The sequence below is a fragment of the Vanellus vanellus genome (genome assembly GCF_965231255.1).
Source record: "Vanellus vanellus genome assembly, chromosome: 22".
Lineage (NCBI taxonomy): Eukaryota > Metazoa > Chordata > Aves > Charadriiformes > Charadriidae > Vanellus > Vanellus vanellus.
The window spans coordinates 4,332,213-4,403,227 of NC_138927.1; the positions used below are offsets into that span (position 1 = coordinate 4,332,213).

The 71,015-nt window shown below is 49.7% G+C and overlaps 1 protein-coding gene across 1 annotated transcript; it reads right to left on the reverse strand.

The window, feature by feature from the left end:
• Window positions 1-18,700: 18,700 nt before the first annotated feature.
• RPS6KA1 (ribosomal protein S6 kinase A1) lies at window positions 18,701-36,868 on the reverse strand. Its single transcript, XM_082494253.1, has 22 exons — window positions 36,811-36,868; window positions 34,516-34,569; window positions 29,701-29,817; window positions 28,527-28,608; window positions 28,167-28,247; window positions 27,283-27,362; window positions 26,582-26,688; window positions 25,942-25,979; window positions 25,670-25,812; window positions 25,082-25,152; window positions 24,743-24,831; window positions 24,441-24,505; window positions 23,359-23,461; window positions 22,922-23,049; window positions 22,331-22,456; window positions 21,776-21,865; window positions 21,369-21,527; window positions 20,995-21,156; window positions 20,333-20,409; window positions 20,038-20,155; window positions 19,482-19,619; window positions 18,701-19,138 (listed from the first exon to the last, which is right to left on the reverse strand). Exons 1-22 carry the CDS (start codon window positions 36,811-36,813, stop codon window positions 19,016-19,018), a joined length of 2,154 nt encoding a protein of 717 aa, XP_082350379.1. The 5' UTR covers window positions 36,814-36,868; the 3' UTR covers window positions 18,701-19,015.
• Between the last annotated feature and the right edge of the window lie 34,147 nt (window positions 36,869-71,015).

The window sequence follows — 71,015 nt, forward strand, 5'->3', positions numbered from 1 at the left end:
AAAACAACAGCAAAAACATCAGGCTGCAAAAGAGGCAAAATAATAGGAGGGAAAATTACAGTGAAGACCTCCCTGAATAACAGGAGGTCACAAACACTGCAGAAATAGATGCTGAAGTAGTACTATCCACAGACAGTGGACACAAAGTGATTGCATTTACAGAAGCCTCACAGAAGACAGGTGGGCAGGATGTGAATCTCAGCAAACGGCTACTGTTCTGGGAATACCCAGCAGTTCTCAAAATTTCCCCTCACAGATATCGCTGCATTCTTTGTGCAAAAAACACCAGAGACACCAAAATCCAAGAACCTCCTGTTACAAAAAAAAAAAAAAAACAAACTTGAAAGCTTACTAGGAAAGTATTCAAACGGAATGAAACAGCTACAGAAAGGGGGAGAGGCTGTATTTTATATGCTAAAGAGAAAAATATATGGAAAACATGTATACAACAAATGAGTAGTATAGACTACTGAACATTCATGCAGCTCATGATTAAAAAAAAACAAAACCAACAACAAAATGTACTTGCAGATACATTTATTTTGGTTTATTTTATCATCTTAAACAGTCAACAGAAACTAAGATTATAATCTGTGCCTTTTTAAAATTCCATTCAACAGATGTTCATAAACAGACTTGAGCCAAATTTCAGTTCCCCAAAAGGCTATTCAGCCAGAGAACTTTTACAAATGGATGATAAAGTCCCACTTTTTCCCTTGTAATGATCGCTTTTCTGAGACATCAAATCCTCTCTTAGCCTCATTACAAGTTCCCACCAGCATAAAACGTATTTTTCATTTCCATTTCCTATAGTATTGTTTTCCGAAAATGGCATTGACGTTCCCAGCACAAGACAACTCTCCTTCACTCCTTTTTTGTGTCATCTCCTCAATACGGTATGAAGTGATTGTCTCAGTGACAAGGCTCTGTTCTTTTAAAAAGATGAAAAAAACCCAACTGGTACTAATAAATATTTACTTAATGTAAGGGAAAAGGAATTCAACAATTAAGTATGAATATTACAGAAAAAAAAAAAAAGCGTTTGGAAAAGCAAAGCTGTAAGAAGTTCAGTCCTTTTTATGAGAATGACTGCTCAATAGCTCCTTTTGGGACACAGTGAGATGACTTCTTTAAAAGTATGGTCTAGAAATACCCCCAAATCACAGAAATTATAAGTCACTTGAGGATTTAAGATGTAATACAAAATTAAGAAATATCAGGACTCATAATGAAAATGGTGGAATGGAAACAGTGTTGCACTTACTTCTCTATGTTAAAAGGGGAAGGGGGGGCTGAAGTGAAAGGTTTTATTTTTACTTAATTACTCACAATGTTCACTGGGGAGTCCTTCCAAAGTGTATTTTATATTTGGACCTAAATGCAAGCAAGATTCAGCCTTGATCTTATTCCTTACGACAATACATTTCTTAAATTAGAAGTCCCACAACTAGAATGTTGACACCACCGAGAACGTTCCTCCAGCACCAGAGTCTCTTATGTGTTATCAATCTATTAATCCAGGAAGCAGTTAGCACAGGGGAAAAAAAAGATTGGTTAAAATAAAAAGAAAAAATCCAGAAAATAATACTTTGTAGGCTTGTAGCATCTTTCATCCAAGGATTTCAACGTACTTTGAAATATGAAGCTCAAAACACTTAAAAAATACCCCAAACCCACCCAACTTTAAGGTATTTTGAAAATAATAATACATTAATTGAATGAGCATCCACCTGTGATGCAATTACAAGAGTCTCCTACTGCAGCATTTCACACATATTCAATCCACCTTCTGGTTACAGCTTACAAGTTTGTGGTATGTAGAAGGAACAGCAGAGCTGGTTAAAGATTTTCTCTTGCTTCACATACTCTGCAAGCTTCTCATTAACTCATACATGACTTTAATCAGTGCTGAAGCACACACTTCTTTCAGCATGCATCAGGACTGGTCTGGTAAAAAAAAAAAACTCACTCAATAAAATATTATAACCATGAATTAGTAAAGAAAAAGTCAACCTTTTTCTAATGTGACTGCTGATTTTTATATGTAAAGGGTTAAACCGACCTTCACTGATCCAAAAGAGGTAATAAAATAGAACTTTAAGGACAAAAATGGAGCACTTCAAGAGATTATTATGAAGTGATACGTTCAAGATGATAGAAGACAAAACCTTAAAGCACAGACGCTTCTAAAACAAGAGATCACACGTTTTAAAAAGCACACTACCAACCCCTTATAATGAATAAGCAAAACGAGGGGAATCAGTTTTGGTTGGGTTTTTTTTTTTTTTTCCTTGCAGGGCTGCGGAGCTCAGAGGAAAGGGGGCATTCAGTCGATGTGCTAGCAGAGCCAGATGCATGCTTTGCACTTATGCAGGGCTGTGGAGCTGGTATTGGTTGGTAGCTGGGGGGGGGGGGGGGGGGGGGGGGGGGGGAGAAAAAAAACACAGTAAGCCTGAGAAAAACCCATCAGAGCTCCTGTCCTCCCCTTTCAGCGTTAATGGGAGGGATACAAGTCTATGGGAGCTGCAGTGGGGGATGGGGCTGGCAGAGGGGGTGGGGAGAAGCCGAGCAAGGCCTTACAATCAGCAGCAGCTCTTGTTCTCCTCTCCTTTCAGCGTTAACAGGAGGATGTGAAGCTCGTGTAGCTGGGAACGGGATGGGGGAAGCAGAGCAGGATCATAGTTTAGCTTTTGTCCTCTCTCCACAGGGTTAATAGGAGGACATGAAGCCTGTGTAACTGGGATAGGGGGAGGGGAGCTGGGGGGGGTGGGGGGTTAAGGCCTTAGAGCACCGTTTCTCGCCCCGCTCTCCCTGTAGGGTTAACGGGAGGATGCGAAGCTCTCGTCTAGAGGCGGCTTTAGCGTTTGTGGGGTCCTGCGTAAAGTCAAACACCCAACGAAGGGGGGGGAAACACGGGGGGGGGAGGGGGGGGGAACCTGGGGCAAACTTCCCTAAACGTGGCGGTGCGTTTCGGCGACCCGGAGGTCTACTTAGCCAGAAACACGGGCCAATAAGTTGCCGGTGGCGGTGGCCATCGGCGGGGCGGGGTGAGCCCAGCTCCTTATCTGCGGGGCGCAGGAAGAGCGGCCTCCCCGGCCGACGGCGCGGCCCAGGTGTGCTGACAGAAACGCGGGCCCACAAGGCTGGGGGGGGGGGGGGGGGGGGGGGGGGTGGTGGTGAGGAAGGAAAACCGACCACGGGTGGGTATGTGTGTGAGAAAAGGGGCAGCCCCGGGGCCCGTGTGGAAACTGCTGCGAGGGCGCTCACCTGCCAGGAGGACACCGCGTCGTGTGAAGCGGCACATCTGAGGCACGACCCCCCCCCAGCCCCTCACCCTTTAAACTGAAGGAGGAAAAGTTTCCCCCCACAACTTTGCTCGCTCGCCTGGCCAAGGGGGGGGGGGCGGGGGGGTGACCCGGCCCGGCCGCCCCCTCAGCGCCACCCCCGCGCACCGGGGGCGGGAGCGCTGTTCCCGGCTCCGCGCCGCGTTTTCCCGCTCACCCCCCGCCCTCGCGCACAGCTCCCCGGGCCGCCTCACTCCTCCGCGCCTCCGGACCCCTCCGCCGCAGCCGGCGCTCGGTTTTTTTCACCTCCCCTCCCCCCCTCTTTCCCCCCCCCCCCCCCCCCCCCGCTTCCTCCTGATTTATCCCGGCCAAGGCCGCGGGTTGAGAGGAAGGGAAATTTTTCTCCTCCCGTTTCGGTAACGGTATCCCGCTAAGGGAGGAGCGGGACGGAGCCTTTTGCCGTGTTGAGGGAGGAGAGGCGGTTGGGACTACTTGGCGTTCCTGCCACGGGTCTCGGCGGAAGGAGCTCGCTGTGCGACAGGCTGCGCGGTGCTGCGGCTCTTCTCAGCGCTTCCTGGAAACTCCCGCTTAGGAGCGAAGGGGGGGGAGGCGGGAGGGAAAGAGTCCCAGGTCGGGGGAGGGGGGGGGGAACACGGCAGCACAGCCCTCTCCCCGCCGCCGCACCGGGGACGGGCACAGGCAGCCTGGCCACCCCCCCTCCCCCCCCTCCCTTCCTGTGCAGATAGAGGACGGAGAAGTGAGGGATAACTCCCCCCCCCCCCCGGCTGCTGTGCGGGCTGGGGATGGGGGACACACACCACCCCTTTTACCCCCTTTTTCCTCTTCATAACGGGGGGAGCGCCCCCGAAAGAGAGGGGTGGGGAGCGGGAGGAGGTGACAGGGTGGCCGGGGGACGAGGAGCCCTTCATCCCGGCCTTGGCAGGGAGGGGGCGCGGGGAGAAGCAACCCGGGTTTGAGGGGGGAAAGGAGAGCAGTGACCCTCCAAAACTCGCTTTTCCCCCCCCAGTGTTTCCCCCACTCCCCAACGGGTGTCTGTGGGCCCCCCCGTGGGCCGGGCGGGCGGTGGGAGCGGGGCTGCGGCGGCCGGGAGTTAATGGGAGCGCCGGGCGGGGGAGGGGAGGCCGAGTTTGTAAATGGAAACACTGGTACATAAGCATTTAGCACAATCGGGCTGGAAAGCTCCAACTGCAAAGGGCTGAGAACAAAAAAAAAAAAAAAAAAAAAAAAAAGTGAAAAGCCTCCCTTTGCTGCCCTCTGCCTGCCGCTGCGCTCGGCGAGGCAGCCTGGTCCTCCTGCGCAGGGCTCCCGGCTTAGAGAGAGCAGAAAGAACTCGCATGGCTCTTCTTGGGTGAAGAAATTGAGGAAAAGGGGCCGGCTCTCACACCCGTCTTGCTTTTCTTGCCCTGATTACAATAGGCTATCCTTCAGCCTGGATGTCCGCGCACCCCTCTTCCCCTCGCTTCCCAACAACAACAACAGGCTTTCGTAAGGTTAAAACTCATTCCTCTTGGACTCAGCTAACGGATACCCGCAAGTTGAGAGGGCTTTGGGGTCTACGCATTAGTACTTGCATTATTTAATGCGGCAGGAGTAAAAATGCATAGTGTGTGCAAGCCACACAAAAAAAAAAAAAAAAAAAGAAGTGGAAAAAAACAGGAGGGGAAAGCGAGTCCGCTGATAAATGCCTGTGATACACAAACAAGGACACCCAGCATCAGTAAATGCCGTGTGGTTCATTAGATATGGGCTTTAGTGATTCTGCCTAACAGTCAAGGGTCTGACTCCCTCTGCCTTCTCCAGCTTGTTGCCTTTTCCAAGCTGATCTCTCCAGCTCTGCCACCTCCCAGAGTTTGCCACCCTGTAAACATGAAGTTGTTGATCATCTCTAGTGCTTCAATGCGACTTTTTGACACAAAACCCCCCACCTTTTCTCAGCTGAACCCATGAGTTTCGGGGATGCTGGGACTACTCCGGAAACGCAGGCAACGTGTAATGAAATTATGTGGAAGAGAAAGATCCATTATAGTAAGTAGACGCCCATAAATCCTGTTAGCGACCAAGCATTTCCATAGAAATTTCCTGATTCTGGGATGCCCAGCACCTTTCATATGCTTCCGTTTCCTTAACACCATTCCCTAAAGCTATACGCGGCTTCATTTACAAACCTAAAACCTCAAATGTAAATTGGGGGTGAAGGTTGTCCTCGACCTCCTGATCTCTGCCAAGTCGCTGTCTTGTTCATTGGTTTTAGCTCTAAATTACATAGTTCAGGGTCTACTGGAAAGAGCAGCCTCCAGCTCTTGAGGACAAAGAGAGAAACATCTACCGGCTTTACGGTCCTCCAGCACCAGTCAATTAAAGATGATCCGTGCTGGTTTTTAGGCCTCAGCTCCCTTTTAATATCTTTTAGTTAGTTGCTCTCTTTGTTGCACTTTTATTATTTTGGTCTTTGTACTCCAATCAGTACAGAACGTTTTGTAAATATATGTATTTATTCTGTCAGTCTTGCGCTGCTTCCCTTCTACCATCAAAATATTAAAACACAAAAGCTTGCTGATTACTCATCAGCAGATCCGCGAATTTACACACAGACAGCTTTCTTTGGAGCAAGTCTGCAAATTAAAAACAACGCCTTCAAAAAACTTTGGCTGAGAATCGATTGTTTCCAGATCCTTTTTTTTTTTTTTTTCCCCTTAATAAAATAGGCAGGTCCTGGGGAAAGCCAATAAACGGCCGCTATTGAGAAGCCGATGGTGCACCACATTCTGGTGCTAGTTGTTTTGGAGTAATTGCAATCTTGTGTTTAGATAGCAGGAGACAGGAAAATGTCACTTTGTCTACAAGTCCCATAAGAGTAAATCATCCTGGATACTTCAAGGGGATAAAGTGTCTACCAACAAAGAGCCGATTCAATAGTCTGGACTGAAAAGCTTTTCGTTGCCTGGTAGATAGCTTAAATTATCATGGAAGGATTATCAAAAGCTTGAAAAAAAAAACCCCAACACATTAAAATTAAAAACTCAAATTCTTCTAGTCCAACTGCAGGAAATTCAAGTGTTGGAGAGAAAAAAAAAAAAAGCCCACAGCTCCCTGATTTCATGAACTCTTAATTGAGGAAAAGTGGTTGATTCCTAAATGTGCTTTTAGTGTGCTCTAGTCTGAGTAAGTTATTGTTTGTCCTCTTGTTTTTATGGCAACCACTCCAGTATTGACCACTTTAATATTAACCACTTGAGCATTTTCAGTGACTCCTGAGAGCCGTGTGAGCGATAACGTGCCTCCTGCACCCGCAACCCAGCCCAGGGATCCTCAGCACGACTGGGGAAGATGCAAAGATGCACCTTGAAAAGTTTCAGGTTCTGTAATTAAGTATAAATCAATTATTCTGGCTGAATTTTGTTCAATTAATGATGTTAATTGCCTGACCGGCAGACAAAATAGAATTTGAAACCGTTTCATAACTGATACGTAAAGATTTTGCAGTTGGAAGTGATTTAACAGTATTGTTGATAATAGATCCAATACAAATCCCTTTCCTGCTGTTACATTAGCTCCCCAGCACCGGGCAGAAGGGCAGTCCTGCTTGGTTAGGGGGAAAAAAAAAGATAATCTGGTTGAGAACTGTGCTTTCTTTTAAATAATTACAGGATCCGGTGTAGTAGTTACACCTATATTTTTCGTGTTCCAGCTGACAACGGTTTTTACTTTTAAAGTTACTCAAGTGAGCAGAGATCACCCTGAATCCGGACTAGCAGAACAGAGTAAAAAAGGTGTTAGTTTTATATAGCTGCTGTTCTACCGCTAAGCGCATATTAAACAGGGAAAGCTGTGGTTATCAGACCAGAGTACTTGATACTCGGTACTCCCACATGCTATGTCTGAAGTGATGTTACTGAAATATCCTGCAAGAGATGCCGCTCTTCATCTCTTGAGCCTCCTGCCAGGCCTCTGGCGGAGGATGAGGGAATTTTACAGGAGCTTCCCAAATGGGGGGGAAAAAAAGACTCAGTTAAATAATGTATTTGTGAATCAGCAACTGAAGAAACATTGTCATATGAAGGGATTCCCACTATTAATGAAATAAATGTTTCGGTGCCTGCATGCTTAAGTGAAAGCCTGCGTGGCACTGCAGTCCCATCACTGCTCCTAAACCGTGCGAACTCACACCATTTCTGTGTCCCTAGTGCAGGCAGCGCAAACGCAGGGGAGCAGAGAGCGGAGGCACCGCTTGTTGGAATGAGCGACTGTCAGGGGTGCCTGTGTGCGCCTTCCCCACCTTCTCACCGGAGCCAGCGCTGCGGGTCACAGGAGCTACAGTCGGGAGGATGAAGAGAGGTGGAGAGCACCAAGCCAAAGCAAACACGTCAGAGAAGTCAGGCAAGTCCTTTTGGAGGAGGAAATTTCAAGCACGCTTTTCAACCCCTCGCACGACCTGTTTGGGATCTGGCAAGGCTGCGTTAGTCCTAAGGCCGAAGAAATAAATCGCAGGTAGAAGGTAGAGGTGTCTCCTGTCTGTGGGCTGCCAAGGAGAGGTAGTGAGAAGACAGCACAAGACAGAACAACCAATTGCCAAGACAGCATGCTCATTTTTCAGAAAACACCCATTAATGGCATTGTTTTCTTTGCTCAAATTAGACAAATCAGTTCAAGCCCACACACATCCTGCAGGATACGTTACACCTGAGTGTCCGGCCTCTCTTTTTTCCCAAACAACTCTGTCACCCTACTAGTGGTAATCTATCGAAGGCACCTCAAGTTGTACCCCCTCAAGACAAAAGAATTCAAAATATCTATACCCTTTTTTTAATGAATGACTGTATAAGCTGAAAACACAGTAAACATCAACAGAAGTGGCCAAACTTGTTTTACATTTTCTGGTGACGCCGAGTTGCCCTCTTACAAATCTTTTTGCTGTTCTTCTGGCCTCGACAGATCTAGAATGGTATTTCAAAGACCACCGATTATGCCATTCAGGAGCTGGAAAGAGAAAGAATCCGTGGATGGAGTTAAGAAGAGAGATAAAAGCAGTCTGTTCCCCAACCCCCAAATTTTCACAATGCACTTGGGTTGGTTGTGATGCAGAGAGCTACAGGGATGTTAGGCTGCAATCCTACAACTCTAGTTCTTTCATATTTAAGGCTGTATCTGATTAGGCATTTCTGTGTTTTCTGAGAACGTAATTACCTAGCACAGTACGTGCGGATTATGGAGTAAACACGGTTGGGAGTGGTGCACTGAGAAGGGGAGAAAAGGTCTGCATGTGGGTGGGTGGGTTTGTCTGTGTTGGTGATTGCAACAATCGGCAAGCACAGCGTGGAGAAAAGTCTTGTCTGGGAAGAAACTGAGATAAAAATCACGGCTTTGTGCTGCGAGCAGTTATTGCCTCCCTGTAGACTACAGAGCACCTGCTCAGGCATAGTCCCAACCAGGTTACAGTCAAGGAAATAAAAGTTTCAGGCTTCTCAGAGTTGAGGAGTTAAAGAAATCTAAGTGTCCTTGCTGTAAATGCAAGGTAAATTATTCATTCTCTCTCCCCCCACCCCTTCCCTTCCTCCAGTTCAGTTTTTCTTTTCATGCTTTAATCGTTTTGACACCAAGCTGTACAAAAGTAATTTAAAATTAACATGACTGACACTTGGTAGATAGCAGGACCTAGCGCCGGGCTCCACCTTCTACCCAGGACTGCGGAGAGGGGCTCTGGATTGGCTGCAGGTCCTGAGGCAGCTGATGGGGACCAAGGAAAAACACGGCAAACAATTAATTTGCTAATTTAGTTTTCTGTTTAATTTGAAACCAGAAAATTGTCAGGCGCTCATCAGCCCACGAGCAAGGCTGAGTGGACTCAGGGCGGTGCTGCACAGCCAGGAGGGGACACGTTTGATCAGCCAGCAAAGCAATTTCTTCTGCCGGTACCAATGGCATTTAATAGGCTCCACAGAGTGTTTTAGCACTGAAGTTCTGCAGCACGAGGTTTTGTGTCACCTCTCCTCGATGCGCTGCGTTTTGTGCCTGTGCTAACAGCCTCTTTCACCGGGGAAGAGGTAACGCACACACGCATGTTGCAAAACAGCTGTGAAAATTTCCCACCTTAAGCGCAGAATGTGCCGTAGCCCGTTGTTAACCTGGTACCTCCAAACGATGCCTCGGTCAACCGGAATTCTTACAGGGAGAACTCCTGCACACGATAAACAATAGCGAGGCGTAACAAGCCTGTATCAGGACTAATGTCCTTTGGTGGAGAAAGAAATGCTCTAATTTGATTTCCTCCCTTCAGCTGTGAAGGAGAGTGTAATTTCAGATCTGCATGGAGTGGGCCCTTTACGCTCAGTTTTGGGCCTATTTTTGATTTAGTAAATTGAATTGTATTTATTTCACGTGTCCAATTCAGGATTTCACTCGTGGCTCATCAGAGCAAAATTTACTGGCGCTGAGAAACCACCACAGCCCTATATTTCGTCTCATACATTTGCAAGGATTTGCTGTTGTGCGCGTGAGTGGGTGTGTGAGAAGTTGCGAACGCATTAAATCAATTAGCTGGTTACCAGCAGAGGGAGCGTGGGTCAGGGCTGGGTTCAGCAGGGAGGCAGGAGGCTAAAAATGGGACCGTCTTACAAGGAAGTGTCACAGCCCTTCTCTCTCAAAGAAAGACTGTTGCAGCATCAGCGCGATTTCTTTCCTAAAACCAAATGAACCGAGAGATAGGATCTCATTTGCAAATCTGGGACCTTGCTTGGCCTCCCTAATTCACAGGTTACCTCTTCCCCTTCTATGCGATGCTCTCTGTGAGTCCAAGTCACTAGATGGTACTGTTGCTGTTTAATATTGACGCCTCCGTGGGCCAGCTACTTGGGAAACTCGCATTTCTGCTGAGAGCTGAAGAAGGGCCGTGTAATTTGTCAGGGAGACGCGAGCGAGGAGCCAGGGAGAAGAAGTAGGTCAGATCTGGTTCCTGGGATTCAGCTGTCAGAGGAGGAGCGGAGGGATGGCAAAGATTTCATCTGAGCTGGTTTGCTGCCAGGTCTGCTGCCCGGAGGGGACATGGGGTCAGGCCCTCGTGTAAACCCCGTGAAACCCAGGTCTTGGTCAACCTTGCTCATGGTTAAGTGCTGCTGGGGGTGGCTTGGGCTCGAGAGGAAGGACGAGCCCTCTGCGGCTGTGAGCAGTGGAAGTTGTGTTGCTTACTGACCTTGGTGCACATGGACTCAGCCTTCTGGCAGGAGGAACTGCCGACTTGGGCGGCAAATCTTGACCTCTACAGCACACTAAAAGCCAACCCAAGGCAAGCGACTGGTTGCCCAAATCCCTTGACCGCTCAGAAATACCCTCAAGCTTTCAAATGACATCATCGCTGCATCCCATCTCTGTTAGGAGGTCACCAACCTCTCCATCGCGGATGGTAACAAACAGGTTATTGTGCTCTGCAAACGAGCCCCAACCACGAGAGAGAGAAAGAGGGAGAGAGAGACTCCTTCCCCGGCCAGGCAGCCCGCCGAGAGCTGCCTGCCCTGCCGTCACTTGGGTTTCTATTAGAGGGGAAAGTCAGGCCAATTAAATCAGGCAGCATTGAATCTCTAATTGACATAAATGAGACAGACAGACAGCTGGGAAGACTGGGGTGGGGGGGAGGGAAAGGGGAGCAGGTGCCCTGGATGAGAGAGAGACGGAAATCCAACCTACCAGTGCTGCAGCTTTTCTTACCCTGTAGGTTTCGGTTAGCTGGCACCGTCTTGAAAAGTGGCTGAGCTCCTGCTGGAGATAAATTAGTGACATAAATACAAGTTGTAACCATTATGGAGCTGATGAGGATGTTCCCTAAAACCTCTAAACAAACCCAAAGCAAAAAAAAAGCCAACAACACAAACCCTCCAAAAGACTGTTTTATTTGTGTAGTTAAATAAAAAAATCAATTTTCCCATGCGGTTTGAACATAAGGCCTTGCAGCTGAACAATTATGAAATAATTTTAAATCGTATTTGTTTCATTTTCCACTCCTGAGCAGTGCATGACAAGGTATTTCTGCCTCTCTTTTTAACCAGGGAGTGCTCTTTTTCCCTTGAACAGACCCTTCAAATATTAATTCATACAGAAATAAGCTATTTAAATTCATACGTTTCAGAAGAATGAGGCAGAAAGGGGAGGAACTTACCGAAGTCCTGTACGCCGGCACCCTGCCTGGAACCAGAATTACCAGCCCTTGGCTGCTGCCTCACCCCGGGGGTTGCCCTGATGGAAGCACAAACTCTCGGCCCTTCTCTCGGAACATGCTTCTCCTGCCGGGCAGGTGAGTGGGGGGAACCTCGTGGGGTACAATAGAAAGGGTGAAAAAGCTCTCCCGAGTAGATGCGGGTAACAAGGAGGGTGGGGAAATTGGGTTTTGCTGTGCTGGCAAATCCTCCTGTAGCACAAAAAGCAGCAACTCCGGATTAGCTCTTGCAAACGAGAACGAAAACAACCTGTATCTTATTTTTAAAACAATGCAGATTTGCACATTGGGGTGCAAAACCACCAGCAATGCTTTTCACTTACATTTCCAGAAACTTTTGAAGTGTCTTCCTGAGTATTTCAACACATTTTCCCTCACCGTTTTCCCAGCTGGGATCATTTTTGCCAGTACAGACAATTCTTCTTGGTATCCATGGGAATTGCCTCCATAATTAGACGTGCACCCAGTGCACAGATCAGAGCGTTCAAACCCAGCAGCTGGAACTAGGAGGCGGGTCTGATTAAATCTGCGCTGCCACAAGGAGAAAAGCCAGCTTTAATGAAACATCAGAAGAGCTCCCTGCCCCTTCTTTAAACAGCGCAGGAAAAGGGTTTTACTTGGTGAGTCGCTGCTCATCAGGAGCTCGCAACTCGCTGAACAGAGAGCGAGTGTAGCAGCAACTCATCTGGGGCCTTGAAATTGGGGATCTGTCTCATTACAAAGGGTCTAATTGCCGACAATGGCATTTATTAATGGGGGCTCGCAATATGCTTTCAGAATTAAAGACTGGAAATGTTAGCAGTTGCAGACCTCAGTTTTCTCCTCGATAGATTAGGACAACCCTTCCTCAAGCCAACGAGATCAGTGGCAGCTCCTCGTTGCCCCGAGAAGCTGTGGCTGCCCCATCCCTGGAGGTGTTCAAGGCCGGGTTGGACGGGGCTTGGAGCAACCTGGGCTGGGGGGAGGTGTCCCTGCCCAGGGCGGGGGGGTGGGATTGGATGGTCTTCAAGGTCCCTTCCAACCTAAACCATTCTGTGATTCTATGATATGTGTCTTGTAGAGGAACAACTTCTCGCCTGGGTTTCCTGCCCTGAGCAGAAGTGATCATTTGCGTGCGTCCACCCACCCACGCACCCAGCCAGCCGTCGACTCTTTTTTTTTTTTTTTTCATGGAAAATAAATGATTTTTATCGCTGCACACCTAGTCTGCATTAACAACCTGCTGTACAGAAAAGGGAGCTGGTGAAAGAGGCAGATGGTTGGACAGAAGTTATTAACCCGATACAAGTTTTTTTACCTTTATTTGCTGCTTCCACTTGGTGTCAGAATCCCCAGGACTTGCCGGGGACTTCCCCACAGGCTGACGCTGAGCGGGGCGAGGAGGGCAGGCTGCGGCTGTGCCGGTGGCACAGCACAAGAGCCATGTCCTAAGCCTGCATTTCTCTACCTTTTCTGAAAAATAGAGCTGTGAGTCGGGGTGGAGAAGACGTGTTAAAATTCCAAGCAGTTCAGTGGGTGGGGAAAAAAAGCGACTTTTAACAAATAGTGATTTTCCTACTGCTTACGGCAGCAGAGGACACGGTGGGGACTGGGATCAGAGACAGCTCTAGTCTAGACAGAGCTGCCGTCCCCGTCTGCCTTAGAAGTTCATACAGTGCGGGCTGAGGAGAATTTAGCATATCGTTTCCCTGATATGGTTAAAATGCAGCTCCCTGTCCTGGGGTACTGACAAATCCTCGAATCCATAGGCATTCAAAACCACAGTACCGTTTCCGCTGGTGAAGCAGTCACTCACGTTGGGAACGTGGGAGCGGAGACAAGCGATGCTCAGAGATCCAGCTAACGGAGGTTTCCTGAAGTGAAGGTTCAACTCAGCCTTTCTTGTAATTCGGTAATTTGAATATCATTTTCGCAAACCTTGCAAGATGCAGATGAATGAGAGATTCCTGGCTTTGAGTCAAACGCTGCAGTAATTAAATGTTTATAAAACACTTTAAGCATGCGAAGTGCTATTATCGTAGACAAGAAACCAACAGGCTATGGCAGATTGGAGCCGGATTTTGAGGCACAGCAGCAAACACAGCTCATTTCTCCCGCTACATCTCTCTCTTCGAGTTGCTAACAGAGGATTATGGAGAACATTACCAGGTTCCTTTTATTATAACCAGAATAAGTCAAACCAGAATTGCTTTCTTTCATATGAACATGTGTGATTCAAAAGTTTTTCCCTCTGTAATAAATACACGAGTAGAGGGCCAGCTTGCTGCTTATCTCGTGAAGAAACTACCCCTAGGGAAATGAGAAATTGCTGCTACTTCTGATCTCTCACATAAAACTGAAGAGGTTCCACCTGTTACAGGTTTCTAACACCATCTGCTGTTTAAAAATAAGACAGCATTTGAGCTAGGCAGCACGCGAGAGTTTGATAAACCAGAAGTGACACCAGCTCGTCTAGAAGGTTTCTGTCATTGGCACGTTTCACTTCTGTCTTTCAAGCCCTGAACATATTTCGACTTGATCTTAATTATGAAGTGAATTGTTTCTTTGCTAGAAGACCCAGAAACCCAGCGAGCAGCAGCTGAAAGCCAGGGCCACACCACGCAACCGAAATCTTCATCCACAGTCACGGGACCCCAACCTCGCAGTGTGGGAGCAGGTTTCGAAGCGGCGTCACTGCACTGCACAGCCTGGCCCGAAGAACCCACTTAAAAACTGCCTTAGGAGAGAGCCAGAGCCTCCGCAGGGGATGAGGAACTCAAAGAAAATCCTTCTTTCCATTAAAAATAAAAATACTTATCTTTTGCGGCCCGTGTGACAGAATAAATGCTCCAATGAAGGATTCTTTTACTGCTTCCCAGTTGAAAGGGATACAAACTTTTGCCCCAGGAAAACCACCAGAGCCCCGGAGTTCATTACACGCCTAAATCAAAGGACTCGCCACCAATCCTCTTAGTTTTTGTTGCCTGTGTCAAAAGGCAAGGAGATGTTCTTAACACTTTTTCTAAGAAAAAAAGTGTTTCCTCCAGTCGGGTCCCTATGGAGCCCATCCATTCCCCCCGAGACAATGCAGTGGTTTTGTCGCTGTGGGTTTAGATAAAAATCACCCGAAATCTTAAAAGTCTAATACCAATCAGAGGATGCAGCTCTGCAATCCTTCTCTAGTCGTATCACGTCAGCCCGTCTACGGCATCACCCACCATATCTCACATTTCGAACCCCCTCCACACACAGCCTTTAAAGAGTTAGTGGTGCCTTTTGAAAGCGATCGGCTTCTTACCCCGGCACTTTACACGCACTTCTCGACAAAAGGGACCTTTTACATGTCAATTTATTTTCAGACAAGCATATCTGAAAGGGAGTTTCTCTCCAGAGCGGAATTAGTATTAATGGCAGGTGTTCCAGTGCAGCACAAAAGGAGGAAGGCAGTGAGTTAGCTGAGCTTAAGTAGTAAGACAGCTTGATGTTTTAATAACCAGAGGCAAGCAAACGGAGTGGCAGCAGACCTCCAGCTCTCATAGCATGAATGAAGGTTTTATTCAGAGCCCCCTATGTACTTGGCAAAAGAAGACCTTGAAATATTTTAAATGTTTTCTTTGCGTTAAAAGAGGGATTAAATTGTTGAATATTACATGAAAGCGCAGCAGCCGCCCCACATACCGTCAAACACGCTTGCGGTCACTGAGTGTTTCCGAAGCCTCCCACGTTCTTGGGAAGGCGGCAGTGACTGCCACGAGGAGGTTGGTGGCACCCAGGAGGCCACCGGCTACACAATTCACTGTCCACAAATGCCTGAAGAAACAGGAAAAAGAATTACGTGACCTAACGACAGTGGGTATTTGAAGAAGGCATTGGCATTAGTTGGACGGAAAGTTAAAAAGCAGATCGGTGGCTCGGTGAAGTTTCACTAAGAAAAAAAAAAAAAAAAAAAAAAAAAGAGATGATTGCTGAGAAAGTTACCGGCCTTCAGTTCTAAAGACAGCCTAAATAATCATGATGGGAATATTAATCAGGCCAAAATACATTTATTTATGCTCTGGTTAATTTGACAGAGGTCAGTACCACGTCATTAAGAGGAAGGCACGACTACTTTACACAGTGGGAAGAAGGAAAACAGCCTCTCAGCTGGGTCAGCCTCTTTGGCAACAGAAATCAGTTGCTGATTTACACCCCCAAAATAGGAAAGTTTAACCTTTCTTATATAGAAGTTGTATTATATAGAGCTGTTCCATATTATTTTCAGGCTCCTTGTCTATGGATTAACATGCTATTTCCGCACAGGTTAATTCCAGGTAGACTCAGCTATTCGAGGCTGGATTCCGGGATTTCTGCTCCCTTGAGCTTTCGTACAGACGTACAGGACAAAATCTTAAAGGTCAAGTCGACTATTAAACACCTGAAATAACACAAGTAGTTTTCCTTGTAAGGATTTCCTTATGTATGAAAGTTAAATACATTTTTGTCCCTTTTCAAATCAAGACAAAGGTAAGCTGTATATCCTCTTTGTCCCCAGTTAAAGCTGAATGACCTCAGACTCCTGTGGGAAGAGATCATTTGGTCTTCTCTAAGACACCTAGTGGCTCCCCCCAACAGGCATTAGAGACCCAGCCTGCCACAGGCCCAACTTTCACCTCAAATACTGCAATTTCAGTTCAGGTAACAGCAGTTGGTCCCAACTGTATTTTGGCAAAGGTTTAACACTGTCAGGACCAAACCAGAGAGGGAACAAGGGGGCCCACCCGACCCATTACAAACGCCTCCAGTTCTCATACACAGATCAACAAGTCCATTTTTATTGAGCACTGGAATTAAAAAAGTAACAGCACTTGGTTGATTTGGAACTAAAAATCAAGACTTATTTTTACTTATGGAAGGATCACTCAGAACAACTTGGTTAAAAGCACCCCAGAAAGCAAGGTGTAGCCCTTCTTCACTCTGTTCTCCAAAGTGATGGAGGTCCCAGAAGCTACAGCTGCGCCAAACACAAAGTTCCTCTGACTGAAGACCTCGGTGAGGCGGAGGGGTATGACACTGCGGGCATCGGGGTTTGACGCTGCGGGTATCGACTCACGGCCAGGCAGAGTCTGCAGCGACCGTGGGCTGCTCCCCCTGTGCCCACAGAGCTCTGCCCCTGGTTGCCCTAAGCACCCCGGAGTTGTCACTAATTGGCTTCACACCAGCACCATTACAGGGAGGATTAAACAAAGGTTGTAATGTTTTTCCTGACCGATACTTGAAAACATTTACAATTCCATACAAACCAGCCGGCTGCCAGCCAAGCAGGATGAATGGCTGGTTTAAGACCCAGCCCATGCTGTTGTGAGGCTCCCAGTAAGTGGTGATGGCCACAAAGATGTCCGACCCCAGACACCCTTTCTGACCCCACCCTTGAAGCGCAACAGAGGAAATACGCTGAAAAACCGTCAAAGTATCTGCATCAATCCCAACAGTGCCCGACGGGACTGACCCCAGCTCCAGAAAGAAGCTTTTTATAATTATTGTATTTGTTTCAGGTACCTCCAATTTCACACCTTTTCAGTGGCACGAGAGTTACCGCACAGTTGTAGGAAACATAAGGCAGGTTCACTGGCACCACTGCAAATGTTGTGCCAGAGGAGAAAGCAAGTAGTTTTACAGAAGGCATTTTACGTGGTGGAGTGTCCCCCTCCCCAGCTATCAGCAAAACATTAAATCTGGCTCTGCTGGGGGTCCGTGACAAAACCAGTGAGAAGATGCAGTGTGCACTGGCACTGGTCTCCTCCTCCTCTCAGTGGCACTGGACACTACGGCAGTACTTGGAATAAATATAGAAAAAAATCGTGACTATTTCAGCTTCTCACTGGCTGCTCCAGGGAGCAAAACAGGACCTGCCTGGGTCAGGAGAGAGGGGGAGAGAGCTGTACATCTCAGACAATTTTTTTTTTTTTTAAATGGAATTCTCCATTTTAGAGTCAACTGGGACTAAGCAAAAGGGAAAAGCAAAAAAGTAAGTTTCCCCTCTTGTTATATGATCAGCCAAAAGTAGTGGAAATTCGCATGAGAACCTTTGCTGGCTTCACTCGCATCCTTGAGTGTGTAAGCGCTTGCAGTCCCTGCAGCGTTCCTGCTCCTCCCGAGAAACAGCCACCACCGAACCAGGGAGCTCCAGCAAGTCCCTGCAAGTCAGAATGGGTCGGGAATCTATTTCTAGCACAGTTTCCCTCCAAGCGTTGGTTTCTATTAGCATGAAAATGTCCTGAGAGTAAGAAGTTCCCCTCCGCGGCCCGCATCCTGCTACCTTTCCTGTTGATGACTGCCTTATTCCATAACTGGTTCTAATTACTTCCTACTGCAACGTGAGGTATTGCACCTGAGAGAAGGGGCAGAATATGCAGCCCTATTACAGCACTGCTGGTTTTCCCATCACAGGGCCAGATGAAAAAGCTTTGTAGATGTCCCAAAAGGCAGGCAAGAATCATTATCCCCGTATGATGTGGGGAAATGACCAGGGTTGCTTATTCTGCAGTTAAAAGTCAGTCAGTAAAAAACCATCAACTGAATGACACGTTTATTGTACAATTCAGAAAGAAACCCTGAGTTACCAGCTGTAGAACAAAGTTAAAAAAAAAAAAAGAAAGGTATGTTTCACAGGTTCCTGCTGAAGGAAAGGAAACCCCAAAATGGTAAAAGCAGCAGCCAGAGCCAGCCCAAAGCCTCAGCTTTGCTGAGAAGAAGGTTCCTTTGTCATCCCCACCTGCGTGGGAGACAAACTCCCCAGGGAGCGATGGGGAGAATACAAAGATGGGAGGGCAGAGGGAAAGAATGAGTCAAACCTAGCAGGTATTCTGGCCGAGCATCTAAGAGGGCGTTTGGAAACCCCCTGGTTTATTTTGTTCAGAGAACTGCCGTCTGGGCTGGGGGAGGCAGGAGAGAGGACGAAACAGAGTCTGAAGAATCGACCTTGCACTCCGAACACACATGCACAAAAAGTGAAGGGGAGGAGGGAGGTCCTTTACAAACATGAGTGCTGCTGACTGGGAGTCTGCAGGGTTGACTTCGGGAAGAGCGTCTCATTTGGGAAGAGCATCCAAAGGTTCAAGGGAGGAAAAACCCCAAAGCCTAAACCCCAACTCTTCCAGCTGCAATAGCGTTGGAGAGGATCAATTCCAAGCAAGGATGTAGCTACAACAAATACCTGGGCCTACACAGGAAAGGGTGAATTCAGAGCTGCTTTTTAGTGCCACTTGACATCACTTATACATTCTAGCTCTCATATACACAGATGGATGTCTTTAAAAATCAACAATTTACACTTCAAAAAAGTTTTACAGTGAAGTTCTCTCAGCAAAGATCAGTCCACACAAGGAGGAGCCAGTCTTTCAGAAACAGAAAGGCACTTGGCCTTTTGAGAAGAAGTCCTCAAGGGAGCTCCTGCGCAGGCACTGACCGCCCGATCTGCCCCCTGTCTTCTGTAGATGTGCAAAGTCTGGTGTGCCTGCCCTGCACCGAGCGGCTGCAGACCGTCCCAGCTTCACAGTGTGGTGGAAGGAAGTTTCTTCACCCGCCTCTGTGCCAGAATGGAGGATTCGATGGGCTTCAGCTGGGGGCTCGGCTTGGAGCTGTTCAGTGCAGAGTATGTGGCAGCCATCGCCCCCTTGGAGAGAAGGCACGAGAAGTCATTTAGAGGTAGAAGAAGTATTTCAGACTCACGGCTTTACAAGATGAGGGACGAGAGTAGCCAGACCCACAAACGAAGCCAGAAGCATCTTTCTTTTTTTTCTTTAAATCTCCCTCCCATACTGACATGCCATTAAAGAACCTCCCTAGGTTTTCCTGCCCAAAAAAATAGCTTGCCTTGTATTGCCTCCCCTGGCCCACTCCTCTCCAACCTTCCATCCTGCTTTGCCCACACCACCATCACCCCACCGGGACTGCTGCTTTGCAAAGAGCCCAAGGTACACGAGGAACCAGCTGAAGGCCCAGCCCAGGCTTTGTACCTTTACGAGCTGAACGTCCTGGTGATTCAGCTGGCTCTGGGGTAAGCTGTCCTTCTGGGTTATCCACGGATGCTGCAGGACCTGCTTGGCTGTTAGACGCTGGTGAGGATCGACGTGAAGCATCTTTGATACCAGATCCTAAGCATCGTTTGCAAAGTTAGACTTTAGAAGACTTCATACTTTAAATGCAAAAATACCACCTGTCTGCCCCCAAATTAGAATTTAAATTCAGAGGTCAAGTTTAAAGTCCCCAGACATCAATCTCCTTTTGTACAAAATATGTTTTTGGTAGGCCTGGGAGGTGTAACAGCAGCAAACCCCGTATGGGTCAAGCATGAGGTTGGTGCTGCACACAAATACTCACAGCCAGAGCCAAAACACAGTGGGGAGAAAAAAGCTGCTATGGGGCAGATATGCGTAGGGTAGAAGCGACACTGCTGGTTTTCTCCTTTCTCTTCTGCCCTCCCTCCCCAACCTGCTTTAAACTTGCCTCACAGCAACTGGCCGTGCTTGGCCTCAACCCTTAAACGTAACGCAGATGAGTAACAAACTGTACCTTGGCCATGTCAGAAATAGTGTCCCAATTGCCTCCACTGACCGAGAACTTCCCCCTGCCTATCCGGGTCAGGATCTCTTCTGGAGTGTCACTGGGACCATTTGCAAACGGAGTGGAGCTGAGGACAGAAGAGACAGCATTTGATTTACTGCCCTGTAACCCAGCCAGGGAGCACCTCCAGGTAGCAGCGACCGACGAGGAGAGGTCCAACTGCCACCACGGAGCACGTCTGCGAGCAAGGTGGTCGGTGGTCACCGTCCCAGCTGTTGCCTTCCAGCAAGACAGAGGCGCTTACCCTGCGAGCATCGTATACAGGAGAACTCCCAGGCTCCAGATGTCGCAGCCCTCGTCGTAGCCTTGGCGTTTTAGTACCTGAGCAGAATAAGCAAAGGAATAAAAAAAAGTGTTTTCGTTCTTGTCGTTGAGCTCACTTCAGCGCTTGAAGAGCACGCAGTCTGTATGCGAAGCGCCTGGAGCAAAGTCTTGGACTAAAGATCAGGATTCAAATCGTCTTTTGGTTTCATGGAACAGAGGAACCCCCCAGGCACATCAAAACAACAAGTGAGAAAGGAGCCACGTGTGGTGACACTGCACGCATGCTCCAGTGTGTGCCTGCTCTTGCCGCACCGAGACAGCGGAGTGGAAAATCATCCCACCTCTTTTAACAGGTCTGTTAATCAGGAAGAGAAGCAGCCTAGAAGATCACTGGGATTTTAAAGTTTCAGTACCCTAGAGCAGAGCCTCCCATCAGGGCAGTACAAGCTGGAGGACTGCACTCGAGATCCCCTATTTGTTCATTACTACGAGTGGTATTTCTGTAATTCCCTATTCCAGGACAGAATATGCCGGTGCAGGCTGGAGTTAGGAATGGGGCAGACCTACCTGGCCGCGTGAGAGCACAGGTGTGGGGCAGGATGTGAGAGCTGCCAAAGGCTCTCAGGTCAGTAAGGTGCTTACCTCGGGTGCCACAAAGTTTGCCGTGTAGCAGGGAGTCATGAGAAGGCCATTCTCAGCCCTCAGCTGCTTGGCAAAGCCAAAGTCACAAATGCGAATGCTTTCGGGGTTTCCTGACTCATCCACGTAGAGAATATTGCTGGGTTTCAAGTCCCTGTGAACCACCTGTGGAGCAAAGAAAGTGCCATTCTCATACCTCTGGGAGACAAAGCTCCATCAGGACACTCAACCCCTGCTCTGGCCCCACATCTGGCTTACCAAGAGAGCAACACCGGCAAGAAATAATAGTCCTGACAGGCGCAGTTACTCCCCGGAGGAGAGGGAGCGTAGTGCAATGCCAGACAGCTTCCCAAGAAAACAGACATAGCCACACTCACCCCTTGGGAATGCAGATACTCCACTGTTTTACAGATCGTGTGCAGGACCGAACTGGCTTCCCTCTCCGAGAAAAACTTCTGTTTGAGGATTTTATCCAGCAGCTCCCCTCCCCTCATCAGCTCCGTCACCAGATACACATACTTCCCATCATCGTACACCTACCAAAGCAAATATGGAGGGTTAACCGAAAAAAGTGCTTCCAGAGCTTCCCTTCTGTACTTCTGCCACAAAGAAGCAGACAGAAATCAGCAATGCAGAGTGGGGTCTGGGGCTGCTTCCCCACCCCAGCGTGATAAATTGAGTGGGGGCATGGGGTTGCCTGGCTGGAGCTGCATTGTTCCCCCCCATAGACCAGTCTGCCCTGCCTAAAACAAAATACAGGCAAAGTCATTCATGTCACACTCACATCTTTCAAGGTGATGATGTTTGGATGCTGCCCGTATCGCAGGAGGATTTCGATTTCCTCAGAAGGGTCTCGTTTGCTCTTGTCAATAACCTGCGAGAGTATGGAGAAGCATTAGTCACAACGGGGTGGGAAAGGGGCCAGGACAAAGCAAACAAGCTGAGTGTTTGGAGCCCTGCAGAGATCCTGCACCATACCCATTCCCTGTTCCCTGTCCCCTGCCCTCTTTAGCAATTAGCTCCTAGTTGCTTCATCAGTTCTGTGTCCCCCAACCCCAAAGTTTTATGCCTGGTTTATTTGATAAGAACTGACATAGCCACAGCGAGCTTTACAAAGAAAGGTGAGATTCTGTCCTCCCTCTGAGAGAGGAGAACACTGCTTCCCCGCCATTCCTAGATAAGAAAGCTTGTGCAGTTACACGCAGAGCAGCACAGAAATTGTCAATTTAGGCCCTACACAAGGAGGGAAAGCGATTTCATTCCTGGATGTTACTTTGGTCATTGTGGGGATGAACAGAAATCTAACCGGGGAATTCATTTCAGATGGTAAATCTCAGACCTTGACTGCGTATTCCATGTTGGTTGCTTTATGAATGCAGCGTTTACACACTGAGTAGGAGCCGACGCCGATTGTCTCCTTCACCACGTAGCCGTCATTGAACTGGACATTCTTGCCGTGCAGCTGCTGCAAGAGGAGAGCAGAGAGCTGATGAGCTGGGAGGGTTCAGGGAAGGGTTTGTGCAACGTGATGAGTTAAGTGCAACACAGAGCGAGCTGACAGACGGCTGTCGGCTACTTCCCACAGCTTCTCCTCCCGGCTGGGGACAGGGAGGAGAAGAGAACAAGGCAGATATAGGTCAGTGGGCTAACACTATCTGTGTTTAGCACGGTGCATTTTGGTGGCACCTGTCAACCCACAGACCTCCCTCTAGCACGGGTCCACCTGGGGAGAGGAAAGCAAACAGACTCGCATTGTCCCGCCGACCTTTGCGCGTGACAGTCAATAGAAATGAAAGAACAGGATGCGAGAATTCAAAACAGACGACACTGCCTCAGGCTTCCCGTTAGCTCTGCTCCAGATGGTCCCGCGGACCCACGCTGGAGTATTACTGCAGCTTCAAACCGTTGTTCCTCTGTCCCCAGTTTTTACCTGTACCACCGAATGGAGAGGCGCCTGGGCAGGTTTCACTTTGCCATCCTCCATCAATCCAGTCGCCACAAAACTGAAGCCTCGGAAGAGCTGATGGGCCCCCGCGCTAGGGGGGATGCCTGGGGAATCTGCAACAGGAGATGAGAGACAACTTGAAGAGGGCCAGCCCTGCGGAACCAGAAGCCTTCCCCTTGCTCCCCAGAAGCTATGGCTCCTCTTTAAGTTATTCAAGTCAAGAGCCACACCACACAGCACCGAGCTTACCCCTAACACCCCACACTCCTATGGCTGGGCCACCTCCTCAGTGCTGCAAGCATCTGGAGCTGGCAGCACTCGCAGGAGCCAAACTTTGCCCTCCTGGCACCGGCAAACCACTGTTAAGCCGTACAGTATCATTTCACACAGGAAACTTTGGCTTCACGTGAATTCGTACAAACCTTTTGGTGTACGCGATGTAAATTCTGTGTCAAAATAAAAGGTGTCATCTGGCTGGCCTACTGCAGGCTTGAAGGGTGGTTTGATTTCCCTGCGGTACAGCTTCTGCAAAACAAAGACAGCTCGAAAGGGCTCCGACAGGCCAACGCTCTCGTACACGCTCAGAAGGGTGCGAAGGCTTGCTAGGAACGAGAGGCCAAGAAGAGATTTCGTGAAACCAGAAACAGCTCTGGGGCTTAGCATTTAACTGCAGCTCAGCAGTCTGAGGGAGGACTTGTTGGCCAGCTTTTGAGTCAGTTTGCAGAGAAATTCTACAAATTCTACCTTATAATAAATCAAGAAAAAACCCTGTTCTATATGTAACTTGGCCCCACTCCAAAAGCAGTATCCATAAAGTATTTACCTCGCCAGGCTCTTCCACCTCCTCTTAACTCCCATTAGGGCTTCACTGACATGGATCTCCCCAGGGACAGCCAGAGGAGATGCCCGAGGAGGACATTCGCATCCCAGCACTCCCACAAGTAGCCTTTTTAAATTGCTTCTTGAAGGAAAAATTTGAAATAAGCTTTACTAGCATTGTCGGAGGCTCAGTCTAGCAGCTTGCTGGGTGCCTCGAAAGCACTGAGAGACTGATCTTCAAAATCCCTTACCAAGTGAGGGAAAACAGGGAAGAAACAAAATTATGTGGCAAAGTAGGGAGCTGGTCAGAAGCAATTGGGAAATGCCCTGCTTCTCTGTACAAAACAAGGTATTTCCTTGCCAGAAATGTTTCCCTGAGTCCTTCCCACTTTGTGCAAGACAATCCGTGTTGTGCCAAACCCCAATTAAAACCTGCACCTTACTGCTGAGAGATGAGTAAATTCAAACCAAGGTGAGATCAGCGGCAACTCAGGTATGAAACGGTTATTCACATAACAAGCAGAATTTGAGTTTCAGGAAGCATTATCGGAGGAGATGGAAACCAGGATTGGTAGCGCCCCCATAGCTGGTTGGGCATCACGGCTGCGCTATTACTGCAGTCAGCAGAACTGCAGCGCTGGGGCTGAGCCGGGTAAAAGTTGGCTCTTATATTTCTGATACTCACATTCCAGTCAATGGTGGAGTAGAAAGGATGGCGCTTGATCTCTTCCGCCCCATCTGGGCCAGAACCTGAAAGATGCACCCGTGGAGTGCGTTGCATTAAATCAGGACCACCGACAAAGCGAAGGCTACTACCATGTGTGCAGGACAGCCAGGTACTACAGGGAACCTGGCTGCAATGCAACGAGCCCATTAACCGAGCACAAGTGTGAACACGCTGCTGACCCACGAGGATGTGAGAGGCCCCGATACAGCGTCAGGTGTACTCAGAAACCAAAAAGAAAAAAAAAAAAAAAAAGGTCTTACCTAATCGGTTGGCTGGATTCCTTTTGAAAAGGGCTCGCAGGAGGCTCTGTGCTTCAGAGCTCAGGAACTGCGGCATGCCCAGCTTTGCTCTGCAGAGGAAGTTAAGCAATCCGTTGCAGGTTTAAAGAAGTCAACCCACAAGCTGACTGCAGCACCTCCACCCCCGAAAGTACAATCATCTGTTTTGGCATTTACACTGCACCCTTCAAACTAACTGTTGATACAAACCCGCTTGCCAAATAATGCCATTAAGTTGCGAGAACCCCCAAATTGCAACACGCTCAGAGAAAGAGCAGAAGCTCTTCTCCGATACAGACATGAAAGAGAAAATCCTCTTACTTGAGGATGAGGGTCATCGTCTCCTTACGATCCTTCCCCTGGAAGGGCAGCGAGCCGGTGAGCATTTCAAACTGGGAGGGAAAGAGAAGAAGGGGAGGTCATGTCTGAGGGTTGCACGGATCCCACTGCACCTTCATCCGAGAGCTCGCCAAAGCTGGGGAAAAGCTTGCGAGGGATCAACAGCCTAGCTCTAAAAAAGCTCGTAGGCCTCATGTTTTCTCAGAAGGAGCTTGGTTCACAAGGTCTGCAGTGGGAATGTGTTCAAGCCAGTGCCTGCTCCTGCCGGAACCCTCAGATTCAGCAACCGCCAGACGGTGGCACCAGATCTGCACAGACACCGACATCCCAGCGCTGGGGTGGACACGGACACCCCCACGGTCACTGGGACCACAGCCTCAGGAGCTCTGCCTTCCCCGAGAATCCAGGCTGGATGCCTGGACAGCCTGTGACAGAGCCCTTTCGGGGGGCTGGGAGAACATCCCCGGGTCAGCACATCTGCCTGACATGCAGAATCACGTCAGGGTGTTTCAGAGCTACCGCTGGAGCAGCTCCGGAGCTCAAACCCAAACCTGCTAGCAGGGTACGCACCATTAACACTCCGTACGACCACCAGTCAGCACTGTGGGAGTGGCCCTGGCGATTCACGACTTCTGGTGCCATATACTCCACTGTCCCGCAGAAGGAATAGGCTTTCTTCTCGTGGTCTATAGCCTCCTTACTCAAGCCAAAATCTACATAAGAGAAAACCTGTCAGCACCCACGTGCTCTGAGCAATCACACAGAGCAGAGAGGCCTAAGAGAAGCTCCATATTTCAAGAGTCAAGCTTTCTGGAGCACAAGGCTTCCGTGGAGTCCCTTACCTGTGAGTTTGATGTGCCCTTCTTCATCCAGGAGGATGCTACAGCATGAATGAAAAAAACAAGTTGTTACTGTCTGCAATAAGGGCTGGTGAGAACAAGCACCCACAGCAGAGGCTGATCTGAGGTGCTCCCAGAATCCAGGGGAGAAAGTTATCTGTCCCTTCCCCCAGTGCTTTAAGCTCCATCGTCAAGACATGAGTAGGACAAAGCGCAGGTCCCTTCTCTCTACGCCCTCAACTTCACATTGAACGAATGACCCACACAGGTGACACCACCTTTGATCCCCCCCACACCCCAGCGACGAATACCCAACTCATGCAGCTGGTACGCGCCTCTGCAGAGGCCCAGCCTGGTGCCTTTTCCCTCCGAAGGCTCTCAACTGCTTAAAGCTGGAGCCCGGAGACTAGCCAAGGATTACTGCTCAGACATGTGGTGCACACATGCTGCCTCCGCAGCGCTCCTGGCCGTAACTGCTGATCTGAGGAGCAGGAGCCTTGTCAATTGGCACTGCCGCCTTCCATCTGGCTGGCCTCGGGGCACCGTTCAGCTTTGCCTTTGTGGAAGAAGGCTGTGCCGTTTGCTGACTACGGGCTTGGGGACCGAAGGACTCTGTTCGCTGTCTCAGCTGTGCTACACGTACTTCTCTGGTTTGAGGTCCCTGTATATGATTCCCAGGCTGTGCAAATGGTCGAGCCCCAGAGCCAGCTCCGCTAGGTAGAACTTCACGTCCTCCTCGGTGAACATGACCTGCAGGAAGGGAGAGGAAGGGGACAGGCGCTGGGGTTACAACGCCAGCAGCGGAATCATCTCTGCTGCGCCCATGTAAGACCTTTCACATCCACGTTGCTCCCTCCTGCTTTTTCATACCCAGGTTTCCCGGGCTTCACCCACCATCCTAAAGTATCAATTAAGCCGCAACACCAAAAAACCAAACCGGGTTGCTAAGCAGCAGACAGGTTTTTAAAAAAACTCTTCATTTAGGTTCACCAGGTTATGTGCCCGGTTGTCTTCACCTGGCACAACTTCTCGTTACCCCTCCCATTCCCGTCCCAGCAAGGTGACACAACCAGCCAACACTGCAGCAGAACATGGTTCTCCCCCGTTTTTGTTCTTAATGTGATGCTCAGCAGAGGTGAGACCTGCCTCCTATCCCGCTGCTTTTCTGCCGGAGGCCAGGGCTCCTGAGACATCCCCTCCTGTTGCCCGCTCTGGGCTAGCAGCAGGTTGGAGGCTGTTTCCACCCCTCTCAAAGACTCTGCAAGGCTCAATCGCTTCTCCGGGCAATTAAGCCCAGTGAACTGAGAGCCTCAGCAACCCACCGAGATGCCAGAGCATACCCACCTCTTTGGAAAGCCGAGTGAAAAGGTCACCTCCTCTGAGGAAATCCAAGATGAGATACAGCTTCCCCTCCGTCTGGAATGCTGAAACACAAGCCAGAGGAGGAATCAGACCCCTCTGCTGAGGGAAGGCTCCATGGTGTTACATTAATCACTTAAATCCCAACGGCTCCAGTTGTGCAGATGCCCTGTGTGGTTACCAGGTTTAACACAGGTAGGGCTAATTATTTGGGGTAAATGAGATAGCCTGTCCGTGATGTTGAAATGGGAGCTCACCAGCAGCACTCTGGCGCTGCAGAAAATCCTCATTTTATGGGGGGTCGGTTCCCTTTCAGCCAGTGATGCCCGACTGAAAGGGCTGTTTTCCTGAGAGAGGCACTGGTCGCTTTACAAGGAAAGAAGCTGTCCTGCCTTCCTCAGGGTCAGGGCATTAATCCTGCCCAACTCTGGCTTGACTAGTTAACTCTGCTTTCTCAGTTTCTCCTGATTTAATGTTTTAATCCCAAGGATTTGATGTTTAAACCTCTTCTCCCAGTCTACTATGCTCTGCTCCCCATTCAACAGCCAGAGTAGGCATGGGACCAAAGACTGTTCCAGGAAAGGATTTGTGTTAAGGGGATTGCGAAGGCTCCAGAGCAGCACAGCCACTGAGGGACACAGACCGATCCAGGCCTCCTCTCTATATCAGGTATCTCCAGAAGCCTGTTAGGAACCTGGAGAGGGTCTCGGCATCCTCCAAGCAGCCTGCTGCTGGATGCCTCGTGCTCATCTACCTGCTCGTGGCAGGCGTGCCTGTAGTAGCATCTTGCTTTACTGTGCTTAAAAGCAGTCAGTGTCTGTTGGAGGCTGCAGCCCCTCTCCCAGTGTCCCAACTAGCTCCACACTCACCGTAGTGGAGTTTCACCACAAAGGGATGGTTTACATCAGCCAGGATGTCCCTTTCTATCTTTGTCCTTACTCGATCACGCACTGTGGGAAGAGAGAGGAACAACTCAGACACAGTACCCCAGTGTCAGCCTCATCCCCAGCCTTAAGCCCTTTCATACCAGGCAGCTCGAGCCAGATCTTTTCCCACCTCCATCACTGCAGCAAGGGGTTTTTATAGATGAAGAGAAAAGGAGGTTGTTTGGCTGAGATAAAGATATTCCTCTTTCACCCAGACCACCCTGGGGCCAGCCATGACTGCTGTGACATTTCCCCAGTTTTTAGGACACGGAGGATAAGAGCATCACGGTAAGCGTCTCCTACCTTTCAATGTCGCCTTCTTGAGCACTTTCATGGCATAGAGGTGGTTGCTGTCCGGTGGTGTTATTTTTCTCACCAAGAAAACCTGAGGCAGAAGCGCACCACATTAGCCAAGCACTGAACATTAGCAGTAGGAGCTGGATGCCTCCCAAAGTGGCAAACACCACAATAACTCTAAGAAGCAGCTGGCCACAGGACTGGTAAGTTGTACCTCAAGCTCTCCATCAGAAACCCCATGAGGTTTTCAGGAAAGTGTTGTGTGTAGACTCCTCTCACCCCCTACCTCCAGCCATTGCAGCACTTGTGCTTTTATACTGCACTTTCCTCCCCGCCCGTCTTCCACAGCTCTTGCTCACTCCTGCAGCTCCCGCGGGGCTGCGGCTGATGCCTGGGAGCTGGGACTTGAAGCGCTGACGCCTCAATGGACCACGAAGCATTCTGGTGACTTGCTGGTTTTACAGCCTGATCAACTCCCTACTGTTCAGGTCCTGCACCCTCTCTGGATTTTTACCTTCTCCCGTTCCCTGATGTCCCAGACTACCCGGTTTTAGGCAGCTTCAAAAAGACACCACCTTTCTTGTGCACAAAGCCACTGCTGCATTTGTTGAGGCAACAGCACACGGTTCTGTACGCGCCCCCACTGTCAGAGCGCTGGTAACTGATTGACGTGAAGTTGATTTAACGTGTGAGCAGATGGTCTGTAAGAGACCTGGATTATTTACACATTGAAATAGATAAGAGTTACAGGCTACTTCCTTCCCCCTTCACAGAAGGGAAACTGGACCGTAAACAGGGGCCAAAACCAGATGCACAGAGCATCATTTCTGAGAAGAGAGGAACATGCCCGAGTCCTCAATTCAACTGACAGCCCGGCAGCCAGCTAGAGAGCTGCAGGAGGTCCCTCCGCCCTGTGCAACACTGCACTCACAAGCAGGATCCCTTCCTCCCGGTCATCTGAAAAAAGAATGACAGGAGAGCTTTGGACATACAGGCTGGCCCTTAGGAGAAGGCATCGCTACAGATGCCTTTCAAGTTAGAAGCAATCATTTGCAAAGTGGGCTCATCGGTGAGATTCTCATTATCTGGTGGGAAGCAGGAAAGTGGTTTCGTTGAGGACAGTCCCTTTTGTCATCAAAATCGTTTATCTGATGTGACACATAGGAAGAAGTGAGCTCACCTTGCCGAAAGAGCCCTGTCCCAGCACCTTCAGGAGCTCAAACTGCGAAGGATCGGCTTTCTCAGAACCTTCCTTCACATGGTGCGTGATGTTGATTTCTTTCACAACACCTTCGCCCTGAAAAAGAGGGGACACGGTTGACTGGCAATATCCTCCTGAACAAGGGAAAGCAAGCCTTAACGGATTAAGGGACAAGGATTGCAGCTACAGACTGACAGGAACCACATCTGAGAACACCATAAAAGTTGGTGCTTATCACAGGTACCTCCTGGCTTCAACATCTGGAATAAGTAAGCGATCAGTGGGCTCGCACCAGGCAGCCCTGTTGAACATCCAGTGCTCTCCCCAAAGGCTCCGCTCCTCGCACCGCAGGCGTTGCGTTTCTTTGAACTGCATTTCAGAAGAGTGCGCAAAAAGCACCTTCCTTTTTAAGGCACTGGTGGCAAAAACAGGAGTGTTTATGCCACTAAAAATCCCACAACACAAAAATACGGCTCTGTTGTCAAAACACGGCCAGGGCTGGCAAAAATCAGACATGTTGGAGCCCATCTGCTCAGCAATCTGAGCAACTCTGCAACATAAGTCTTAGTGCATCTTCAGCACATACAGATGATGCTTTAACAGACTCAAGCCTTCAAGAAGATTGAGGGGAAGCCAAGGTCTCTGGCACATGTTTTGTTTAGAACACATACTTTTATTTTAAAGAAATAAAGAAGAAAAAGAGATTTAATGAGCAGTATCTAGAATAAACTCACCAACGAAGCACAAAAGAACAGCCACTGACCCCGAGGTGATGCTGAGACACCTCCTTTCCCCATCAAACCTTGTCCGTACCTCTGGTGCGTAAAGCCCAGAGTTCAGCTCAGCAGAAACGCCTTGTGCTGCTTTCTAGTTGCATCCCAAATAAAAAGAGACTTTTTATACCACTAGTCTTCCAGCTGTGCCTTTCCCTCTACTTCTCTCAATCATACTTAGCCAGTACACCTGTGCTCAGATTTCCTCCGAACTTGACCTGTTCCAGCCCCTCTCCCGACTGCCCACAGGGCAGGCTGGACTCAACTTCCCACTTCTACAGACGTGAATCTTCCTTAGGCCAGAAATCCCGCGTAGCTGTACATCTTCTAAGGGCAAGTCCTGGCTTCTTAGCACTTTGCTCCCATATTATCCAGTGTTAGACATGGTCTGGTTGCTATTTGGACCCGAAGGCCAGCAATTATGTTCCAAAGGGCATTCAACTCAGCTGCTCTCTGACCCTAGGGCAGGTGTGGCCATCAGAGGCTGTCAGAAAGCTGGAACTACTGTTTAGTTTTCCCCCTTGCAGAGTTTGGGGGGGGGGGGGGGGGGGGAAGTTAGACTTTGTTTTCTAAAACTATTCAGATACTTGGTCTGGAACCCACCTAATCAAAGCAGCTTTTGAAAACAACAGGAACCGAGTTTCAGGCTCTGCCTCTCCTCTGCACCCCAGCCCACTCCCCGCACCTCCTCGGTGGTGAGGAGGGTGGCCTTGCCAAGCGCCCGCGGATGTGGTTGCCTACCTGCACCCGGCACCCTTCCCTTCCCGCTCTCATGCTTGGCTTTCCTCTAGACTAGGAAGTGGCTTTGTTTCCACGTTGGTAGCTGTGCTCTCTCAAGATCCTGCGTTACTGAGACACTAAGACCTAGCAGAGACGCCCACGGGCTCAGCAGTGCCGCACGGGGAGAGGGCAGGGGGACAGGAGCCCCCCTTGTGTTATCCTGCCTTTTGCTGGTCTCAGTGATCACAGACATGAAAGATCTTATAATCCCTGTAACAACAGGTTTTCGTGTTCCATATGATCTCCCGGCTTAAAGCAGCCACCTTACACTTCTGGTTTCGTTTGGAGGCTCAGTCCACGGCAGAGCTGTTGGCTGGGAACAGCTTCCCGCTTCTGGCCAACAGCCTGAGCCGGAGTCAGCCAAGAGGTCTCCTCCTGCTAGGCCTTCCACATCGTTCAGCTCCGCAGGGAGAGACCCCCCAGCAGGGAGAGAGCAGGGGATGGGACCAGTGGAAGTTGTAGGCTCTTTCCCTCCCTCTCATCTTCACGAAAACACTAGAAACCGGGTCTACAGAGCATCAGTGCGTGTACAGCTGTGCGTGTTTCACCCTGTAGCATCACACACCTAAGCAGAGAGGAAACACTGAAAACGAACTCCTGTATCCACCTCCAAGGCATCTCGACCCATCCTACCACAGCTCTTCAGGAGCGGCGTATTTTCACAGCTGTGGGAATTCTTCGCCTTGGCCAAGAGCAAGACCCAGTGTGTTTAACTGCAAGTGGTGTCAGCAGCCCAAGCTGGATCTCAAGGCAGGCAGAGATTTGCATACGCAGCCTGCCAGCCAGACCACACCAGCACACACACATACGTGCCAACTGGATCAAAAGTGGCATCAGCGGAGACATTGTTGATAGTTTCAGAGAAAAGCTTTGAGATGCCATTTGGCATCTCGCTGACACAAGGGAGGTTTTCCTTCCCATGGACTCATCCAGTAACTTGCAGTTCAACAGTTTGGACTCTGCAGACCAGCTCCTACAGCCTGTTTAGCAGCACACCAGAACAAGTCTCCAGCACAAAAGCACCTGCGTGCCACCGAGGTGCAGCACAAACAGGCTTTGCTTGCACCGAGAGAAGGTTCTTCCGATGGCACCATTAAGCAAACTATCCCAGAAGGCAGAAAAAGAAAAGCAAACCAGACTGCTCCGAATATCCATCCGAAGCATCGGCCCAGCTGGATGAGCAACCAGGGACAGCAAGTGAAGCAAAGCGAGGTAGCGGCAGTACTGACCGGGCTGGAGAGCTGGCTGGGGGCAGGCAGCTGCAGGCGGCAGGGCTTGGATCGGTGTTTCCTCTGCAGCCAGAGCGTGAGGAAGGCGCAGATGCGAGGAAGTTTAGGGTCCCTCTCCATTCTCCCATCCCCATCACCATCGCGCAGCCCAAATAACCGCCGCCCCCGCGAACTCCCGGGGGAGCACGGCCGGCTCCCGGGGATGCGGCAGGCTCCCGCGGCGCTGCATGGGACGCCCCACGCTTGAGGTTGCCGGATGGAGGAGATACAGGTGGTTAAAGCCCAGCTGGCAGATGCGCAGTGGAGACAAGCGACTCGGTCGCACGGAGGCAGGTTCACACTCCCACTCCCCAACAACAGCGCTTGTGGTTGGGGCTTTTTTTTTTTCTTTTTTTTTTTTTTTCTTTCTGGTTTTGCTTTTAGAAAAAACACACAACCAAACTCACAGCTCCTTCACATTTGGGTTGCCAGGCTCAGACAAGATACTGACAGAAAACACACACGGTCTTGTTAAAGTGACTTCCATCTTGTGCCACATGAATCTCACATCAGGCTGTGATATTTGGGGGTATTTCCATAACAGGGGAATATTCTGAGAAGCCGCTTACTCTTTAAAAAGGAAGAGAAATACTCATGAAACCCCACACATATGTCTGACACCACCTCGGAAAGCTGCACATCTCTTTGCTCTCACCCTGGCACGGGGATGATGGGTCACCCGTGATGGGAGTCAGGGTGCATCGATCCCACGGGCAAATCACTAGGATTTGCACCTAGTCCTTCATTTGCTTTATGCTGCTCAAGAGTCCTTGCTGGGGATGCTGGAGTGGCTAAGAGCCACCCCGGGAAGTTCCATGCAAGGCATTTTTAAGGGCATTTCTGATGCGATAGCTTCTCAACCCACTGCTGCTCGGATTTACTGGCAGGACAGAGGAGAGCTATTTAGATCCCTTGGTTTGCTTCCTTCTCCCTTTGACCTTTCCATTGGGTCAGGACAGACAGATGTTTTCTGCAGCAAGAGCCCAGAGAGTGCAGGTAAGAAAGAAACCCCTTGAAATGAGTAAAAAGACACCCACACACCTTTGAAATTAGAAATAACCCTGTGTCAGCGATGATTTCTGAATTTCTCCAGAGGGTGCAGAGTATGAAAAGAGGATCTCGGTTGGGACCCAGAGAGACTACTTATGACTGTCCTGCCTCCTCCGCCCCCATAACGTGCTCTTTGAGAACCGATAATGAAAGAAACAAATGACTTAATACCAGCAAGGGAGCTGGTCCCAGCTCCACAGAGGGAACCTCAATAGCCGACGAGGTCCAAAGCAAGGGAACAGGAGTAGGTGCCAGAGAACAGCCCCGTGCAGCTGCTGAGCCCGAGTCTCCAAAAGCCTTGGTTCATACTGACACCTCCTTCGCTCTGCCACGGTCGCAATGAGGCAGAAACCATGTCCGCCATGTGCGGTCCAAAGATGAGCATCACCGCTTCCAAGGAAGCTTTACGGTGCTCAGTGAAGCCGTGCAGGTGCTGCAGCCAGCCAGCTCTCCGCGTGTGGGCCGGGCAAGATCTGATAAATCTTGTCCCATGACAGTTTCGCATGTTGCGTTATCAGGCACTCAGCGTGGGGAGAGGAGCCTCAGAAAAGCAATCAAAAAACCCCACTGTATGTCCATGCAACTACAAGGCTGGAGCGCCCGCCCCAGCAAGCTGACAAGATCAGAAAGCCGCAGGAGACATAAATGACAGCACGGAAAGGGGTTTGGTGTGGGGAGGAAGGAGGAGGAGGATGAAGTCAAGTCCAGGATGTCACGTGAGCAATAGCTGTTTTCTGTATTAGCAGTCCCACCTAGCCGAGGCGGGCTGGCAGGGGCGCGCTGCAAGGACGGGCTTGGTTTTCAGAGAGGTCCTTATGAGCTCTGCTTATGCCCCCGCATACGTGGGACGACCCGCCACGGGACGGAGTGCAAATTAAATGCCTGAGTCTCCTTGAGGCGCACACTGCAGCAGGCTCTCTTACCTTGTCTGCTGAGTCCACAAGGTCTTTCTCTATCCACGTGATGTCTGATTTTGCCTGCGGGACAATAAATGAGTGTCAGCACAGAGGGGTTGTGATACTCTGCTAAAGTTTTCCCAACAAACTTGTTTAGCAAGACCAGGCGAGCTGTTTGCAGTCAGCGGTGGTGTCCCACCAGACATCGCTCCTCGGGATGCGATTCTGAGCTGCGTTGGTGGCTCCAGGAGAGCAGCAGGAGCCAGCTGCTGTTAAAGGCTTTGATAAATTCTGATGGGCGGTGGAGAAGGACACAGTGCCGGTATTTGGTTACGCGTGTTCCCCAACAATCAGAGCAGCACCGCCAAGGAGAGAGAATTGATTTCTGGCAGGTTGATTAACGTCTAGATCAGATTTTACTCTCAGCTACACCTGGACAAACTCCAGAAGCATCTGTTCTGGTAGTGGTGTCCTGGGTCCGCAGGGAAGTTTGGCACCCCCGTGCCGGAGAGAGGGTTTCTCTTCTCTCCAGGGGCACGCTCAGCCTTTCTAAAGCAGCCAGCAGGAACATATTCAAATACCAAAACTCACCACAACCCTCGAGGGCAGGGCCGGGCCAGCCCAGCTGCTCTGACAGGTCCCTGAGCAGCCTTAGAAATGTCAGTTTGCGCTGCCTCTGGGGCCAGATGCAATTCTGTGAACCCTTATGGGGAGGGATGCAGAAGCGTCTGAAGGGAGCTCAGAAAAGAACTGCTTCTCAGCTAGGATATGGCCCCTTCTACCCCTAAAACTCAGACTTAAGGGAAGAAGGAAGTTTTTCCAAGGTCAGTAAGTTTTCACAAGGTCAGCGCCCGAGCCTGCTGTATTTTAATGAACATACATAGATCTGTTATCACATCTAGCTGCTCTTTCACCTGTTTCTGAGAGAACGAGCTAAGTCTGAACAGAAAAATCATCCCCCCCCCCCCAAAATCAAATCAGATTTTTAGCATTTCCTCCGAGAGGTTCAAGTCTTTGGCTGCAGATGAGAAAAAACTCATGTGACTGCAGACAGAAGGGATCTAAGAGAGACTCGAGCTGTGACTTCTCTTGTGTCTTTTCAAGCAGTTTGTCAGCACGACGGAGCCCGCGGCGCTGGCAGGGCTCTTTGGCGCCAGCGACGTCACCCGGGTGGGCACAGTGTGAGGCAGAGCGACCTGAAATTAGGACAGGAGCTACGGAAAGGCGAGAGAAGAAAAAGCGAGCCTTGAGGGAAGGGAGGAGCCACGTGAAAACAGCAAGATTAAAGTTAAGAATTAACCGATTTTCAGCTCCGGAAGGACTGAATCAGATCGGAGGGGGCCCCCCGCAGTCATCCTTTCCCTTCCTCCCCTCCATCGCTCTGCACTTGCTGCGGGAGCAGCCAAGATCTCGTTAGGTCTGGGAGAAGGTGGCTGTCCCGCTGCCACCGTGGGAAGCGGATGCCCGGGGCAGCGGGCTTACACATCTACCAAAGCCACAACTAAACCCCTTCCCCAGCGCCCAAAAGCGATCACAAAAACCTCAGCGGGTCCCTCCCCGGGGATCACACCCACCCACAGGGAAACCAGCTCCTTCACAGCTCCGACCAGCGAGGAGGCGCCAACCCTGCCTTGGATGGGGATGGATTGATTTCTCTTCCCACAAGCACGGGTCTCTCTGCCGGTCCACCCTACCAGCGCAAGACACCGCTCCTACGAGCTACCAAGCCATCTTCTGACACCCACAGCCTCGGGAGAGGCCATTTCACACAGATTCCCGCACCACTGGGAAATTGTATTTGCTGCTCCTGGAAAATAAAAGGACAAACCCAACCACCGGCCAGGTCGGAGCCCAGGACGCCGCTCAAGTCAGAGGAGGAGACAACTTCTTCTGAACTTCCCAATGCCGCCTCCGAACTGCACAGATGGCTTAGTCATCCTAGACCAGGGGCTGGGGACATACATACAGGGCTGTTTTTTTTTTTTCCCCAACACCAAGTTCAAAATACAAGTCCTCTTTCCTACTTTCCCCTTTTTTGAGGAAGGATTTTACAAGCCAGAAGCCAAGAGACAGGTTTGTTTTTGCTCGCGTTTTGTCACTTTGCTGGTTGAGACAGTCACATCTAAATGCAAGGAAAAAAAAAAAAAAAAAAAGCCTGCAAGAGCTAGAAACAGATTATGCTTTTGGCATTTCACTTCCTATTCATCAACAACTAACCAGAAGCTGTTTTAATTTCTGTTGCTTCAACACATGCTCTGGTCCCCAAACACTCCCAAATTCTGGCAGCACCTAGGAAAGACACTTCTTAGAAAGCAGTTTTACCATCAGAAATGCCTTTTCCAAAAACGAGAAGTCGTTAATTAAAACTGGATAAGGTCTGGCTCTCTAAGGTCAGGCGAGTCACCAACGTCTCGTGTCCTGCAGGAGAGACAGAGCACAGTACTGAACGCAGAGCGGATATTTTACCAGCTTGACACTTGCCTCCTGGATCCTTGGCTTGCTGCGAAAGAGGAGCCTCAGCATCTCCAAAGCTTTAGGCTGCTATTCTCCCATACTTTGCAAGTTGGCTTCTGAACTTAGAGCACTCTGCAGCACCCAGACCAGCACGAGAACCCCGAGTGTAGTAGTTACGTCACTGGGATGTATTTTGGGAGTTTTTGCTGAAAGGAAACTGTGGTTTCGTATGGGGAAACTGCATTGTGTGGCGATGGCTGCACAATACCAGCAGCCAAATGAAAACACTGGATGGCTTTACGGGTGCTTAGGCATGGCTCTTTCCATCAGCAAATCTCAGCAGGCTTTTCAAGAGGATCAGTATAGTCCCCCGTGTCACGGGCAGGAAAACAGGCACAGAAAGAGCAATTTCAGCCGCTACACGAGGCGGCAACAAGCAACTGAGAGTCTGCGTGGCTTTCTTCCCCAAAGTGATGCTGCTCCTGCTCTGAGCAGCCCAAATGCTCTCCCTGTGGGATCAGCTGAATCGCAGATCTGCAGGGAAGGGGCCGGGAGGAGGCAGCTCCTGCAGCCTTCCCTGGTTTGTCCCTGCCCCCCGTCAGAGTCGCTGCTTGGTCACCTGCTGTTATCAGGTCTTCGGGACGCTGCGGCGAGGTCCCGCGTGAGGTTTGCACACTGACATCTTAGGGGAGGGTTGCACAATCCTGCCCGCTTGCTCAGGGGTCCCGCACCGTGACCCTGCTCTTATCCATCCAGGGATGCCTTAATAGGGCCGGAGCGGGAAGGAGATGGGAATTGGCCAAGTGAGGTAGCGCAGACACAGGGAGCGGAGAGGAGCGGGAAGAAGGGCTTCAGCCCTACGGTTCTGAATCAGTTCTCCCCCAATCTCTACGTTCGCAAGGAAAAGAGCGAGCCACACGCTTACTCCCAGTTCCCGTCAAGAGGCCATCTGCATCTCATCTATGCAAAACGGATGCCCTAGATGGTTTCAACAGTTGCCCAGCTGTTTCACCAGTGTCACTGCAAGGCCGTTTGCTGTTTTACAGAATCCCTTTAGCTGTTCCCACTCCGTACATTAAACAAGTCCCAGTTCCTGACAATCTTCTTTCCAGACCCAGGCAACTCTTGCAGCTGTTAAGCTGCTCGGTGCTGCCCTGGACTGCAGCCCGCAAGCTGCTGCCAGGCTGCAGCTCCGTCTACACAGGGCACCCCAATAGCTCTTTCCCTCTCCTCGAGCCCGTTTCCCAGGGGAATCACTCCCTCCCCGGTAGCAGGAGGCACAAGGGATTCTGCAGCGTAGAAACACAGAAGCTGGAGCTTACATTTGGGCAGGTACAGCTCGTGCAAGGAATTAAAGCAGCTGCAGAAGGCAGGCATGCTTCAGTGCGAGACAGGACGATGCAGTACCCCGGGTTGTGGTCTGGGCTCGCTTCTGATCCGTTTTCTGACCTGTGTGCTAACATGGACACAAAGAATTGCATTCGCACCCCATCCTGCCTTGGCAGCTCAGCCTGCCTGCCCCTTTTATTCCCTAGAAACAGCACTCCAAATTCCCGAGGCTCTTCACAAGGAAGAGTACCATTTTGAAGCCCCTCTGCTAAACCCAGAGACTATAAACCAGCCTTGGTCAGAAGCAGAAGCCATCAGCTCTTTGCTTCGGATGCAGTTAACAGCCATGGAGCACCCGGCTGCTGCACGAGTGCAAACCTCCATCGCTTCACCATCTCCGTTCCCGAGAGAGGGGACCAGAACCAAACAAGCAGGCAACAATCCCAATATAATGTGAAAAATTTAAAGTAAGAAGCATAAACCAAAGGAAACTGCGGTGCAGGCAGCTGCATGCGAACAGGCAGGTTGTGGGTCTAAGGGCAAGAGACACGTGGGCTGAGCCGAAGCAAGAGCCTTCATCACTCTTCCAAATGACCTTACACGTCCCCAGTGAGTTTGACACTCTTAAGGCAGAATGAAGTCGCTTCTACGTCTTATTCCATATATTTGAAGAGGAAAAAGTAGGTGACAGGAGTGGTTTTGCCAATTCTGTTTCTTCTGTTCCTATACCCACAGGTCCTGGGAGAAGCGAGATGATGCCGACCGAGCGGCGGTGGGCCAGACGCTGGTACCGAAGTGCCAAGACCCGGCTGTAAACTCTGCGTGAACCCGCTGCCACTGGCACATCAGTCCTAGGAAAGAAGATCCCCAAATCCAGTGGTGCCAGATACAAACGGTTCCCAGCGCAAGGTTTAAAGATGCTGTAATCCAATTCTGTGTCAGCAGACAAGACCATAGGGCTAAGCTCCAGCACCTCCCAACATCAGCTCCGTAAAACGGGACGCTTGCTGGCCCTGTAGATTTAAATCAGAATAACCAGGGACCGCTTTTGCCTCCTGCCAGGATCCAGTTACACCCCACTGAGCACTGGGAACAGCATGGGGAAGGGAAGGATCAGGGTTTCATAAACAGGAAGGCGATGGCGTGAAGAACTGCTGCCTAAAGGGAGACAGCTGCTGTCATGTCAAGGGGCTTCACAAGTGGGACCGGTGCCCCCCCACGCTAGACCAGAGGGATGTCTCGGCAGAGGTCTCAGCTGCTGCCCAGGAAGCACTGGATGAAGAAGACGTGTACCACTCGTGCAGACCCCTCCAGCGCAGACTGCTCCTGGCTGCTGGCCTCAGGAGCGGGAGCTTCACACTCCTGAACTTTTAAGGACATTAAGCTATTTTATGCAATCTCCTCCAGAGCAATAACCTCCCGGCAGAGCTGCAAATCCCGCTCTGGAGGGAGCTTGAAATAAATGGGAAGTGAGAGATGCTGCAGCTTTGCAGAGGAAGCACGTCTGCTTTTTGCTGGTGTAAAGAGCAGAGAGGCAAAGGCTGCTCTGTCTGGAGCTTTTTTTTTTTTTTTAAAAGTGGTGGTTCTCAAAAAGGGGAACAAACAAAGCAAAGCAACCTCCCCAGCCACTGCCTGCCCTCCTGCAAAGGCCTTATTTGGGCAAGGCTGACAGTTGGTCTCATTTACAACCAAAGAATTGGCCAGAACCCTACACTTTTGTCTGCACTTCTTTGGTGGATCGCTCTCAGTGCTCCTGGGAGCCTCCAGACTTGGCCCCGGCCTGAGAAATCCCGTGGGACGCTTGTCCCTAAGCAGCACCAGTCTTCCTTGAGCAAAGACACCCTTGGAAAGAGAAGGGCTTCAGCTTGCAGTACCGGTGTCGGAATGGACCCACCAGTCAGGTTGGAGGATGGACTGGACCTGTTTAGAGAGATGGGACGGGGAGAAGGGAGCTGTGCCTCGAGGCAGAGCCATTTTGACACGAAAGGAAACGCTGCCCACAGCAATGAGATGGTCATATCAGCAGCTGCAGATTTTAACTCGCTTTGTTGCCATCCACTGACTTCCAGGAAAGCAAGGCAGGCAATGCTAACTACCCCCACAGGAAACCTGCCCTCCGAGTGACGCCTCTCGAGGTGTCTGCAACTCCTCCGGGACCTCTCGGGAGCTGAGAAACGTCACCCGGTACCTGTGCGCCACGCACGTCCTGCACGGGGCAGGGTCACCACGTCGGCCCACTGCTGCTCCTGCGGCTTTGCTGGGAGGGGAGAGCAAGAGCCGGGTCAGAGTAGGCAGGTGCTGCTACCCCATGTTTATCAGGAAAGGAGATGTTTCCTGGCCTGCCACTCACTACAGCTCAGAAGAGAAGTTGAAAACACAAGTCCAGCCAAGCAGAACATTTTGTGAGGTCGTACCGATTTCATTCAATTGCTGAAGTTAAAAAAAAAAAAAAAAAAACACGCCTGGGAGAATTCAAGAGTTTCACTCTATCTAATTAAGCAGGCATTGCAGTATCAGGGTTGTATTCAAAGATTAAACACCAAAGCCATCTCTCTCCTGCTTACGCATACCACACAGGCAATTAAAGAAAAAAAAAAAAAAAAAAAGTAATTTGAAACCTCAAGCAGATTTAAAAACCTCTCTGCCCAAGAGGAGACTCTGTCCTATTCTCCCGCACATGTTCCAACCGGTTTAATCCCAGCCCACGGCTCCCTCGGCCCCACAGCTGCCCCCCCTTCCAGGTATGAAACCTTGCGGGCTCTGGTTTTCCCACTCCATCCCGAACATCACCGATGTAGCACCACTGCAGGGCTGCCTGCTCCGAGCGAAGATCCGAGCACCGTTTCCTTGCATTTTATAAGACAGGGTTGCTTTCGCTTAGTACGTGCATGCCCACATCTGCAAAAGGTCGGGGAGAAAAGACACGAAACCCCTCGCTTGAACTCCTCGGCCACTTCCAACCACACTCAGAGTAGGAAAAGCTGCAGAAGAATTCAGTCCTGGGGTTTTTAGAAAAGTTGGCACAGATGGAGGGAAGAGGTGTGCCCGTGCTCCTATGAGACATCAGAGAATCAGCAACAGCTTTTGCAGGAGGAGGGAGAAACCCCGTAAACGCTCAGGGTCACGGACGAAGCTTAAAAGAAGAGGGAGATTCTTAGAGCAATCCAAGAGGATCTGTAGGGAAAGAGATGGCTTCATTAGTCCTTTAAACTAAACTCACGCTGAACCAAGGGCATTTGCTGTTTTGACAGACAAAAGCCTCCGGAGGCAGCCGGAGCCGGGGGGAGGCAGGGCCCACTGCGGGGCGGCTTTGAAGGTGGAAGTCTCGGACAAAGTCACTTCTACAAACACAGCTAAGGAGCACCAGAGACTTCGGCAACTGGAACTTCCCGATAAGTGGATAAGGACGGGGGCGGATTCCTGGCAGGAGCTTTGCTGCCAGAGGTTTGCAGGAGGGGATTACTGAGAGGGAACAGCGCTGCGGTGGGAGAGGCACATTTCACCCTACACCATCTCCGAGGACTGTTTTATTGGTCTCCTGAAAAACAAAACAAACCAAAAACCGGGGAGGGAGAAGAGAAGAAACGCGGGACACGCAGACCTGTGCACAGCGAGGCTGTCGGTAACACTGGCGTCTGGAAATCCTGCTCATCGCTACCTTCATGCACAAACGCTTATGGGGCCAAGGCAGCCGGGAGAAGTGAATGACCAATTCTGTCGTGGCGCAGATAACGCCAGGAACCTCCCTCCGTATGGCTTAACCCAAAAGCCTTTGACTCCGAGCATCCTAGAAGCACTCCACCGTCTTCCTCGAGGCAATTCCTCTCCACTCAGACACGCAGCCAAACGCTTCATGTAAAATTAATTTGGTCACCCTTGGGAAGGACTTTGCTGCCACTCGGAGCAGCGATCTTGGCTCCCCACAATGGGGATTACAAGCAAATCCCTAAAAAGGGAAAACTCAGACCAAGACAGCGCAGTTTTACCCTGTTTGGTGTTTAGATGGAGCAGTTCCACCCTTTTTCATGGGCCCCTTCTCTCACCAGCAAGTTCACTTCTCTCATATGTCAGAGAGTGACCCACATCACCTTCCGCAGAGGTGGATGGCGCTGCCACAGGGAGGAAACACTGTGAAATCCCGGAGGTCACAAACAGACGCCAGCACGCTCCGGCAACGGGCAGGAGAGCAGCAGTAACAGAGCACCGAACTTCCCGGCGGAGCGCAGTGGAACTGTGGTGACAGGTACCGGTGTCTGCAGCCATGGGACAGGCTGTGTCACCCCCAAAGAGGCTGAGCCCCAGGGGACCCTGCCAGGCTGGCTGCCCAGCCACCGCTCCCCCTCGAGCACACTCCAGCAGGTGGCACTCAGAGCATTTTTAATGCCCAAAACATGTTTCTGGTCTGAAACGGGAGGGTGAGAGCCAAAAGGACCCATTTCATAAACACCCATTTCATAAACACCTCTGTGGGAAGATTCAGCACCCCTAAAACAGGGGGGATCCAGGAACTCATTAAGGGATGAGATGTTTTCTCAAGCAAAGCCTGAAGCCGGAGACGGGAGAAGGCAGAAGGTGGCCTCACACAGCAGAGCTCCCACGTGGCGAGGCAAATCCTTCTGCTTCACAACATCCTTTTTGATCTGTTGTTACCGGACTCGTTTGACCAGGAGCACCAAAGCGTCTGCTTTATGCCAGAGAGCTGAGGTCCCTTGTGGGATGGAGAGAGCAGGGAGGCTCGGGCACAGGCATCCATCCCCCTTGCACTCCCTGGTCTCCTCCCTGCTCCTGGCTCTCTCCAGGGGCATTCTGGCACCCGACCCTGCAAGTCTCTTTAAAAAAAAAAAAAATATTAATAATAATAATAAAAAAATCTCCACCCTTTCCAGGCACTACAAGCCACAGCTGGCCAGGATCAGCTGACGATGAGCAGTTTGGGCTCAAGATACAAGCTCAGGCAAAAGATCTCCCCAAACCCCAGCGAGACTTCGCGATAGCTTTCCGGTGCCAGTGCAGCCCGCCACAGCGCTGCGAGAGAAGCACTCACAGCCAGGACTTTGCACCCGGTAAAATGAGATGCCGGAAAGCAAAACACCTTTAATTGCCAGGAGATAAGGAACTACTCAATTATGCAGCTTCTACGGAACAAATTACTCCCCATTTAGAAAGTGCAAAAGATACTGCCTCCCCTTCTTGCAGCCCTACGCATATTTCCCAGCAAGGAGGAAAGGTCCACGCTCAGCAAATTCAGATCAACTCATGGTTTCATGGTGGTCAAACCAGGATGCCACGGCCCAGGCTCTTCTAAATGCAGAATATTACTCTTAGGAACGACAGTCCTCCATCTAGGCACGACACAGGTTTGCTACTTTCAGTACAGGAGATGAAAACTCTTTCTAACTGAATTATAAAATATAATGCTTGTTTCACAACAAGAACCGAGATGTGTTTGCTGCCCCTGGAGTTATCGTGGGATGTGGAAACTATTCTCTATCACAGGAATGCAGGAATTCCATACTCCTCCCACAGCACACATGCTGCCGGCAGTTTTCTTGTTGCAAGACACACAAGAAGTGGTCTCAGAACTTTGCTTGGTACCTACCATGTTTTGGTATGTGGAATAACCCATCTCTCTCCCACCCTCCGGGAAGGACACACGTGCAAGACACATTGAGAGAAAAGCGATCGTCACATTTTCATGGTGGCTCTGAACTTTATCAGTGCTAAAAGGAAAAAAAAAAAACAACCCACATCTAAAGCACAGCCTGAGCTGTGTGTTACCAACACCCTAGCGAGAGCGTACAGGATGAGCACCCGCCGCAGCAAAGCACGATTTTTCATTTAATGCTCATAAAAAATACGGTGGCAGACAGCGGCCACCCCCTCCGCCTGCCCATAACATGAAGATCACCAGCCCTCCCCTTCCCAAACATCACAGTATGGGAATTAGTCACTGTGAACGCTGGAAAGAATATGTTTTGTCCTGTTCCCCTAAGATCCAGAAAATGCTATTTTAAGGACCTTTTTCCCCCCAGCTCTGTCCATGTCGGGACCCCGGGGCTCCCCTCCCAGTGCTGCTGCACAGAAGTGACACCCAAACGCCACCGCTGACCCCAGCCCCGGTGCTCTCTGGCTGGCCGGGTGACACCGAGCCATCGCCTCCCCCCTCTCTGTAAGCAGACACCGCATATTCCCCATCTGTAACCAGGGCAGCCCGAGCCGTCCGATTAAATACACCTCTCTGACGGCGAGGAAATCAATACCGCCATGTCTCAGAGTGCTTACGGGAGCACAAAAAGATTGTGTTCGCAGTCTGTTCGGTGTTCCCAGAGCCACGCCAGAAGCTTTGCTGACACCGAGGTTTCAAGTACAAACGAGGGATAAACGCCCTCATTTTCCTAAGGGTGACATTTCCCGGCTGCGCACTCCAGGGATGGCGAGGGAAGGACCCAGATTTCACGCTGCAATCGGGAAAACCTTTCTGCCTCAGAGCATCTTTGCGATGAGATCAGCTGGAGTTCCTGGGAGGATGCCTCCGCTTCCCGCGCCGTGGAGGCAGCCCCGGCGAGTGGCTTTTCCCAAGAGCAAAGGAGAAGGGCTGCGGGGCAGGCAGGAGTCCGTAGAGGACAGCTGGGACTATCCCAGCCCTTGGCAGGCAGCACAGAGCAACTGGGGGGGGCGGGGGGGAAGTTATTGCAGCTTCACCTGGAGCTATAGAAGGAATTTACTGCTCGTGTCAAGACTAGGCTTCAGCTTCCAAATAAAGCTGAGACTCGTAAAGCTGCAGGAGATTCAGGGAGACTGCTTGAGTGCGGAGAGAGAGTCCCGGATGGGGATGTGAGCCAGCTGTGGAGCCTGTGACCCCCCAACAAACCCAGCCAAGGGGACCCAAAGCTCCCAGTTGCCAGGGCGGCATGCTCTAGAGACACAAGCCCACTCTGACCCCTTCAAAAATCAACTATGAATAAGTTCTTCAGTTTGAGCTCTTGAGGGTCCTCTTTGGTGCCAGCTCTCTGCTGCTGTCCCTGGCACAGAGGGAGCTGCCGCCACCCCATCCCCTGCGGCCGGTCTCCATCCAGAGGAGAGGATGGCCAGAGGAGAACGTGGCTCCTCCATTCCTCGGGGGAAGCGCTGGCAGAGCTCTCGCCTTGCTCACACTTCCTCCTGGGTCCATGAAGAACTTGATTTCAGCAACCCCCCGCTCTCTGCCCGCCCAGCTCCGAGAGCCGGGGCAAGCCTGGCCGAGGAGCGCTGGCAGGAGGACCCCTCACTTTGCTGTGGGCTCAAGAGCTTGAACTCTGATGGGGAGATAGAGGAGACAGGTTTCCTCCAGGTACAGCATACAATAAAATATTATTACTTTTTTTTTTTTGTCCCCCCAGTAAAAGAGGCTTTCCGGAGACAGAGCTTGAGGCAGTTTCTAATAACCCACGAGAGGAGTGGAAATGGGAGAGAAGAAACCGGAGCAGTTTTGCTGGGTCGGCGTGCCGTGCGTGAGGGCTGTGGGAGTGCTGCTCGCCAGCTCCGCAGACTCTGCTGCATTCCTGGTGTGCAAGTCCTGTAAACTGACCCCTCTTCAATTATTCATTAGAGTCTGCAGCTCATCAGAGACTCTGCTCCTCAAACAGGCATTTATTTGTTTGGTTTCTGTTGGGTTTTTTTTGTTTTGTTTTGTTTTTTTTTTTTTTTTTTTTAAGAGCTCAGAAGCTTGCTGTTAACCATAGCCCGGCCTCGTCAAGGATGAAGAGCAAATGCTCCGGCAGGAACAAGCCAGGCAGCTGTCAGGCATTATATTAAAAACAAACCCACTTGATTACTTCAACTGACAAGACGGAGCAGCCAGTTTAAACTAAGAGCTTTACCACTGACAGGCTGAAAAAGCCGAACATTAAGAGAGTGGCAATAGCCACAGCCCAGTCGCCGCGGTGCAGAGGGGAAGGCAGATTTCCAGGCAGCACCACACCGCGCTGGAGATGTTCTTCTTCCACCGGGTTATCCCAGGTCCTGGGGGACCGGACTGGCTGGAGTGCTCTTGGCCGAGTGGCTGGAAGCAACAGAAGAGGGTCAGTGGGCAGAAAAGGGATTTGCTGAGGTACCAGTCTCTTCCCACGTTCAATAGCTTTCCAGTTCCCGGAGAAACCAGCAGCAGCTGTACAAACACGCCAGGCCTGTTTCAAAGAGGAGCATTTCACTTGTTTGTTTTAAAACCCTTCACGTTAAGAGGCCGCGATTAGAGCGGTGTCCAGTAGTGATGAGGATCACACCACTGGACATGTCTTCTGTCAACAAGGTTTGCACCCAGCCTGGAGCTGGAGCTCATGCGCAACGCTGGCAGCATGCAGCCTCCACGAGAGCCCTCCATCACCTCGACACTTGGTGGGCGCACAGGACTTGCCCTTTGGTGGCCAGCAGGTCTCGGATGACTCTTTCTTCCTCCCCCACTGTGAAGAGAGGGTGCTTCAAGTTTCCTCTCTGACCACCCACTCGGTGATGCAGCTCCGGAGAAGACAGGACAACTGTCAACGGATGTTCTGCCAGTCAGTGAAGCCCACAGCAAGACGCCCAGCACAAAGTCTGGGTGAAGGAGAGAGGTGTACAGCTGGAAAGCAGAGCTATGAGCAAGCACTAATGCGGTATGCCACGACGGAGCAGCCCAAAGCCTTCCTCTCTTACTTCCTGCTGGAGGAGCATGAAGAATTCCCAGTTCATGACCAGAGGTCAGAGCAGGATTCCTCACCGGCAAAGTCCAGCCTGCAGGAAAGCTGCTCCAGCTATACCCAGTTTGCAGGTGGGAGTGAAGTGCTGGGCTCGAGTACCTCGGCAGGGGCAGGAGCAAAACCAAGCAGCAGCCCCATTTCTAACAGCAGGCGACTGCTAGCGAACCACACACAGACCGGCACAGAGCTCTCGCAGGTAGATGGCTACAACCCTGTTTCCACCAACTCATCCCAACCAAAGAATTACAATTCAGAGCTGTGACTGCAGCTGTACTTGGTCGACAATCACTAGAGCGTTATAGCAGGGTCCTTCACCCAGAACAACACAAACTAACGCTAACGCTGGCGATGCAGGTACTTCTCTGGCCAGAAGTGTCTATATCCAGGGCTTCCTGCCTGTAGCTTCCCTTGCTGAAGGTGCTGCACGGGAGAACCTTTCTGCAAGCTTTACCTGGTCAGGACACGAGGATAAACCAGCAGGAGCTATATGGACCTGGGAAAGAGCCGCGTCTTCCCCTTTACTGCACTCCCACTACGGTTCGCTGCCCAACAGCAAGGCTCAGCCCGCGCAGGCAGGGCACCTCCTACCTGGTGCGTGCAAAGCCCTCGCTCCGGTCTCAAAGGTCTCTTTTATGGCGCAAAGCGGAGCTGGAAGAGGTTACTTATTCACTTCTCCAGTTTTCATTGCGCGCTGTGATTATCACCCAAGAACAAGCTGATCAGCACCCCCAGCCTGCGCCAGCGGTACCTCCAGAGAGAGAGTGGGCACACTCAGCACTGCAAATCCACTCCTCTGCTCTTCATTATGAAGTGATTTCACTAATTGGCTGTTGTACTTTCATGCATAATTCCTCACGCTTGGCACCTTTCAGGGAGCACAAGCTCACCCCTCAGCCAAGCTGGCTGCAGAGCCGGCTGTAAAACCCCAATTACGAGAGGTTCCATTTTTCCACTGAATTCAAGCCCTCTGTTGCCATTCCTCAGCCGAACAAGGACCAATCTTCAACCTACCTGACAATTAACATCTAAAGAACATAGGAGAGAACGAGGTTCAGTACCTAGGGACCAACACAGAGCGCTGCCAATTAGCCCCTGGGGCAGAGCAGCTTTTGAGAGCACGGCAAGAGACCTCCCGAATTGCTCCTGACCTGCACAGAGACGCAGCTGAGGTTAACCCAAGGCTGCGGCAGGAGATGTTTCTCTCCTGCGTCAAATGAAACAGAACAGGAAAAAAGCAAGCCCTGAAACGCAGAGGATATCAGCATATCGGTCCTGCTCTGTGAGCATCAATCCTGCTCCTCTACCAATACGAACACGAAAGAGCAGCTCTTCTGTTCAGCAGCCTGCAGCCACCGCGCTGAAACCTCGCACAAACCGCGCTGCTGCTATCCTAAAGCCACCGTCAAATTTAAACAGGGTTGAACACCGCCACCAAAGAGGAGAGGGAAACAAAAAAAGCCATACTTGTACCTGTCTTTGCCAAACGCTGCTGTTCAACGTAGCGTTGGATTAGCAATTTGGTTTTAGGGATGTGGCCAGGAATGCCCGGCAGATTGCAAACTCTTGCAGCGGGGACAGGCTGGGAACATCCAGACAAGCAAGGATTCAGGTGTGAGCAATCTAGGATTGTGCTCGTTGTCAGGAGAGGGTTTGGCTTGGAATTCCTTATGGCCACAGAGCTGGAATGCTGTTGGGATTGCCCTGACTGCAGAGTTAGGCTCCTTTCCCTGCGACCACGCAAAGGGCGGCAGATGCTCCAGACAGCTCTCTGCCCAACCTGTAGGATCTTGCAGGCATTTCCAAGATACTCAGATAAACACACCGAGGTACGGTGCTTGCAGGGACTTGTGTACCACAATTGTTCTTGAAAGGTGGGAATCCACACAGGAAGAAAAGCCACAAAAAGTTGTGAAATGCACCAGCTGTCCTCGGTAGGAAGCCGAGTTGAAGCTACAAACGCAGCTAGAAAATACCAGATCACAGCCAGCCTGGCCCCAAACATCCCCTCACTACCTCTGCAGTGACCATTTCATCGTGTTTTATGCCCAAAGACCCTAGTGTGCAACAACAGCAGGTGCGATGATGACGGAGGCATTAGATAGCATCAGTCTCACGCTACCAGCTGTGAAGTTCCCACGTCTTTTGAGGAACTCTTGGATTTCCTCCTTTGCAAAGTGTCTTTGGTTATTGCCCAGGCAAATAACGATTGTACTTCTGGCAGCATCCTACTTACAGGGACAGGGGGAGGGACGGCACTTCTGCGTGGGTGTTGAGTAATCGCCCCTGTCGCAGCTTCAGGCTATTTTTAGAAGAGATCACAGAATTAGCCGCAAAAGGATAGCAAGTACAAACCTAGAATAAAGGTGCTTCTTCCCCTCAGAGCTCTCCACACACAGCTAGAACAGAAGGGCATGGGAGGGATCCTGAGCAACCTTCAACTTGAGAACAGCCAATCTCAGAAGTTTACTGCCGCCTACTTCTCCTTCCTTAGTCCTTGTGGTAGGTAGAGCCCGTGCCAGAAGCTGCTGCTGACGTCTACCCCCAAAATGAACAGAAAAACACATTCAGTGCGCTGCCTGCTGCCCCCATCGCAGCTGGCGGAGGGTGCCAGAGTTTGCCCTGAAGTTGAAGGTATGTGTTTATAGGAGGGATTTCATTGCCTGTCCTGGTAGGAAACGTACCTTGTACAAACTTGGAAAACGCAACCGAGGTTATTTCAGGAGCATGTAAGCAGGGCTTCACGTGTTCAGAAGTTACCGAAAATGGGATTGTCGGACACCGCTCACAGGCATTTTGGCCAGGGTGCCTCGGAAAAGTGCAAAGCAGGACACCCGCAAGCAGCACAGGGCTCGTGTGGTGTCCCTGCTGTGGGACGCTGGACAACTTGCCTGCTGCTCTGCTCCAGCTCCCCAGCTGCGACGGGGACTTTGCTTCCCTGTCCCACAGAGGGACGGACACAGAGCAGCAAAGAGAACCCCGAGTGTTTTTTGGCCTCTGTCGTCTGATATTTCTGTGGGGCTGCATCTACAGATGGGATCAGCCAGGGTTTGTCCCAGTGATGTCCTTCAAAGAAAAAAATATCTTCAATTATTTTTAAAGCAACATCCTTCAGCTGCTTTTACGGGAGGGCAGTTTAGCCAAGTGTTTGAAGATGAAAGAGGCAAAGTCTTGAGTCTTAGAAGCCCCGCTGGAATCCAACCAGAAGAGAGAGATTATTTTTTTTTTTCCATGCCAGAGATGCAGGCACAGCGAAGAACCGTAAAACCACTACTCTCAGGGGAGGGAAGTGCACAGTCTCATTGACCTGAGTTCATCTGACCCACGCCAGATTTCTGTGCAAGCTACTGGAAAAGCGCCAGTTGAGCAACTGGGACAGAAATGCAGAACACGTCGGTGAGATGCAATGGCAATGCTAGAAGTCCAGCATAAGTTCCTGGCAAAGAACTACCTGAGAAGCAGACAATTGGTTTTTAGGTTTAAATTTCTTTTACTAAAAATGCGACAGTAACCAACTGGAAAAACAATACAATAAGCCCCCATGGCCTTTAGCACGGATGATAATTCAGAGACAGAAACTGCTACAGGGCACTCAATGAGCATAAGGAAGGACAAACTCTTGACAACCTGTTTGGCAAGGTCTCCCAAGCCAAATCAAACACTTCGTGTCACTCTTCACGGTTATAGCATGTACGTATCAGAAAAGGAAATCCTGAAAGGCTTATGATTTCCAGGTACTGATATGGCTCTTTACCCTGCACAGTGTCCTGCAGGACAGAGAAGTACGGGCACAATCTGGAAATACCCATGCTAACAACATCGGTCCTCGGTCTCGTACTTGGAGAGGGCTCACATCAGAGAAATCAAGTCCTTCAACATCACACCGCTCATGTGTGGAGCCGGAAGAGCTTTAGGTGTTTAGCAGATTAAGAACCTTGCCCAAAACATGGAAGACAGCAGCTCAGTTCCTTCTACCATTCCCTGCTGATGTTAACAGGGACGCAGAGGGCAACTTGACAGAAGTGGAGCTTCTCCCAGCCTCACCGAGGCAAGAGAATAAACAGATACCAGGCACTCAGCAAGGGCAGCTGTGCCAAAACCATCAAATACTCTCGTATTTCTCATCCTGTCTGGCAAGATCACAACACAGAGAAAGGTGTAAACACGGCACTGAAACACCCCAGGGATTGTCACTTCTAGCCCTCTGCTATGGCCTCCGGTCCACCTCCTGTGTGCTGGACTGAGGTGGCCGTTTGGGAAACTTTCCAGATATATTTGGATGACCAAAGGGACAGGAAGAAAGAGGGTTTATCTTTTCTCTTCCCCTACTCCAGCCCCTTACACTCCCACATGCGCTCATCCAGATTACAAAGCAGCAGCTTACAGGATTTAAAAATAGCCGTCCCCAACCCATTCCCCAAGTCAGCTCACACCCCACGCGCAGCTCAGAGGGATGTCTTAAAAGACGTAACCCCAGAGCATTTTTACCTTGGATGGAGGATTCCCACCTTCTTCTGGAGCAGCCTGCCCATTCTGCAAAGGAAGAGAACCTGCCATTAGCACACGCCAGGCGTGGGACCGCTCCTTACACCCCCTTACAAAGGCTGTTGGCCTTGAGAGCCCTGTGTGCGGGACGAACAGGGGAGGATGCCACTTCCAGACATGGCCGAACACTCCCACACTCCCCATACACCGAGAGGACATTATCTGCCAAGGAAAAAAAAACCACCTTGTTTTTAAAAAAAAAAAAAAAAAAAAAGAAAAGGTTCCTGTCCAGAGAGTTTCTCCTGACTTCTCCCGAATGAAATTAGAGCTGTTTATATGGGAAGAACAGCATCCCTGCACCATCCCACCTCCTGCTCCCTCGCTGAGGATACCCCTGCCACCGCTCCTCTGGGACAACTGGAAGGAGCAAGCGGGGGAGATCAGGTGAAGACGAGGAAGCGGTGCTAGAGTGCAATTAACAGCCATTTTGCCGTGATGTTGGCTTTAATACAAACGTTTATCAGTTATTTATTACCCTATCGCAACTGATAGGGCTGCAGGAAATCCGCACCACTTGCTTGGCTCCAGGCCTGAACGTCCAACTTCTGCTGCCGGAGCTGTGCACAAAGTCACAGCAGGTGACCTGAACCGCCCGGAGTGGCATCGGGCCGGTCATGCTCGGCGCTGATCCAAAGATGTATCAGGTTCAGCACAGCCCCGTGCCTGGAGAAGCCAGCGGGAGCCGAATTGGGTGGGATTTACTTAGACACAGGCACTCAGAACAGGATAAGCACACACAAAAGGTTTTCTGCAGACTGTGGAGAAAAACAAGGGCAAGAAGATTTTGCTTTGACATCTCTTCACAGTACAGTCTCAGACTCCAAAAATCCATGGAAGTCCTCTCTTTCCCTGAAAGAGCAAGGCAAATGTATACATTTCTCTTTCGATGTTATGGGCCAAGAGAAGAGGTGCAATGCAATTGTATTTCAGCCTCAGATTCTTAATGCCTGGGTTTTGGGGTCTTTCAGGAATCTAACAGAAACAAAGCTAGCTCCTTCCCTGGAGAAGCAAGGGGAGGACATCCGTCGTAGGACTACACTATCCCCTTCTCCCCCTTGGGCCAAATTTAATCTACTTCCTTTTAATACAAAGCACAAGTTGCATTTGTTGATCTTGAGAGCTTTGGGGCTCCCGAGAAAACCTCCCTCTAACGCTGCACTCCCTCTCTACAACATTCAGTGGGCGCTTCCAGATTCACGCTCTTCTGCTTTACAGGAGGTCATCGCTGCTGTTTTCAAACTACTCGGGTACCTGCTTGCAGCTAGCTCACAATAAAAGGTGTAACGCTAAAGATCTAAATTTAAGCACAGGTTTAGTTTTCAGATACTTCAAATCCGCAGACAATAGCCCGGAGTTTCCATATATCTTCATATTTAGGTTTCTCCCCTCTCACCTCAGCCCAACCTGTGGTGCCTGCAGCACCTCACAGAGCAGCTTAGTCCTACCACAACGTGGAGTATCACCACATCAGGTGGGGAGAAGACCACCTGCACTTGGCCTGACGCAATATTTACATTTATATAGATCCACTCTGAGCTCCACGACTCACCTTAGTACCAACTTAAACCGGGCTTAAGTTCTTACGTCTTTTCAGCCAATGACTGAAAAAAGCAATAGCACTACCACGCAAGCCAAGTTCTTCCAGAAGAACACTACCCTGATGTTTACAGGGAGCTCTTGGTGCCATTAGCACAAAGAATAGCTAAGAAGTGAAGTAAGATTTTGTGTTTATGTATAGCCTCCCCAAAGAGGGGGGAGACGCTGCACTCAAGATAACCAGACTTGGAAACGCGCTTATGTTTACCGGTTCAGCTGTCACTGATCAACAAATCATAACTCGCTGCTAATCCAAACCATAGCTTGGGGAAGGCTGTTTATGTCTAAAACAGCTTAATAAGTAGAATTTCCGTGTCAGACGGAGGGAAGTAGTGCCTGGCTTATGATCTGGAGAACAGATCTATCAGGCACGTGTCAGGAGAGAGGCGAGCTGATGCATGGGACAAGGTCTTTTATTCCCTTGGGAAGACCAGCACGTGGCGAGCGAGCGCAGGGTCTGTCCAACCCTTTGGCTTCAAGGATAAGCTAGGGGACAGCGGGTGCTACCTCCGGACCTGCCAGACCTTTTGAAGGCTACATTTCATCGGCTCCCTGCCCCAAGGAACACTTTGTCCTACCCCCTGCTGTTGACAGAAATCCAAGAAATCCATCCTACCTGGGGATGGAAGGGATGCGGAAAGAAACAGAACAGCATCCATCCCTGGGAGATTTCCTGGGCATGTAGGTCCGTGGCCTTAGAGGGATGAAGCTCCTGATGAAAGTTACTTTCTCAAGCTGACATAAGGCAGATGTGTGAGGAGAGAATTGCAGTAATTAGAGCCAAGTGCTTTCCTTCTACCCCAGAGCAAAACCAGTCCTTATTCCCTCATATGGAATTCAAGAGCCATTTGTCCAAGCTACAGACTCATCACCTCCCAAGATAAAATACAGCCATTCACCACGTCGTAAGCAGAGCTGAAATTGTGGGTTTCTTGGTTTGACATTTGTCTCTTTAAAATGGTCCATTTCTGTACTCCCCCTGCACACCACGCGCAGCGTGTTAGCGAGCGCACGCGCGTTTGTCTCCGGGCCAGATACCCCCTTACAGCACATTGTTCTCGGGGTTGGAAAGGAGCCTCCTGAACGTCCTACTCCGAACGCAACCCCGAAGATCTCCCGGCAGGCAGTAACCAGGCAATGCCTGCTGCAGGAGGGAGGCACAGCTCCTTCCCTTGGGTGCCCGGGGCCATAAGGAGCTGATCAGACGGCGGCAGAGCAGGGCTTGGGCTACCAAGAAGGCAGTGGCATGAGCCTCACCGGGGTCAGCAGCCTGTCCCTGCAACTATCCAGCCAGCCCTGCTCTGGGGCGAGCGGAAACGGGGATTACGGAACTAATCTGATGGGCACACGGAGCAGCAGCCTGGCAGGGAGGGCACCTCTGGGCGAGCAACAGCTAAAACTGCCCGAGACATAATGCGAAAGCCCTTCTGCACACACGCCGCTTTAATAAGTTTTCTTAACAGCACGTAGAAAAGTATACTGGAAAACACGTGCATTCGGTTACATAACTGCCAGCCTGGCTGAACTTGGGAGATATTTATCTTAGGACATCTTGCATTTTAAATCCTTTTAATTCCACATAATCCGCAGCACAGGGAGCAATTTACAGAACAGGCCAGTGCTGCTCTGATCTGAAACCAGGACGAGTCACACCCCTGGTGGGACCATGCGAGACTGTGCCCACTCCTGCCGCCACCAAGGGCTGCGCTCCATAGTTAGCGCCATCAGCACAAGTGATCCCGGATTATCGACAGCTCTGCGTAAAAAAGCAGCCCGCTGCTATTTCTGGAACTCTAGGTTTTGGCTAGTCACTTTTGAGATGCCCATATACAACACAACAAGGGTACCGGGTACCCAGAGATGCTCTTTCACCCAACTTTGATGAACCGTGAAGCATTCAAGCAGGAAGGAGCGGGGGAAGAAAAAACCCTTCACCCCAGGGCTTCTGCCGGTTTGACACAAAGAACAAGGCATTTTATTAAGCGGAATTTATGGATCTTGCCTATTGCAGTTCAGAGAAAGGAAACGATTCTGCAAAAATAAAGATCTCCAAAAGAACTCACGTAGCCCAAACAGACCGAGGAGTCTATGCACAAGGCATATCAGCGATGACAGTCGCTCGGCTTCCTCCCCTATCTTTTGATCATTGTTTTACGCGCTGTTCAGCTAAGATGCTTAATAAAGATAGTTATGCGCGAATAGCTCCTGCTCAATAAAGGATGCTACACATACACAGGCAAAAATAATTAGCTTGAAGTGGTTGGGTTTGGCGTAATCCCACGTCAGTTGTGTTGCTGTACGTTTGTGTAACAAGACAAGAGTTTAAAGAAAAGCATAGCCCCGATGACAGTATCCATCGCTATGGTGATGAAGTCATTCAACTCCACTCTCTATCGCTTGCACTCTGCCCCAGACAGCTTTTTCTACTACATAAGCAATATTCTGAATAATATAGGCAGCAGAGATAACAGGAGGAAAAGAAAAAAAAAAAAAAAAAAAAAAAAAAGGAAAAAGTATTATGAAGCCAGCTCAGTCCCCAGGACAGAGGGACTTGTCTCCTGCAAGGGATCAGTTCCTGCCACACACTCCCATGCATTTTTCCCCGGCACGGCTCCAGGCTGAGCTCCGGTGGGCCGGGACAAGGGGGACCAGCCAGGACCCATCCCCAGCAGCAGATGACCAACGCTCCTGGAGCGCAATGGAAAAACCCAAATTCCCTTAACAATAGGACTGATGCCTGCACCAGCGCGGTGACAGCACCTCTGCTCCATGACTCAGAAAGCAAAGGTTGGAGGAAGCCGGTTTCTAACCTGGATGGCAGCGATCCCAGGGCAATTTACGTAACTGGTGTTCCAGAAAAGTCTCCTGGGTTTCTCAGTGGTGCCACCTTGCCCAGGAGTGGTGAAAACTTTCTCCTTGGGCCCTTACTCCTGGTGATTTTAACCTCAAGGTGCAAAACTCACTCCGAGCCCAAGTCCCTCTCCGCCGTTTGCAGATACACTGCTGGATCTCAGGGAACTCTCTAAAGTCTGTCCCAGGCGATGGCAGCCAGTTTAGAGGTGAACAACCACAGTATTGGAGTCAACTGCATGTATCTGCTCACCTTAACGCAAAGGGAGGTAAATAGCTAACGTCCCACTTGTGATCCTGAGATGTAAAAAGACTGATCTGCAGAAATACCACCTGCAAGCGGGTCCTGACCCTGATCTAGAGCTCTGGTCAAGGCGAGATGGGGGAAGGGGACAGCTCAGAAGCCAGCGGCAGGCCCTCCTGTTTCAGTTTACACTTAACACACCCGTTACTAACGCAATGGGGAAAACAGTCCTTGCTGCTGCCACAGTCTTCACAGCCGACTCAGACTGACAAATACACGGGACCCCCCCGGCCGTTTCTGCTCAGAGGAGATCCCGTGATGCTGACACAGCGCCTGCCTGGCACCTGGGAGACCTGGGATTAAGTAGTAAACGAATCTCGCCCACGGCATTCACCACCAAGGGCACCAGCGTTAGTTTCCTCCCATTATGAGTCTAGTTGCGTTTTCTGACTTTTCAGGCTATCTTCCTACTTAGGAAAGGAGAAACCACAAATAAAAAGCCTCATTCCCCAGCGATAACCTACACCCCGGGTCTGGATGCACAACATGGTTTCAGGAATCGCGATCAAGTCGTCGCAGGACTTCCCTCCTCTCCCACCTTCGAGCACAAACCCATCCTCATGACTCAAGCGATGCTGCAGAGCAGATGCTCTCAGCCCACTGCAGGGTGTACCCACACCTTTGTACCCACAGCACAGGCGGACCCTCGGCACAGCACCCACCCACACGGGGCAGAGGGGTCTCTAGGAGAAGCCCTGCCATATCTGGCTGATGAAAATTAAGCAACCGCACCTCCGATCGCCAGCAGACCGACCTGCTGTCATCGCAGCAGTGGTGAAACACTGCCTCCACTCAAAGCAGAGATCTCTTAAGAGGCAATTTTAAATAGGAATGAGCAAATCTGACCGATTAACCATCCCTAAGCACGACAGAAGAGCGTGACAGCATCAAATCCAGCCAAAATGATGTGAAAGCATCAAGGTCTGAGTAAAACACCTGGGACAAACCCCCCGCCCCATCCCTCCGGTTTCTCCAGGAGAGTGGCTGGTTCCAATTTGGATGAGAAGATGTTTAACTAAAGAGCGCCAGAGCACAGTGCCTCAGCTGGCTGCTCTGCGACGGGTGAAAACTGCTACAAGCTGTCCCTTTATTCCGCAATGGCTGTGATGCAAGCCTGCAGATGTGGACAGATGCTGTGCACCCTCCTGCACATCTGGCTTGGAGGTCTTAATTAGAAGGAAAAGAGCAAAGCGAGAGCGAAAAGCAGACATCCAGCAAAGTGACACAGGACCGCGATCGGAGTTTGAAACACAGGCCTGCGAGAGCAGCTGGGGCCGGGGAGGTGGATAGCGAGGAAGCCTGGAGACGAAAAACCCCCAAATTTGAGAGCTTTACTCCCTGGGCCTTCAGCGGGGACAGTTTTTCTCTATATCTGGGAGGAGATTTAGGAGCACACTGCTCACGCTCCCCGAATAATCAAAGCCTGCAAAGGGCAGCAGTGGAAGCGGGCAGCCCCCGGTGCCCCGGCCCCACACCGTGCGCACACCGACCCCCGCAGCAGCCGGTGAGACCCCCCCCGTCCCCCCACCCCCGGGCCGGCTGCGACCCCCCCTCCCGGCCCCGCCAACCCCCCCCTCCCCGGGTAACGGCAGGGGGCGGGGGGGGTGACCGCAGCCGGGAGGGTCCCGCCGGACCGGGGGCTCCTTTGTTTGGCGGAGACCCCCGGAGGGAGGGAGGGGGCCGCGAAAAGGGAAGGGGAGGGGGGGAGAAGGGTCGGTGCCCCCGCTCACCTCCGTGTCCAGATGCACCAGCTCCATGTTGGGCCAGGGTTCGGCCAGTTGGGCGAGCGGCATGCTGCCGGCGGCGTTGCCCCGCGGGGCTCGCAGAGGCTCGGGAACGGTGGCCCGGCGCTGGGCACCGGCTCCCCGGGCCGGGCCGGGAGCGGCGGGGCGGAGCGGGGCGGAGCGGGGGCGGCTCCGCCCGCCGGGGGGAGGAGGGGGGGGACTCGGCCCGGCGGGGCCCGGGGGAAGCCGAGACGGTGTAACGGGGGGGGGGATACCTCCGGCTGGAGGCATCCAGCGAACGGCTGTCCCACCCTGCGGCGGCTGAGGAGGGGACAAAGATGCTGAGCTGCGCGGGGATGCCACATGGGAGCAGCGAGGGTGACGAGGGGTGACCCCTTCCCTGCCGGCTGCGCCCATCCCTGATAAATTTGGGATGCTAAACAGAGCTTAAAACTGCTGGGAGGGTCCTGCTGGCTCCTCACAAGGTGAGGGGGGCAGTCACTGCCTGCTCATGTCTACCGAGGGAATCCTCAAGGCACCAAGAACACCAAATATCTACTGAAAAATACACGGCACCGAGTGTCCCGCTCTTCTGTGCCCTGGAAGGATTTTGGGGTTTTTCTTTCCTCGAGGAGCGTCCAGCTGTTTCACCGTACGCGCACAATGGTGCACACAGCATCACCAGAAGAAGAGGTGGCGAGGATAAACTCGGTGACACGATTCAGATCGCTGCTTAAAGCAGGAAACTGCTCTGGGAAATCCGGATTCCAAGTTTGAGATGCGCAATGAGTCACCGGCTCATCGACGCCTGCAGTGCTCCCCCCCCCCCCCCCCCGGCCTTCCCTACAAAACATGGAGAAAAAAAAAAAACAAAACATCTCCACCTTTCTACGGTGTTTGGAGATCCTCGGAGGAAAGGTGCCTTAAGCACAAGTGTTCATAATTCATGGTTATTCTCACCTGCTAGGTTTTTCAAATAAGAAAAAGTTTTCTTCTACTCACATTTTACGAAACCCCGAAGCACCATGTTTTCATTATAAAATTGTTTAAAAAAAAAAAAAAATCTTTTTAAAAGGATGCATTGCTAAGGGTTGACTTCATCAAGGTGTGGCTGGAAATATTTAATGAGCATAAGTAAAAGCATAGGCAGCTGGGGTTTTGCATTCTGAGGGCAGCTGTCCCGGGAAGCCGGGGCTGTACAGACCTCAACCTGTGCAGAGAAGGCAGCGAACTCCAAAAAAGCCGAATTAAGACACAGCCCAGGGCTTAGAAAAACTCCAGTTAATCTTCACAGCCCTTGAAGCTAATCTGTAAGTCATCCTCAGGACCTGCTTATGATTTAGGCTAGAGCTCTCATCTTTTTTGCACGTGGGGGAATCGAGTGTAGGAAATTCCCACGGTGACAGTAAGTGTTTGAGCCAGCCTGGGAACTGCTGGCGCCCGGTCCTGTGCTCAGAGCCCCCCTCTGTGCCATAAGCGTCGGAGCCCCAGATGAAGGCATTAAATAACACAAATCCACCCAACTGGTACTAAGCGAGGTCCTGTTATAGCCAATTAAACTCATGTCACTTACTGTTGGAGCAAGCTGAAGCAGATCTTGTGGAGAGTTATTCATTCAGCTCCAAAGCTGTCCATAATTTCCCCTTATTGCCTGGTACATGGTGTGCCGTCTGGTTACATCCATCCTCCAGCTGCTGCAACCTGCTTTAAATGGCATCAATAACACGATGATGTCAATACTGGCATCTCATTTACCTTCTTCACTTGTTCACAAAACGCATCTCCCTCTCCTGCTGCTCCGCCTGTGTCAGACGGGTCCGGGGTAGGAATGCAGAGGGAGGCGAGTGTAAGACAGTGCTCACTGCATCCTTTCTGGAAGGAGAATAAAATGAGACACTACTCTGTGATTTGCCATGCTTTAATGCCAAGCCCCATGAATTTGACTGTTGGATGCCACATCCTGGTCCACCTGGAGCTTCCCACCCAGGTGACAAGCCCACAAGGGAATACTTAAGCCATAATGCCAGGCACAAAGGCCATTTCCCACCAGGTGACCCACCACACGCCTCCCAGCTCCCAAGGAGGGTTGTGCATGGAAGGCAGGAAGGATCAGGGGCTCAGCACTTACCTGCAGCAGCTGAGGGGGTAACCTCAGCCCAGATGGTCAACAACTCCTGGGAATTTTCTCACTCCAAGGTCATGACTGCTATTATAAACAGGTAAAAAAAAAATATGTTAAAAATAAAATAAATGACTTTTGAAGCGTTGAACGGTTATAGGATGGTACAGTAAGCAGTAGAAAAGCAAGTCTTCATTTTCAAGGTCACAGCGAAAGTTTAATGGGCAATATCCAGGGGAACCGTCTGAACGGCAGAGGAAGGCCTATCGCAGTTCGGTGCGGAAAGGGAGACAGGAACCCGCTGCTGCTTCCATCCCCTGGTAGGTCTACTGAGATGCAGAAAGTCCTTCATATTTCACAGCAGAAAGACAAGCAGGCTGACCGTGAACTTGACAAAAGACAGAAATTATGAAGCTTTATGGAGCAATGGCTTCTTTAGGCTGGAAGAAAAAGACAGCTCTAAACCCACGGGTACCACTGCATCTAAATAAAACTACCAAACTATCCTGCCCAGTTCTTTTAATAAAACAGAAAATTAAAGATATTGGGGAGACCACAAACGATTTGTGCATGATTATTCCCTGCATCTCTGCAGCTACTTTTGTTAAAGGCTAGGAGAGGATTTTGCTGAGATAGCTCTACAGTATCCTCAAAATTATGCTAACATCCCCCCAAAAAAGCCCAGGTAATACCACAGCGATTCAGCAGCAACGCTGGCTAGCCAAGCTAAGGTCCCTCAAGCCCCGGCTCCAGGACTCAAAAGAGAAGCAATCTATCTGCTGATAGAAGCTATCTGTTACCAGACTGACCTTCCCCCGACTCCTGCACCAGATAATGCTGAATCGTAGTTGATGAACAGAACGCGAAAGGTGCCACACCACATTGCTGGTAAGCCCAGGGCAGGAGTCTGGGTGAGAGAAATGAGGCAGTGGTGTCCCCCAGGGTTTATTTCCTCATCAAAGAACAGCTATAAAAAGCGGCCCCTATCCCGAAAGCAGGGTACGGGTACAAAAAGCGTTCTTTGGAGTTGAACAGCAGAGCCTGCTGTTTGGGTGAGTGTCACGGCTAAATACGGTGATTAAAACATATATACTGGCATTTTTCTGAGACAGTTGACGGCTGGGGAGAGCTGCTGCTATGGTAAACAGAGACTCCAGATCTGCTGGATGGCCCTTTTGTCAGTATTGCATTTGCTGAAAACTCAAAATGCTGCGGTTTTAGTTTGATTTTAAAAGAAATCTAATCCTCCTCAAATACAATTGTAGATATTTTTGCCTCTGCAGCTGGCTGGCTTTTGATTTGTAACATTTTCCTTTTCAGGGAGGTTGACAACATTCATCAAGCCAGTTATATCCCCAAAGAAGCACTTCCAGAGCGGACGTATCGAGACTGGTCCTTATCCACATTACCGGATCCAATTTTTCATCATTATTCCAAAAGCTGCCCAAGCAATTCTCCACCTAACCATACAATAACCCAGTGCTCCCACGGCTCACCGAATCCATCCTTTTTACCGAAGCCAGGGAGCATCTCTCGTTGACTGCCTGCTTCATGCTACGCTGCTTTTACACATATAAGGAAATGCAAAAAGCTTGCAGGCACGAGAACTCGCAAGGCTGCGTCCCAAATGCCTGCTACAATTTACAGACTCGTGTAATCTGCTTTGTGTTTACGCTAAGAGAGTCGTTTAATTAGAGCTCGCAGCAACCCTCTTTGTATTTTTAAGATTGACTAATTAGTTCCGTAGTTCATTGTTATCCCCGCTGTACTAATAGGGAAACTGAGTCATGTTTTCAATAGGTTGTCAGGGTAGAACTTGAACTCCACGTCCTGTCTTCTCATCCCCAGCTCTCAATTCACAGTCTTACTTCCTTGCCTCTTCTGCTTTGTTTTTCCACTATGAAAGCAGAGGTGATAGATCACCTTGTTTTGATCCCAGGGACACATTTTTCCTTAGCGTGGTACAAACATCACATTGAAGATATAAAGCGGGGGCCCTGTAAATGAGAAACTTTGGCTGCGTTGAGCAGCAGAATTGCTTTTTGCTTTTCTGACAGGTTCCTTTCCCTTCCTTAGCACCGCGTGCGATTGCAGCTGCCTCAACTGCCAGCGTTTTCCGAGGCAGGTCCAGGCAGCGGTCGGAATGCAGAAACCACACCACAGCAGGCAGCGGGATGAAGAGCTCCTCGGGGAGCAGAGGCCAGGCAGCTCTCACCCCCCTGAACGGGGCTTGCGCAGGCTGAAGGCCTCTTCACAGGGCAAACACCTTCAACCCCTGCCGATACTTCCCGCAAAGGTGAGCATCGCGCTGCCTCGCTCAGCTCACTCGTGTTTCTGAAGGCGTCTAGCGAAGCTGAAACCCTCTCTTTTGCGGAATATATTGCATTTGCGCCTGCTGGTTCTGCAAAATGACTTATCGGTCTGTTAAGCCCACCCTGCTTCTCCACGGTACTGCTGTAAACCGTGTCGTTCCTCCGTGGACCAGATCTTCCGAAACATCTCGCAGGGAGCCCCTGGCTGAAGCACACACCGCTCAAGCCAGGGAAGAGTTTCGCTAGCAGAATTGATTAAGCTGTTGGCTCCAGGAAACAGGCTTTATTTGTGGATTTTGCACCTATCTCTCAGGAACGCTGAACTGCAGCCACGAGGTGCCTTGAGGAGAGGGACCCGTCAGAGGCGGGATGTGCCCTGGGAAGGCAGGGGAGGCGATGGGGAATGAGCTGCGAGGCAGCGAGGCCATATCTGCTGGTTGTCATGGATACAATCGCTGCCGGTCTCCGGTATCAGTTACCTTCCCTTTCCTGGATGCAAACAAACGAGTGGTGGTCTGCTCCTGTTCCTATCCAGGACACAACCCTAGACGTCCAAACAAAAGGAGAAAATCATCTGTTTCAAACCTAGACATCCCTTCTTAACATCATCTGAGGGGAGAGTGGGAGGTGACTTGCTTTTTCGGTATTCCAACTATGTGAGCATGATAATGCTCTGCCCAATTGCATTTGGGTCTGTCCTAACCTTCGGCTATGTCCTAGGAGCGCAGAGGAGCTGTTTTCACAGCTCATCCAGCCTTTGGTCTCCCTCAGCCTTTTGGATTCATGACAAGCTGTACGGACTTGGACTCTGCCGGCTGCATGTGCTTGCTGTTGCATTAGCACGCACACAGCCGGGCAGAATTCTGCAGGATCCAGTTGCTTCAGGTCCCCGTTTCAAAGGAAAAATGAGAGGTCAAGTGTGGCTCAAACTACACCTGAAAAAGGCTTTTACAAAACCCCATATAAAATACAAGCAATTGCTTGCTTTTTTGTTTTTTAATTTTTAAAGCGGGTTTGCAGGCCAGGTGGTAAGTTATTTAGAGCGAGTTACCCAGCAAATTTGGTTTTTAATTAGCATACAGATACGTTTGTAGTTTATTTCAGTGTAGCGCTATGCGAGGGAGTGATAACATGAAAGAGAAAACTATTAGAAACTGTAAACAGAAGTGAAACTGCCAGGCCTGTTCTCACTGTCCCCTAGCCAGGGAGAAAGCTGAGTAAACAACAGTGCTAAGTACAGGCGGTTTTTATGGTTCTTTTAGGTTTAAGAACTTGTAAACAAGTGATGAGGCTTTTAAGTGGATACAAATAGATGCCCTCAGTTTTGTGCTACTTACAGAGCATACAGGTCCCAGTTTCTCCAGACAGGGTAGGGAAAAACAAAAGCACATTTCAACAGAACCCCAGCTCCAGCGAGAGGAAAATGTCATTCCAGCGTTCGCGGTCTCAAGCCTACATCATCCAACTGAACAAGTCTCGTCCTGCTTAATAGAGGGCACACACAAATACCCGTTCCTAATTACCTCGTTCCACAGTTTGGGACGCCATCATCCAAAGTTAAAAAATAAAAGAAATCATTTCAAAATCATTTCAAAATTGGAAGTGAATTTCAGAAATCCTGACGAGAAGCCTAAACTACTACCAGTACCAGTTTACTACCAGTAAACTACTTTCGTTAGGGGGAAAAAAAACCCAATTCCGATTTCCGATTTTCTCAAGACTAATATACTCAGGACTGGCAGTATTTTACTTCTCAGCCCTCTTACAAAACAGAGACTGTCGCACACATCCAGCCTTGAAAAGCCACATCCCCAAAACAGCCAGAGAAATAAACTTCCAAAATATGAGAAATTATCCCAATTGAGAATATTTTGGCCGAATGACTGACTGTATTACGTAGGAAGACATAATACAAGCAAGATTTTCAAGAGAGGTATGGGAAAGGGGTGCGGGAAAGAGGTGCCTCCATTATTCAGGGAGAGAGAAGCAGGTCTCCAACTTTTCTTCTAACAGCACTTGTTTTCTGTGTTTTAGAAACTAAGACAGCTCAGCAGCACAGATATGACTCAGCTGGCTCACATAGTCAGGCAGCAGATACATCTACACGGTGCTCAATGGTTTCCTTGTTGGGGAGTGAACAAAAGGCACAACAGGTTCAGGGATGCCAGAAACCCAATTACCTGTCAAAAGAAACTCTATCCATCCCTCATCAGCATTACAAAAAGAAAAAAATTCTGGAGTTAGTGAGGCTCTTGGATATTTTGCAGTGTTGAAGGTCTTGCAGCACACCATGAAACGGTGCAGAAATACAAGGTTGGTACTTTGCTGCTCCCCTGGGGACAGGATCAATACCCAACAGCAGAAAAGAATTTGCAAATGATGGGGGAACTTTTTGTTTCTGCTTTTTAAATTGCTCTTTTCCTCCTCTCACCTTCAGGATGAGTAAAGAAAGGGAGCCTGGAGACTGCTCTTTAGACATTCCTCTTTCCAAAAGAGGCACTCGTGGTTTACATTAGCGATGTAAGGACTGTCCAGCTCAGCCTTTTCTGGCTCTCAGAGGAGAAGCTTGTGCATTTCTCGGTGAGTTTGCCTAGAGTACTTACACCTCTGCTGATGAGGGAGGAACCGCTTGATCCTTAACTAGAAAAAACCTCTTTCAGAATTATTCTCTAGTGACTATACAGGCATTCAAAGTTCAGCCCAAAGGGTTTTTTGTTAGCGGGCTAAAAATCCACCTGCCTGATTCATGCGTGCTGCTCTCATTTCATTGTCATACTCCAGAATTGCTCAGAAAAGATAATTTTTACGATCAAAAGCAAGAAGCTTAATTTTCTTCTTCTTCTCCTAAACTTTGTGGGTACCCATGTGATCGAAAGCCATCTCTTTGTTACGCTGCGGCTGTGTCTTTCCTCTGTCACTGTAAAAAGGGGAGGGTAGTGTCACTCGGACAGTAAGGTTTTACCACTGGGGACTAAATATCTTTTATAGAGAAATGCATCCCAACATTCATATTCAAGAATTCATAAAGTAAGCACGTTAAAATAAAAAAATAAAATAAATCAAAGGCTGCTCAGTGGACAGAAAAACCTCCAGCACCCAGAGCGCCCAAGGGACACGGCCTCATGGTCGGTGTGGCAGGTGGTGGGACCTCCCGTCTCATTCGCCCCTGCTTTGCTCACACGTGCGTCTCCAGCCACTGAGGAATTTACAACGTAAAAGCTTCAGAGACAGGTATTTTGTCACCCAACAGACAGAGAAAAGCTTCAGTGCCCACTGTGTTGTATCAATAAAGGTTTTGCCAGAGGCAGCGAGCATTTTAAAAGGTTCCAACTCTGGAATACGGTTTAAGTTTTGCCGCTGACTTTAGTGACAGCAAAAATGAGACTTGCATGGTAGGTAATGACTGCTTTTACCCTTTTGCTGTGGAAAATCAGGTATTTGCTCACAACCTGGTTTCAGAAAGTCCTGGCCAGACCTGCTGTCTTTTTGGCTATTTAAAGTCTGCACAGAATCATTATCCCCTTAACCTAAGAAGCTGCTGACATCACGTTGGAGATAAATGTCCCACGGCAACAGCCCAGCGTAAGATACGATTGAAATAGGGTCAGTGTGTTGGAAATCTGTGTTGGAAATCTGACGTAATGTTATTTAACCCAAAAGTCGTCTCTCAAATATAAGGAATCTGGGGTATGCTACAGTCCTTAAAATAGTAGAAGAAACAGTGCTATTAGCTGTTAGCACTCAGTAACGCCATATACTTGTTGAAAGGTAATATTGATCAACAGAGATGGAAAACAGTTTTTTGGCAGCTGTTTGCCAGCTCCGTGGAAATTAATATGGGAGTCAATTACCAACGGACAAATGTCCCTTCTACAAGATCACCAGCTCACTTCTGGCACAAGCTTGCCTGCTGCCGGCAACATTTCGGAAAAGGAAGACACAGACAGAAACAGATGGATTTAAATATCACTATAGCCTTAGAAATTAATTGTTCAGTGAAGTGAAAGGGTTATGGCAGAAAGCAAACCAGCCTGGATCAAGAAGAGGGTAAACCAGCCTACCCGGAGTATCAGTTAGTTACCCCTTACGGTCCTGCAGTTCTTAGCACCAGTCACGGGGAAAATTGAGCTATTTGCTTCCCAGTCTGAGACAGGGACTGTGTCTGGAAAGCAAAAAATCTGCAGAAGCTGAGTGTGGGCGAGGTGGCGATGCTGGAAGAATCCCTCTTGCGAGGAAAGTCCGGTATTGCATGGAGACTTACGTAAGGCAACCGTGCACGGGAACTGCTGCTGGGTAAGCTGCACACCAGTGCAAAGAAGCCACGGTTCTGTCTTCACCTGCATCTAGTTGTGTAATGAACTACCTGCTCAGGCAGCGTTTCTTCATAAGGGGCAGGAACTCAACGTCTTTGACTTCAAAAAAATAAATCGTTGCTCTTCTCAGTGCTCTGGTGCACAAAGGCAGCAAACGCACAAACCCCATGCCGAGAACACAGTGTGCGAGAAGGACCTTGGGATGACATTGGGGCGTTTTATCTTAAACAATCTGTTTACTCACGTGTGCAAGCCGGGCTCTGTATAGAATGTGACCTAGCAGGGGCCAGTACACTTCAGCCCAGGCAGCGTGCTCGCTCGGGCGGCGGTGGGGCTGCCGGCCTGACCGGCTCCGTGAATGACAGGAGGAACGGGTCTACCAGCATCCCCAGTTCTGGGCTGAGATGGACTATTGTTTTCCTCTCCAAACACAAACCGTAAGCTCAGCTTAAGGCGGGTTCATCCTTGCTTTGCTGATAGAAATTGTTCATTTACCGAGTTAATCAATAAACCAAACTCCCAAAGCATTCCCGTGCAAATAGGTAAGAACCCTGGGCTGCTCATTTCGCTAATCGCCGAATAATCACTGTAGGTTTGTTATCTTGGAACTAGCGGGGCATGGTGACAGGGCCTGTTTAATGGAGACATGTGAATAAAATCTACGTCATAATTTTCAGTACAGTGCACGCTCAGATGTCCCTGAAACATTAAGTTTCAATGTTTGCTACATCTTCGTGCCACAGCATTTATACTCGTCAGTGACTGGAAATCTCTGCCTTTTGCCTATAATTCTGGGTGGTGTTTTGCCCACTTCATCCAATAAATGCACAAATCCCCGCCCCAAGAAGGTACTGAGAACTGAAGAACAGGAATGAGTTTGGCTTACCAGGAGCTCGTCGTTCCGTTTCACATCCACTTCAAGGAAGTATCACGAGGGTGTGAAGTGCTCCACATGCAATCTCGCCAACTCTGGGAAGCAGTCACTTCCTTTCCAACTTTACACACTGCTCCTTGGTAAAGGTAAACATGGAAAGTGTGTGTTAGAAGGAGATAACCCAATGACTAAGGTATTTTGTAATGTAAAAGGTGAAGGAAAAACAACTCTCTGCAATTGAAGGCATTGCTTCAGCTCAATACATGTTATAGGACGGCATTCCATGAGGCTTAATGAATGCAATGCTGGTAGAAGTTGCTGGCTAGCAAACTGAGCAGAGAATTTTACAGCATCAGAAAAATCACGTTACTTCAGACTTTAAGGAGCATTGCCAATTAACGCATATATTACAATTTGATTTCCTAGATTTACCTTGTAGAGAAAAAGCACGCATTCTCAAAATTACTGGCATACAAAACCAAAAGGAGACATGACAAAAAGCACAGGAAGCTTTTCAATGAAGTATTATTTCTTTGAACAATACGATTTATTCTGTAATCTCAGGTTGAAGATCCAGCAAGTCTGATATAAGTAGTTTGTACCAACATGCCTAGAAGCGACCAGCCTTATACGACGCCTGTTTCAATCTGGGCTTAAGATAAAGTATCCCTTCCCCTGTTGAGGGCAGATGAGATGGACAGCAGCAGCTCTAGTTTAGGCTTAAACTTCAGGACCTGTGCCACAGCAGCTGCAATAACCACCCGAGGAAGAAAAGGAATGGTCCAGTGATTCTTAAAATAGAATTCGGGAAGCCTAAGTTCAAAGGCTCACTATACCACAGACAGGCTCCTGTGAGACATCAGCTGTGCCTGTAAACTGACAATGAATTGAGCACTCTGTCTGGATTTCAAGCAAAAACATAACAAAAACTGGAAAGCGCTCTCATACTGTGATTGTATAGATACACTGGAGAGGCTCAGAGGGGGCTCGCTTCTCAGGCGATTATCACTTGTCTAATGCTGATCCTCCAAAGGTGGCAGATGAGCAGGGGGACGGAGGGTGCTGGAGGAGCGCTCCTCCTGCTTCCTAAAAGCAAGTAACACACATTAGACTGGGATAAACCAGGATAAAGCAGGCTCCGGTTTCCTAAGTTTGCTAACAGGCAGCTTGTGCTGTATTTGGACACTGCCTGCCATTTATTGCCTTCTTAGCACCGATTTTGTGTTTCCTGGTACCACCGTGTGGTGAAAGGAAGGAATAGGCTCTTAATCAAAGCAGTGGCTAATGAGATAAACAGCACTACGCAAATCCCCGAGTCCACTGGGCTGTGGCACGGAGGTACCGTGAGGCTGCCGAATCCAGCCTTCCCCTGCCGGCATGCCTCAGATCCAGTTTACTTTTGAAACCATGCAAGAGAAATTAATTCAGCATCAATGGAATTTTCCTTCCTTGATTTCTGCAGGGCTTGCCAACAAGGAAGCTAATTCGGTCACGGCATGGCAGGGCAACCTCGGTATCTCAAACCAGGCTGCAGTCCAACCAAACCGATTCACCAAACACCCACATCATAGTAACAATCTCTGGTATTATCTCCAGTAAGAAGGAAATTACAAGAAAAACTAATTTAATTGCTTAAGTTTACAATCAGTCCTCAGGCTAGACTAAGAACCCCTAATATATGTACATACAGTTCTTGTACTTAGATAACACTTATTTCCATCAACAATAAGCACCGAGATACCACTGTATTAGAATAAAAGCACACAAAATCTCCCACCTGGGCAATGCTAAAATAGTAATCTAATGTAACTAGATTAATAGTAATCTAATAGCAATCCCTCTCGCTTTGCGATTGCTGCATACACAGTAATAGCAACCAACAAACTTGAGAGCAGGGGAGAGCTGTTGCCTGGAGGGAAATTTGTTAAAAATCCAAAAGTAAACTCAGAGGGATAATTAATGAAGATAAAATGAAATCCACTATCAAAACCCAGAAACTTTGGGGTTTAAGTATCCAGTAGCAAAATGCGAAGTTTTCCAGTACCGCGGGTGCTTTGGAAGGTGGAGCGATGAGATGTTACACACCTGGGTCACCTGCAGCCACTGTAGGACCAGTCCTTCTATGTTTTCTTAGTACTTTCTCCAGGCTGGTTTCATACACCTACGGCGATGAGATGTTCTTGTTTGGACGCTTTAAGGCATGTTCACAGATCTCACGTTTAGGAAGTTTTCCCTTATGTTTTCTGCTGCTATTTCTTCTGTCACACCATAGATTTTTCTGGCACCTTAAAGATTCCCTTTGGAAGGAGATGGTTAAAAACCAAAATTGTCAAAAGAGTTTTAAAAAAAAGCCCCGCCTTTCACATTAGAAGTCTTCCTAATGTCGACTTACTAAAGCTCTTTATTAGTCGGTATCTCCTCCTCATTAGCCTTAATCAAACTTTACTCAGCATCAGCTCCCTCTGCGCCACCTCCTTCCCATCCCCTGCCAATGAGGACGGACTCACCGTGTAAATTGTGAGTTTAACTATAGCTCCATTTCATCTCTACGAGCTGTAGGATAAGGACCCATTTCTCAGAAATTATAGTCAGCAATATTAGTCCCTGGGTACGGTATTACCATATCTGGGATGATTTAGGGACAATGAAATCCCTGTGCCATCAAGCTAGGCGATTCTTCAGGCACAAACGATCCTGCAACTCAATATTCACTGGGTGCAGTCACTGAAATTTGGTCTGTTTTCCTTCCTCGTTCCTTTTCATACCCACCCATGGCAGGGCTCGGCCGATGCGAGGACTATACTGTCATTTTTTCCAAATATAACTGAGCTCTGTGAATGCAAGATAAAAACTGCTGCGGGAGGGAATTACCCTGAAACTCAAACCTGTTAATCCAAAAGGTACTGCATCAGGAGGAGCCATCTAATTCAGTTGTTCTCGTGCCTGTTTTTTAGCCCAACGATCCACTTTGACTTTAAAATAAAACCACAGCTGGGGTAAAGGTGGTCCTGTAGGATTACGGTAAGTGACCCGCTGGCCTGCAACTAGCAAACATTAACTTCTATTCAGTTTTAATTGTCACTGCTTTTGGGGACGCCAGAGACTTTGCTCTAACATTGCTCAGTAATTGAAATTTTCTTAAGATCCTAGCAAAAATCTGAAGTATTAGGAAAACAAGAATCATCCACAGGCTCCACTGGAAGCCTGCCAAAGGTTTCAGCACCGTTAAGGACTCGGCTGTTCTTTGCAATCTTGCCTATTAAGAGGCAAATAAACGATAAAAGCAGTTTGGGTCTACTTCCCAGCCAATTTGCACCGAAATTAATAAACTGAGAAACAACTTAGTGACATAGCCGCTAATTTTACGTGGATTTAAACCATACTGGTACACAAGTA

Excerpts from the sequence above, each read along its gene's own strand:
- RPS6KA1 (XM_082494253.1), bottom strand. Across the intron at positions 29,818-34,515 it reads TTGTGGACTCAGCAGACAAG|GGCGAAGGTGTTGTGAAAGA; the intron begins GTAAGAGAGCCT and ends CCTCTTTTTCAG. Across the intron at positions 21,157-21,368 it reads AGTATCTGCATTCCCAAGGG|GTGGTTCACAGGGACTTGAA; the intron begins GTGAGTGTGGCT and ends TTTGCTCCACAG.